Raw genomic sequence first — 71,942 nt, 5'->3', positions numbered from 1 at the left:
TGTGATGTCTGCCGCTGGCCTCATGAGATCGCTCCTTGGGTAGGAGTTAGACACCTTTCCCAAGCCCTTTCCCTTTTTCCTGGCACTTGGAGAAAAAGGTTATCTTCTAACCCTCTTCCAGACTTCAGTGATAATTTTAATAACTGCAGGCTTTTATATTGGCTATTTGCTGCTGATAACAGAGCTGTTAATTGCATCTCTTATCAACAGCCGTTAGAGAAAAATGGTCTAAAAGTGAAGACAGAGGTTTCAGGTGTGACTTGGACTCCCTCCCAGGCTGGGCACCTTGACTTCGTTTCAGGTCAGGACATCCTGTTAGATCCTGGGAGTGAGGCTCTAAGCTTGATTCTTATCTGTGCACAGCCTTAGTGGTTCTTCCTGGTTCCTGCAATCTCACCGACGACATTTCAGCCTTGTCTCCTTCCGTTTCAACCTGCAGGACGAGAGGCTTGAGTATTTGCAGTTATTGCACAAGCCTGATGTTTTCGCATCTGGGCCTACTGAGTGATTCCCTTCTTCTTCAGTCTTTAGAAGCCTTGACTTGCTCATTTAAAAAATGAGAGCAATCACATCTAATTGATAAGTTGCTGTGAGGAAGTGTGGTATGGTTGAAAGATCATGGATTTCAGAGTCAGATGGACAAAGCCTGTAATTCTTCTCTCCCATTTACCACATTACTCTGTACTCTTGGGTTATTAACAAGATCTCAGTTTTCCTCAACTGGAAAATTCACATCATTGTGATGACCTTCATTTGGCACGTACAAGCTTGGATGTACAAGGTGGTACATGCACAAGCACACTCCTTTTCTTCCCCATCCATATGGCACATCCAAGTCTCAGCTCCCTGTGGACATGTAAGGAAGGCTCACCATGGTGTTTTATCTCTCACCTTCCCTGGGCTCTCAAAACACTACAGAACTTGGCGGATCTCCCGTTCTCTACTTACCATTAGCTTTTCTTACAAAATGACCACTCCTCTCTCTGTCATCCCACTCTTTCAAGAAGTTGGCCTCCAATACCAAGAGGTGTTGGGAGGAAAGCAATCTGATTAAATTGATTCATATCAATGTGCTAAGAAATGATCCACCTCTCGGCTTTATAGGAGTATTTACATTTTCTAATGGAATTCCTATTCAATGGCAGAATCACCTTGGTAAGATTTCTGGCCGGAGGACAGAGGAAAGTATAGAATTTCAGGCTTTATGGATGAGGCAATGGTGTTAAAATTGGAAAGATGTTGAGGTTGGTCAATTAGACAGCCCCCTCATTGCCTGCAGTGTCCTGCACCTAAATCTGCCGCTGGGCAGGATATGAACACAGAGCACAGCTATTTGAGAGCTAAATCCAGAGGGAGACGCTATCTGTCTGCATCCAAGTGCAATTCATTCAAAGATCTGAAGGATTAAGTTCTGGCCTGCTGTTAAAATTATTGTTTAGAATTTGCATGGCCCATTTTATTTTCAGAGTTCTTTTTATTCATTAATTAGTTATTCATTTATTTAATGCAGTTTTTAATTGTGTGCTTATTCCATCTTGCAAAGGTGGAATTATTCAGAGGAACATTTAAAAGAAATTAACAGTATGACAGGGCTTATAATTGTGCTTTAATCTTAAATTAATATCCCTCCCGTTTTCACGTTACCAGGACAATTATCCCGAACGGTACCAGAAGCAGGAAATTATGTATTGCCCTATATATGGCGTTCCCTCCCGGAGAGCACACCATTTATCACGGCTTTTTAATCTCCTCCGTGCGCAATGGAAGATAAAACATCTCCACACTATTTCAGGGTTTGGAGAAGATTAAAGCCCTACCAACACTATGTTTGTCTCCCCCAGTCCCTCGGCTGTATCTAACGGGGTCAGCGTTTCGGTGGGTTTAGAAATACCTGCAGGCCTCGCTCGTGGCTCAGTGATAGAGAGCCCGCCAGCCAATGCAGGAGACTCGGGTCTGATCTCTGGGTAGGGAAGATTCCCAGGAGTAGGCAATGGCAACCCGCTCCAGTATTCTTGCCTGGGAAATGCCATGGACAGAGCAGCCTGGTGGGCTACAGCCCACGGGGTAGCAAGAGTCGGACACGACTTGGCAACTAACAACAACAACGAGATATACTTGTAGGAATGTGGTTGCTTATTGGGGGTTTCTGGGGAGCCTCTGAAAAAGTCACGTAAATAAGCCCAGCAGGAAAAACTGGAAGCACGTAGGTTTCTGTTAATATTTTTTTCTCCCATAACTTCTTTATCAGTGCAAATAGAATGTGCCTGTGACATTGGCTGAATTAAGAGTAAAGAGGACAAAGCTGGCATGTAGCTCCTTGGACTGGTTGTGGATTTCCTTTTTCTTAGGAAAGAGGCCCTCACGATAGGCTCTAGCCCTCAAATGGAAGAGCTGCACCTACCTTGCCTACTCTCAGAGGAGGCCTGAGAAAGGTGCTTTGAGACCCGGGAGAACAGTCTACTGGAAACTGTCTTCATCAGAGACCTCCAGAGAAACAGAACCAATAGTGTAAACCAATATAAATAGGAACCATATAAACCAATATTTATATAAATTGGCTCATAGCACTGTGGGAGCTGTCAAGTCCAAAGTCTGTAGGGCAGTCTATATATTCAAAAAAGAGTCTGAAGTTTGTCAGCCCAAGGCAGAATTTCTGTTTCAGTCTGGAGGCAGAATTTCTTCTTTTAGGGGAAACCTCAAGTCTTTGTTTTTAAGCCCTTCAACTGATTGGATATGGCCCACCCATATGGAGGATAATCTGCTTTTACCTTATGTCAACTAATTGTGACAAACGATCTCAGCCAAAAGTCTAAGTGATAAAAGTCAACTGACTGTAAATGTTAATCATATCTTAAAAAAGATTTTCCAGTAACATCCTGGTGAGCATTTGACCTAACAACTAAGCATCATAACCCAGCCAAGTTGGCACATAGAACTGACCAGTACCGAGAACCAAGCATCTTGCTCATTGTGGGGTCTGCAGTGCCTTCCTCACATGACAAGCAGGGAACTCCAAAACTGCCTGTCACCCTGACTATACCCAGTGAGCTAGTGTAGTTGGCGGTTTCCTGCATCAAACTGATTCCCTCCTTTGGAGAAAAGCTCGGCGTGGCCCCTTCACAGGAGGGCCAGGGTTTCTTTCTGTGTACCTTTTCTCTCTCTTTGGCATCACTGCCCCTCTTCCTAACTCAACATTCCTGACCTCTCACAAGGGGCAAGGGCATTTCCACAACAGCAGTTTTGAAAAATAACAAGTCTTTCATCTGCATGTAATATACATCCAGAAAAATGTACTAACCCTAAGAGCACAGCTTGGTGAGTTTTCACCTTCACAGATCCAGTCCCAGACCCAGAAAGAGGGCATTCTCGGTCCTCAGAAGCCTTCCTTGTGTTCCACTCTGGTCACGACCCCTGACCCCTTAGGGCAACCTCTATACTGACCTGTATCAACACACAGGAATTCAACCTTTGCGTTCCACATAAGGAGACAGCACAGCACGTCTCCTTGCACCACGGCCTCGTTTCTTGTGGGGAAATACCATGATGGGAAATGCTCTGGGTGCCCGTCTCCTCTTTCATCTCTCCTTGCACACCACGAAGCCGGCAGCTCCATTGCACACGGGACATTGTGCCAGAGACTGTGGACACACACAGTTGCCTAGAGGATGTTGCAGAGAGCAGCCGATGGGGACACAAGAAAGTGGCCCTGGAGCCTCGGAACTGGCTTCAGCCCCGAGTCTGTCCTCTCCCAAGTGCCCCCTCCAAGTGTGGGCGGCCCTCCTGTCCTGCCTGGTGGAGAAAGGGAGCCTGTGGTGCTCTCTCAAGCTTTCCTTTCCTGGCTGGGACCTTCTGACCCACTGTTCTTGCCTCTCAGAGCCCTCCTGGCTGTTTATCTGTTTCCTGATAGCCTAGGACTAAACAAGGACAGCTTGCTGATAGTAAGTGCTGTGGATGGTAACATTTACTGCACCACCTCCCTGATACGGTGCTTGTATCTTAATAACATCATCGGGTGCAGGGCGGCCCTGCTCTGGGAGCATGACCCGTGGGGCCTGTTTGCTTCCCTCTCCTTCAGTGGCTTCTTCCCTCCACCAGACCCCTAAAGAGGCTATCACCCAGTGTTGAGTCCGCGTGTCCCTCTCTTTATGACGCTGTTCATGATCATTGACATTAGTTCCTTCCACACCTCCAAGAACTCCTGATGCCTGCATTGTCACGGCCAGAGGGCCTTTCTCTCCTGAGATCTTGCCCACGCGAGACTCCTGTTCCTAAAATGCCTCTTTTCTTCCCTCGCCCATCATCACCGCTGTGTGGCTCTCCTATCCCACCTCTCCACAACACACCCGTCTCTTCATTCTACCTGCGAGATGCCCATGTGTCTGGTCCATTTTTCTGGTCCTCTTGCCACTAGCCTCATCCCCTGCCTTTTCACCTCCCTCTGGGTTGTTGAAAATGTGGCCCTTCTCAAAGGGCCTCAAAGCTCTCTACCCCTAGTCCGTCCATCATCACTGGATGTGCTGTTTAGTCAGCCTTTCATCGCTGCTCAGAGCCTCTGTGACAAAGCTGCCCTTGCTGGCGGGGCATCCAAGGCTGCTGTGGCTTGTCCCCAGGAACTCATCTCAGCAGAGATCCTGCGGTTTCCACGGGCGCCCTCAGCCCCAGCTCAGCCTTTGCCTCTCTTGCTGCTTTCGCTGCTGCTGCCTCTGGGACAAGACGTTCCAGCACTGGATGGATGAGTGGGATCACGGAGACCAAGCTCTTCATCTCATGGAGTGTCTTGGGACCTCATGCCCATCACACAGCCCCTCGGCATGGGGAGCCTTTCCTGATGTCCCCTGACGGAAGTGATCTTTCCCATCTTGAACTCTATGGCATTTATCACCCATGCAGTTCTCACCTTACTCAGAACTAATTTTATATCTGAGTGTTTAACCTCCCTGTGTTTGACAGTCACGCTCCCCTCACCCGCCAAAGACATCCATGTCCTAATTCCTGGGCTGGACTGTGGTGTTCCAAGGCAAAGGGGAATGAGAGTTGCAGGTGGAATTGAGATTCTTCATCAGCTGATCTTGAGATGATGAGATAATCTTGGCTTAGTCACATGGGCTCGGTGTAATCACAAGGATCCTTAAAAGTAAAAGTGAAGTCCCTCACTCGTGTCTGACTCTTTGCAACCCCATGGACTGTAGCCTGCCAGGCTCCTCCATCCTTGGGATTCTCCAGACAAGAATACTAGAACCAGTTGCCATTTTCTATTCCAGGGGATATGTCTGACCCAGGGATTGAACCTGCATCTCCTGTGTCTCCTGCATTGACAGGCAGATACTTTACCACTCTGTCATCTGGGAGAGCTTGCAGACAGCCTCTAGAAGCTGAAAAGGTAAGGACACGGATACTCCAGAAGGGAACCCAGCCCTGATAACCTCTTTGATTTCAGCCCACTGTGATCTGCCCTGGAATTATAAGACAATAAATTTGTGTTGTTAATACCATCAACAAAAAACTAAGGCACTCCCAGCTAACATTTGAGCACAGAGGGCAGGGACAGTCCTTGTGCTTCCTCACGTGTCCCGTGCAGTGTAGACACTGCCTCGTGTGCGTTGCGGGCTCCGCAAATGTGCGCTCTGTGGCAGCAGACGAGTTCCAGGAAACTGTGGGGCGCAGATGCCAGCCTCTGTCCTTCCTGTCACTCCCTCTGAGCCCAGCGGTGCCCTCCTGGGCTCTCATCCCGGCCCCGCATTACCAGCGTTTTCTGTGCCCCATTCCTGACCTTACGTAATTTCTGTTAATACATAATATTTTAAGATTGAACACTTCCTGGGAATATTTAGACGTAAAAGAGTAGCCCTAGGGCTATAAACACACCCACACCCAAAAGCATTAAGCCATAATGGTGGAAGAAGTAGGCTGTGAACCAGCTTACTTGTCTGTGGCCTTGAACCAGCTTCCTATGGGGTTGTTGGTTCTCCTTGCCCATTTCTACTCTGATGGACAAGAAATCAGAAGATGTGGGTCTTAAACTTGGTTTCTCTACCAACTTCCCAGGTATCTTTAGAGGAATCAGTGAATCTTCCTAACCATGAGGAGCAGGTTAATAAGCTCTCCCTTCCTCACAGGCTGTCTCCTGTTTGAACACTTCCAGTTCACCTTGATTCATGGACCTAACATTCCAGGTTCCTATGCAATGTTGCTGTTTACAGCATCAGACTTTACTTCCATCATCAGCCACATCCACAGCTGGGCATTGTTTTTGCTTTGGCTCAACCTCTTCATTCTTTATGGGGCGATTTCTCCACTCTTCTCCAGTAGTATAGGGTACCTACTGACCTGGAGAGTTTATCTTTCTTTTTTTGGGCGGGGGGCGGGGGGGGGGGAGTTTATCTTTCAATGTCATATCTTTTTGCCTTTTCATGGGGTTCTCAAGGCAAGAGTACTGAAGTGGTTTGCCATTCCCTTCTCCAGTGGACCACGTTTTTGTCAGAACTCTCCACCATGACCTATCCATCTTGGTTGGCCCTACATGGCATGGCTCAGAGTTTCATTGAGTTAGACAGGGCTGTGGTACAAGTGATCAGTTTGGTTAGTTTGGTTAGTTTTCTGTAATTCTGGTTTTCATTCTATCTGTCCTCTGATGGATAAGGATAAGAGGTTTGTGGAACTTTCCTGATGGGAGAAACTGGCTGTGGGGGAATCTGGGTCTTACTCTGATGGTCTCAAAGAAAGGCAATGCCAAGGAATGCTCAAAGTACTGCACAATTGCACTCATCTCACACACTAGCAAAGTAATGCTCAAAATTCTCCAAGTCAGGCTCCAACAGTACATGAACCATATACTTCCAGATGTTCAAGCTGGCTTTAGAAAAGGCAGAGGAACCAGAGATCAAATTGCCAACATCTGCTGGTTTACTGAAAAAGCAAGAGAGTTCCAGAAAAACATCTATTTCTGCTTTATTGACTATGCCAAAGCCTTTCACTGTGTGAATCACCACAAACTGAGGAAAATTCTGAAAGAGATGGGAATACCAGACCACCTTACCTGGCTTGTGAGAAATCTATATGCAGGTCAGGAAGCAACAGTTAGAACTGGACATGGAACAGCAGACTGGTTCCAAATAGGAAAACGAGTATGTCAAGGCTGTATATTGTCACCCTGCTTATTTAACTTATATGCAGATTACATCATGAGAAATACTGGGCTGGAGGAAGCACAAGCTGGAATCAAGTTAGCTGGGAGAAATATCAATAACCTCAGATATGCAGATGACACCACTCTTATGGCAGAAAGTGAAAAAGAACTAAAGAGTCTCTTGATGAAAGTGAAAGAGGAGAGTGAAAAAGTTGGCTTAAAGCTCAATATTGAGAAAGCTAAGATCATGGCATCCAGTCCCATCACTTCATGGCAAATAGATGGGGAAACAGTGGAAACAGTGGGAGACTTTATTTTTTTGGGCTCCAAAATCACTGCAGATGGTGACTGCAGCCATGAAATTAATACTTGCTCCTTGGAGGAAAAGCTATGACAAACCTAGACAGCATATTAAAAAGCAGAGACATTACTAACAAAGGTCCATCTAGTCAAAGCTATGGTTTTCCCAGGAGTCATGTATGGATGTGAGAGTTGGACTATAACGAAAGCTGAGCACTGAAGAATTGATGCTTTTAAAGTGTGGTGTTGGAGAAGACTCTTGGGAGTCCTTCGGACTGCAAGGAGATCAAATCAGTCAATCCTAACAGAAATGAGTCTTGAATATTCATTGGAAGGACTGATGTTGAAGCTGAAACTCCAATACTTGGCCACCTGATGCGAAGAGCTGACTCATTGGAAAAGACCCTGATGCTGGGAAAGATTGAAGGCAGGAGGAGAAGGGGATGACAGGGCATGAGATGGTTGGATGGCATCACCAAATGGATGGACATGAGCTTGAGCAACTTCTGGGAGTTGGCAATGGAAGGGGAAGTCTGGCTTGCTGCAGTTCATAGGGTCTCAAAGTGTTGGACACAACTGAGTGACTGAACTGAACGTCACAGGCTGTAGCACCAGGCCATCTCAAGAAATGGAGTGAGGGTTGACACTGCTCAGAAATTCAGCAAGTGAGTCAGTGAGTCCAGAATGTACCCCCCTATTTGCTTTAATATAAAAACAACATTCAGGGCTTCCCTGGTGGCTCAGAGGTAAACAATCCACCTTTGGTTGTAGACATGGGTTTGATCCATGCTCTGGGAAGATTCCACATGCTGAGGAGCAACTAAGCCTGTGTGCCACAACTTTTGAGTCTATGCTCGAGAGCCCGGGAGCTGCAACTGCTGAAACTGTCATGCCCAGAGCCTCCGCTCTGCAACAAGAAAAGCCACAGCAATGAGAAGCCCGTGCACTGCAGCAGAGAGTAGTCCCTGCTCTTTGCAGCTGCAGAAAAGCCTGCCCATCAGTGAAGACCCAACCCAGCCAAAATAAATAAATAGATGAATAAATAAAATAACATTTACATGGACACAACTGGAAGACACACATTTATCCTAAAGCTTTCTACACTCCTGGCACTTTGAGGTCAAGAACACCTCTGTCTAGGAGTTTAGTTTGCCTACGTTGCGTCCATTTTAAATGCTGTTGTATTCAAACCTGGATACATTCCACACCCACTGTCTCGTCCGCTACCTCTCCGGGCAGGGCCAGCCCTCCCTCGCAAGGTGGCCGGAGGTACAGCCAGCGGGGGCTCAGGCTGCGGGTCCTGATCTCATTTGCACTTTCTTGTACTCCAACTGTGGGATCAGGCGGGTGAAGAGAACTCAGCGCTGGCCACCCAGACATTCAGCAGGTGAGACGGTGCGCCTCTTGGACAGCCCCGTTTCCGCCTTTTCCTAGCGTGGGGTTAGTTCCTGACCGTCTTGCCTCACAGTCTGGTACAAGGGGCTCTGGTACCTCATCTGCAGTGTGGAGCAACGGCACTTCCCTTTCTGCTCAGACACACCTGTGTCCTGCAGCGGCAGGGGCGGTGGAAGGACTCTGTGGGTCTGGGTCTCCAGTTCTGCCATCAGCCAGCTGGCAACGCTAAGCAGCTTCCCTCACCTGTATGAGCTAATCATTCCTCAATTAAAAAGATGGGCTTGGAGCAGGTGAACTTGGAAACTGGGGCAACCAAGACCCCTCCTAGGAATTCTTTAAGGACTCCCATCTCCATCAGGAGGAAGCCCAGTCTTCTCACTGTGGCTCACAGAGCCTTTTGTGTGGTCTGGTTTGTCTTTACTTGTAGGACTTCTTAGTCTCATTCTCAGATTCCAACTTCTGGTGGTAATGAATGCCTTGCAGTTCCCAGAACATGCCGTAGTCTCTCTTACTCTCAGAATCTGCAGTCTTAGCCGTGCATTTCCTATGCCCTTTCCTGCCTCTCTGCCCCTTAAATTCTTACATACTTTGGGGGGGTTCAGCTAACATCTCACTTTCTGAAATAGTCTTTCTGACCCTGCTCACTCAGATCCTGTTAGGAGCTATTTTCCTGCAAGCCACAGACACTCTGCCTTTATTTCTATTTTGGCACAACTCTAATAACCTGATTACTTGTCTGAACACTGGCCACCCAGCCATTTCTGTAGGCTTCTCCAAGGTAAGATCTGTGATTCGTTCCTTGTGGAATCCCCAGTGCCTAGATGTGTTCTGGCCAATATTGTTAGCCACTGGCCACTTGTGGCTACTGAGTGCTTGAAATGTGGGTACTCTGAATTGAGGTGTGCTAAAAGTATAAGGCAGACACTGAGTTTCGAAGATTTTAGTACAAAAAATGAAAAATAATTGTATAGTCTTCATAACTTTTTTTAATATTGATTACTTGTTGGGAAAGATTGAAGGCAAATGGAGAAGGGGACAACAGAGGATGAGATGCTTTGATAGTGCCACCGACTCAGTGGGTGTGAATTTGAGCAAATTCCAGGAGATACTGGAGGACAGAGGAGCCTGGCGGGCTACAGTCCATGGGGTTGCAGAGAGTCAGACACAACTCAGCAACTGAACAAGAACAACAACAATAGCAATGACAGCACTTGTTGGAACGATAAGACTTACATACTGAGTTAAATAAAACATATTCCTAACATTAATATCACTTGTATTTTTTTTTTTTTTACTTCTTTGGCTACTAGAAAATTTACAATCACATATGAGGCTTTGCATTTGTGAGTTGTATCATATCTCCTTTGAACTGTACTGGCCTAGAGTTGATAGCCTGGCACATGGGTTGAGTGAATGAATTGGTGGATAGGCCTATGGGAAAGAGAAAGGGTGGGTGACTGTCTTCCAACCTCAGCCTTAGCTTATGTTGCTGTGAGAGCTGACTCTGTTTCAGGCGTGACCCCATGGCCTTCTTGTGTTGACTGCTCTGAGTTGGGCAGTCTTCCAATAGGCCTGGATCTCCAAGGAATGGGGAAAACTGGGGTGAGATATGTTGCCTAGAGTCTATGGGCTCAGTCCTGCAGGCACATAGGACATCTCGCCCACATCTTCAGTCATAAATATTCACTTGACACCCTCAAGTGGGAACAGGACAGATGCTCATTTTGAAAAATCGCAGTGCCCTTCAATAACCATCAGGGGCATTTGCTCTCATTAGCAGTGGGTGAGGACACTTCTCTTACTGGAAACTTCTCATTTTATATTATCTTGATGTCGTAATTAAGATGTGTTGATTGATTTGGAAATTTTCCAAGGCTCTGTACCCTTGCAGGACAAAGACCTGTTTTCTTAAAGACTATCTGTAGCTTTCTTTTGTGTATAGAACTTTGATTTTTTTTCCCTCCCTCTGTACTGTGTGGGGGTGATTGCGATTGTAAAGCCAGATTGGGAAGTGGAGTTGAGTAGACCATGCTTGTCACTGTGCAGAGTCTTTGAACTCTGATTTTTTTGGGAAGATTTAGTGATTGCTTGGAACAACTGTGAGCATAGTGAGAACACAGTCTTCTGAGGTGCTAAGGCTCGAACTGGGCATAGAAATGCTTGAGTCTGGCTGACATTCTGAAAGCCATATTCTTGGAACACAGAAGATTCAGGTTCTTATAATCACAGCCAGCGTTTACATAGTGCATTTATAATTTCAAAGCACTTCCACATGTAGTACCTCATTTGGTCCTTACATTTTATTGATGCCTGTTAAACAAGTCTCTGATTGAATTGCCTGTACTTTGTAGCTTTGATTTCTTTCTTCTCACTATTAAATGTCCTTAATCATGCTTTCAAGGCCCACTACTCTCTTAAAACTGCACTGTCAAGGGTCACCCTGACCCACACATTGCTAAGTCCAATCATCAATTCAGTTTCCTCATTTTACTTGACCCATTTAGATTGTTTGACACAGTTGGTTGCTCTTTCCCTCTTGAAATTCTTTCTTCATTTGGCTTCACGATTGTCACACTTGCCCGGCTTTCTTCTGACCTCAAAAGCAGTTTGTTCTCCATCTCTTTGGCTGTTACCTCCACATCCCCCTGACTTTTAATCTTAGAGTCTTCTAGGTCTTATATCTAAGGCACTAAAAAAAAAAATCTATAATCACTTCATTGGTGATTTCACCAAGTCCCATGGTTTTAAATGTCATCAATACACCAACAATTCTCTGAGCCTGGACCTCTGCTCTAAATTTCAGACTTATGTATGTCCCACTGCCTGTACAACATGGCAACTTGCATGTCAAAAAAGCACCTCAAAAAAAAGCACCTCCAACTTTACATTCCCAAGCTGAGTCCGCAAACTTCCACTCTAGACAGGCTGCATCTGTGGTCTTTTTCCTTCCTGTTAATGCCGATGTCATTCTTCCATTTGGTGAAGACCAGAGACGGCAGGCCCCTCTCTTGGTTTTCCAGCACACAGAAGACATCTGCATCTCTAACATAAAGTTTCATCTAGAACTTGACCACTGATCACCATCTCCAACTGCTGTCAGTCAGCCCTGTTCACCATCATCTCTTGCCTGGATTATCACAGAAGTCTGACAACAGGCTCAGGACAGTCTGATCTCCAAGGAGTCATCAGAGTGATTTTGCTCAAACAGAAGCCAGCTCACGTCCTCCCTCTCCTCAAATGGCCCCCGCTTACCCAGAGACAAGGCAACGTCTCTGTAGTGGTCTCAAAAGCTCGGTGCCATACAGCACTTCCTCTGCCGCCGCTGGCGGATCCCTTCTACCTCGTTCCCTGCCAGCCAGCCTGGCCTCCATGATGTGTCAATGCCAGGTGACACGTGTGCCCTGTGGCCTTGCCTTTGCTTTCCCCTGGGTTGCTTCCCCGCAGGGAGCTGCACGTATTCCCACCGCCCATCTCCTTTACACTTGACTCAAATATCTTCTTCCCGAGTGCGTGCTCAGTCACTTCACGTCCAACTCTGCGACCCCACGGGCTGCGGCCCACCAGGCTCCTCTGTCCATGGGAATCTGCAGGCAAGAATACTGGAGTGGGTTGCCATGCCCTCCTCCAGGGGATCTTCCCCACCCAGGGATCGAACACACGTCTCCTGCATTACAGCGGATTCTTTACTTCTGAGCCACCAGGGAAGCCCCTTCTTCCTACACGGAACCCCGAATCTCCCTGTTTCCTTTTCCTGCTGTATTCTTTCTCCATGGCACTCAACACCATCTGACACACTATATACTTTACTTATTTATATTTTTTGTTGCCTGTCTTGTATTAAAATGTTAGACCCATGAAGGTAGGCATTTTAATTACTGTAACACCTGGCATCCAGAACATTGCCTGACACATAGGACACATTCATTAAAGATTTGTAAATAAATGAATGGTTTTATTAACTAAGTATTATTATTACTCTTTTCTCCCTTCTATGAATGAAAGAATTGGGAACTTAATCAGGAGTCAGAGACTTCCCTGGGGGTCAGTGGTTGAGACGCTGCACTCCCAATGCAGGGGGCCTGGGTTTGATCCCTGGTCAGGGAAGTAGGTCCCACATACTGTAACTAAGAGTGTGTATGCTGCAACTAAAGGTGCTGGATGTAGCAACAAAGATCTTGAGTGTTGCAAAGACCTAGTGCACTAAGACCTAGTGCAGCAAATAAATTAAAAGAGAAGAAGTTAAAACAAAGGACCCAAAGTGACATGTATTCAGAAACATGCATTCACCAAACATGTATTCACACCTACAGATACCTACACACACAAAACAGAAGAAAACATAATTTAACTAAACACAGGTATGGCATAACCAATGTGTTTGACTAAAGGAAGGGGATCAGATGGAACACACGGTCAAGATTATGTAGAGATTACTTATTTCTGGTAATGGTTGGTCAGGTCACCAGAGGGCTGTAACTAAGCAAGAACTGAAAAAAATTCAGGTTAATGTTTTATACATGTTACTTATTTTTCAAATAATCTTGGAAGCTTTTCATTAAATATTAATTTTCATGACATCAAAGTCACCATCATTCTAACTCTAAGCTTTACATCCTGTAAGAAAGGTTGAAACTGTAAAATGTCATTATATAGCAGCCAGAGTTGGAAATTCTTAAAAGCAAGATTAAATTAGAGGAGGTTCAGAGTCCCTCTCATCACGGTATTGCTGGCACCTTCAAGTTCTACTTGCTGGTTGCCAATGGCGGTTTGATTAGGCCAGGGAGAGCTCAAAGAGTACCTCTTCCAACCTGATGCTGCAAAGTCCATTTTTAGATGATACAGATTAGAAAATAAGGTTTCAAGTCTCATTTTGGGTTTTCACCTCCTGTAGGAAGACTTTCTTGGGGCTTCCCTGGTGGCGCTCATGGTAAAGAACCTACCTGCTAAAGCAGGAGACATAAGAGACTCAGGCTCGATCCCTGGCTTGGGAAGACCTCCTAGAGGAGGGCATGGCAACCCACTCCAGTATTCTTGCCTGGAGAATCGCATGGACTGAGAAGCCTGGCAGGTTACGGGCCACAGGGTCATAGAGTCAGTCATGACTGAAGCGACTTAGCCTGCATGCAGGAAGACTTTCTTCAGTTCAGTTCAGTTGCTCAGTCATGTCCAACTCTTTGTGACCCCATGAACCGCAGCACGCCAGACCTCCCTGTCCATCACCAACTCCCGGAGTTTACCCATCATGTCCATTGATTCGGTGATGCCATCCAAACATCTCATCCTCTGTCGTCCCCTTCCCCTCTTGCCTTAAATCTTTCCCAGCATCATGGTCTTTTCAAATGAATCAGCTCTTTGCATCAGGTGATCAAAATATTGGAGTTTCAGCTTCAACATCAGTCCTTCCAATGAACACCCAGGACTGATCTTCTTTAGGATGGACTGGTTGGATCTCCTTGCAGTCCAAGGGACTCTCAAGAGTCTTCTCCAACACCACAGTTCAAAAGCATCAGTTCTTTGGCACTCAGCTTTCTTTATAGTCCAATTCTCACATCCATACGTGACTACTGGAAAAACAATAGCTTTGACTATGGACCTTTGTTGGCAAAGTAATGTCTCTACTTTCTTAAACCCCCAGAATTTGCTAGATGCCCCTTGCTGTAGTCAGGTTTGGCTTCATGGCCATGCCACCTGTGTGGTCACACAGGGCTTCCTACTTACAAGGGCTTCACACTTAGTTTTACTCTTTGCTATCAATGTCTTAAAATTCTTAATCATTTTTAAACAAGGGAGTCCACATTTTCGTTTTGTACTGGGCCCACATGGGCCAAGCCTCATTTTTAAGTCATAGCTGAGCTGGGTGGGACTGTTAAGTGGGGCTCAGGACGGACAAGGCAAGAGCCAACTTCAATTATGTTTAAATGATCATAGATGAGGTTGGGTTATTTGATAGTTTTGTGATCATATTTGCATAAATTTCCTGCACATGTTTGGCTATGGCTTCATTTTATGATTCATTAAATTTTGTTCTGTTTAAATTGCAGTTTCGAAATTTGTCTCATTATGTTCTGATAGTTTCCCAAAACTCATAAATCTAAGTTTAGTGATATGGCATGTAATCCTTGGTAATACATTCTAACATGATGCTATTCTTCTGATGAAATAGGGGAAATGCAATATCCAAATTGCCACATTCTTTTTCTTTTTTTTTTGAGGAAATTTACTTTGTCTCTGAAACGCTGGTTTATCAAATCTAAAAGCGTTAGCACAATAGCTGCATATCTAAAAGGATTATATAGGCTAGATAGGTCATGCATATAAAGGAAATAGACTGGGTGTGACTGATAGGAATGTGGCCAACTGGGGAATAGGCATGTGGTCTAAAGGGGCAGCTGCTTTGCCACTTAGGTTTACTGATATGGGGAATGTACATCTGCTGTTACCAGAACTTTCTTTTGCCCCAAAGGAGCCCCCAACATAGGAATTCGTGTGAAATCTCTTGGTTTTTAAAAATATGGGCTCAAATTAAATACCATGTGAGCATTCTTGCAGAGGTAATTCTTTTTTATGTATGATTTTATTTATTTGTTTTTACTCTTGGCTGAGCTTGGTCTTCGTTGCCGCTCGGGCTTTTCTCTAGTTGTGGCAAGTGGGGGTTACTGTCTGGTTTCAGTGCGTGGACTTCTCATTGCACTGGCCTTCTTGCTGCGTAGCATGGGTTCTGGGGCACTCGCGCTTCTGTGGTTGTGGCATGTGGGTTCAGCAGTAGCAGCTCCCGGATTCCAGAGCACAGGCTGAGTATTTGAGGCCCACGGGCTTACTTGCTCTGCAGCAGGTGGGATCTTCCCGGGCCAGGGATCAAACCCGTGTCCCCTGCGTTGGCAGGTGGATTTCTTACCACTGAGCCACCAGGGAAGCCCTTAGAAGTACCTCTTAACATGATTCCCTCCCTTTGTCCCAAACGGTTCTGAAATAGTTTTCCTTTCTCTTAAGTGATAAAACCTTTAAAGAAAAAAAAACAAAAAAACCCTGTAATTTCATTTTGAAGGTCTTTAGAGAGAACGCCTGTAACATTTAACACTTATGAAGAAATGTTAAATTTGAAATCCAATGACAGCAACTCACCTGCTTGGCTAACCTCCTGTCAGTGGGAAGGGGCAGCTTCCGATGTTGGTACAGCTTCCGATGTTTCTGCAACCTCCAGAAGCTTCTCCATCATAGCAATAGAAGCATAACGTAAACCCCGTAAGGTGTCAGTTTTTTTCCCTAGGAGTTCCATTGAAAAATTTTTTAAAAAGACAAGTAAAATGAATTAAAATAAAATATTTTATTAAATGCAATAAATCTAAAATATTACCATTACAACTGGTGATCAGTATGAAAATTACTAATGAGATGTTTTACATTCTTTTCTTTTATACGAAGTCTTTGAAATCCAGTGTGTATTTTATACTTACAACACAGTTAGGTTATGTCCCAGCCACAATTCAACTGCTCAGTGGACACACATGGCTAGTAGCTACCATATTGAAGGCTCAGGTTTGACATGTCCTGCTGTGATTACATGTCCCAAGTCACTCAGCGAGGAAGTTGGTAGATCAAGTAGTTTTGCTCAGTATTTTAGACTCTGTCCTTTTCACTACACGAACTTGTCTCTAAGTACTGGATTCTGACACCTTGCTCGGGCTTGCCATTTACAAGGTTCGAGAAGATTCAAGCAGGGAGGTAATGGAAACAGAAAAATAAAAGATGGGATGAAATCTGAAAATGCTGCAGGAGTGACAGGGGTCACAATTAGAATTTCCAGGTGACAGCTTCTCATATGTGTAGAAAGTATGCCTCTTTCTCACCATGAGAGGTATATGAGACTGAACATGGACAAGTAATGCTGGGGGAAATGGGATGGCTGGTATTATAACCTCTGGTTTGGGTGAGAGGCAGGCAGAGCTTCTGCAATAGGGCAGATAAGCAAGAGGAGGAAGCTTCACCTCGGGTTGGAGAAACCAACTTAACCAGCCTTTAAAAGAATGACTGGGGTGATTTACAATATCCAACCGGTGTGGAAAATACAGTTGCTGCTGTGGGCTGAAGTGAAGGCAGTGGTTAGGAGACAGCAAGAGGAAGTTAGGGGCCGGTCCTCGGTCCCAAGTCTCTGGGCAGAGTCTCTCTGGAGGGATCCGAAGATAAGTCTGGGATCCTGTCCTTCCCATGTCCACTGGACTCTGATGGTGATTTTTCCTGACTGTACACAGACATCCCTAAGGGAAACAGTTTTTGAATACACTTGTGGCTCATTAGGCGCTTCCTGGGTAGAGAATCTGCCTACAGTGCAGGAGATGTGGGTTCAATCCCTGGGTTGGGGAGATTCCCTGGAGGAGAGGATGACAACCACTCCAGTATTCTTGCCTGGAATATCCCATGGCCAGAGAAGCCTCACGGGCTACAGTCCATGGGGTCAAAAAGATTCAGACACAATTGAAATGACTGAACACATGGCTTATTAGTCCAAGCTTTATCTTTTGGGGGGTAGAATTTCTCTTTTTCCTAAAAAAATTAGCATATGTTAACTTTTAACACTTTTTTTTGGTTGTTGCTTTTGCTTTTCAGCATTTGCACAGAACTTTGCACTGGTTTCCATCAGTTGCTCTTTGGACTAGCTTGGTTCTGCATTGAGTCAACGTTGATGATTTTGCTGCAGATTAAGAAAGCAAGCATTTGGTTAGAAAATCCTGTATTTTGAAGGTGGAATTTTCCAAACCATGATCGGATGGCCAAATCTGTGTAGTTCCTGATACAGGATATGCTTGGTGGTGGTGGTTTAGTCACTTAGGGAATTAGAATGTTTGGGTCAAGCTGAAGAACAACTTTGGGCTTCCTAAGTAGTGCTAGTGGTCAAGAATCTGTCTGTCAATGCAGTAGACATAAGAGATGTGGGTTTGACTTCTGGGTCGGGAAGATTCCCTGGAGAAGGGCATGGCAACTCACTCCAGTATTCTTGCCTGGAGAATCCCATGGACAGAGGAGCCTGGCAGGTTATGGTCCATAGGGTGGCAAGAAACTGAAGACGACTGAAGTCTTAAGCGTGCATGCTTGCATGAGAAACAACCTTAGGAATTGACCTAAGTGTGAGAGTGGCTACATGAGATCACAGGGGCATGACCAGCACCATGACCTTGGAGAGAATTCAGGTTGCCTGAGTTCTTATACTCTTGTAATTTCTCTGGCTGGGAACTCACTCCCTTTTCTCCAATAATTAAGAAATTCACAATTCTTGACAGTTCTTGAATCAGCCCATTCATTCATTGGTTCACTCATGTATTTGTTAAATATGTCCCTTTTCAGTTGCAGATGTCTATTGGTCACCAGGTACCATGCACTTGGCGAGGTGCTGGAGGTTCACAACCAACAAGGTCTCTATCCTTTGTCTCCATCCTTAAGAAGCTTATCTCCTGGCTTATGTTCATACATCAAACCACTCAGACTGGGGCCCCATCATCCATCCTGTCACTCCTCGGTATTCACGTAATTAGTTTCTGGTCCAATCTGTTGTTTTCATTCCTAGGATATTCTCTGAAGTAAAACTGCCTCCCCTTGAAGGATGAGACATTTTTCATTATCAATAATTATGCTTTCTTCTTTCTTTTTAAATCTTCACAGGGCCTGAGACTTTGTACAGAGTGGGGCCTCATACACATTGTCAATGAAGGCCCAATACCCATTGTTAACCTTCTTTTGAGCATACCTGAATGATGTCAGTTGATTATTACATTTTACATATCATTTCTGAGTATTGCTAATAGAGACTTGAGGGTTGTTGGGGATGGGGTCAGCGGATAAGGAACGTGTCACCCCAACACAACCTCTGTGGTCAGTCGGTTGACTAAACATGGCCTCTATTGTCCTTTTATAGATCAGAAACCCTAAGACATCGTCTTCTGAAAGTACCATGGTAGGTTTGACATTGCTTTTTAATGATGGGGAATTGAATTAAAGCTTTATCTAGATGGGTATTTTTCCTGCGTATTGCAATTTTTCAAGTAGTGCAGCTTTAGGAAGTTCCCCTAATGAAATGCACACACAGTAACTTTCCTTCAAGCTGTCAGTGAAGAATGCATTGTTACTCAAGTGAATTTCAGTGACCTCTTACTCTAGAGACAGCCCAGTGTCAGAACAAATTTTTATAAATAATGCACTGTTTGCTTTGCAGTGCTGATAACCAAGAGGCTTGTTGCTTCTTAGGACAAAGGTATTTGCAGAGGAACTGATCAAACTCTTATGGTTAATCATCTCATTACTGAGTCATCACCAATGCTTTTATGCCTTTGCTGCTACCAAAAAGCCCAGAATCTGCAGACTACAGAGGCTCACAGGAACACAGCAGCTTGTGAGCACAGCAGCAGTGTTGGGGGCTGCCTTTCCTGTCTAGGGCACACTTGGGTTTGAGAGAATTGCTGTCTCATTCCTGCAGGAATGCAACCCCTCTGGAAAGAGGTCTCCAAAAGGATTGGCCATAGAGGGCCCTGAAGGTAGTCATGACTACCGGCTACCATTGTTAATGAGATTTTTTTTTTTGACAAGAGCACTGACATGCTCCTTGAAAAAAGGAACAAGGAAAGCTCATTATAGCCACAGACAGAGGCTACTAGCAAATGAGAGGAGATTTTGCCCTTTGCTCTGGTGGGAAGCAGGAAGAAGAGGGAAACTGCCACGGGAGATGGAGAAAAGCTCGCCTCCCTGTCTCCATATGCATAGTGTTCATCTCGGTCATGGATTTGGTGCCTTCTGGGACCCAAGAGTAGGCTCGTGTCTAACGTTTGGAAATGCCCTGTCTGAGGAAACACATGTGTAACAGAGCAAGAGACTTTATTGGGAAAAGGTGCCCGGGTGGAGAGCCGCAGGGTGAGGGGGACCCAGGAGAACCGCTCCTCTACATGACTCGCTGGCTCAGGCGTTATGGTGATGGGATTAGTGTCTGGGTGGTCTCTGGCCAGTCATTCTGACTCAAGGTCCTTGCTGGTGGTGTGTGCATCCCTCAGTGAAGATGGATTCCAGCCAGAAGGAATCTGGGAGGTTAGTAAGACATAGGGACTGATGTCGCTTCTCTCCTTTTGCCTTTCCTGAGTTCTTCTGGTTGGTGGTAACTTGTGAGTTCTGCGGTCCTCGCCAGGATCTCCTGTTGGAAGAGAACTCATGCAAGTGGTTACTGTCTTGCCTGGCCAGCATAAGTGGTTTCGGTCAGTGGTTCCCTTAATAGGCTCAGCGCACTGGTTTCTTCTCTGCTTTTGTTGTCCTGGGTCAGACATCTCAGTGGCTGGAACACTGAGACCAAGGCTGAACTGCTTCTCACGGGGAACAGTGAACTTTGAGTCTCCCACCCTTGCTCAGGAGGCACAGCCCAGGCGCAGCCAGCAGCCTTCAGCAGTCAGGTCTCAGACAAAGCACAGCCAGCCAGTTTAAATCAAATGTTAAATAAGCAATCTATAATCACTCTAGCATATGTTTGTCCCAAATATCTTACATGGAGCAGATTCATACTAAAAAATGATTTGTTATTTGTCTGAAATTTTGGACTAGGTGTCCTGTATTTTTGTTTGCTACATCTGACAGCCCATCCTAGGGCAGAGAGGTAAGGGCTTCAAAACACTCTTCCCAATTTTATAAATTAGGAGTTTGGATTAACATATACACACTACTATATATAAAATATATAAACAATAAGGACCTACCGTATATAGCATGGAGGACTTTATAACATCTTGCAAAAACCTATAGTGGAAAAGAAAACAGAATAGAATATACATATACATACACACATACGTGTACACACAAATATATAAAAATTTGAACCACTCTGCTGTACACCTCAGACTAATGCATTATAAATCAACTATACTTCAATAAAGAAAGAAAAAAAAAGTCCACCTCCTATCCGCTACCAGCTGGCCCTGGATGTGTCTCAGTCGCTCAGTCGTGTCTAACTCTTGTGACCCCATGGATTGTAGCTCTCCAGGCTCTGCTGCCAGGGGTTCTCCAGGCAGGAACACTGGAGTGGGCAGTCATTTCCTTCTCCAGGGCATCTTCCGGACCCAGGTCATGGATCCCCTGTCTCTGACCTCAGTCTTCTCTGCAGACTGCCTTGGAGCAGATCATGTAAACAGACCCTGTTGCTCCCCGAAAGCTTCTGGGAAAATGCTTGTGATCTTCCTGGGTTTGCTCTAACTGCCTCTGATCACCATGTCCACCTGATTGTGGGTATAAGGTTGGCCGCAGAAGGCATCTGTGTGGCTGGACAGGTGTGTTTCCGCGGGGGAGGCAGCGATGATAGGCTGGATGGTGGGAGTGGGGTGGACCCTAAAGCCTGGGGGACTGGTGTGCGTTAGTGTCTAGTTAGCACTTTGGGTCAGGGGCTTGAGTGGGGCGGGCAGCCAGGGATGCGGTCTCAGGGTGCCTTGAGTGTACCTTTCCCCCTTGTCTCTTTTCCTTCCCTCACTCTCTATTCATTCATTCTTATTTTTCCTGCTCATCCCCTCCTGCGTATCTGAATAATGTGCTAGGAGTTTAAGATCCTGTTTCTCACTAGAGCACCGCGTTCATTCTGAGTTTGTGCAGCCCCTGAGGTGAAAGAACCCTCAGACCCAGTCTTCCAAAGCACTCCTGGGAGGGATGGGGGTGGAGTGGGCCAGGGCCCTTCTTTCCGTTTTGGAACCCAGCAACTTTACATACTGAGCTGGGTTAGGATACAAAAAATAAAACCAAAAAAGCACGCAAAAACATCTGAGTGGCTCAGATGGTACAGAATCCACCTGCAACGCAGGAGACCCGGGTTCAGTCCCTGGGTCGGGAAGATCCTCTGGAGAAGGGAATGGCTACCCACTCCAGGATTCTGGCCTGGAGAATTCCATGGACAGAGGAGCCTCATAGGCTACAGAGTTGGACAGGACTGAGAGACTAACACTTTCAAAGCTGAGAAGCAACTTCTTATACAATGTTGCATTAAATTCTAATGATTTAGGAATTGTTCTAACACTAGGAGACTCAGGGATTTGCCTAAGGTCACTAACTAAGGAGAGAGAGAGAGCTAGTTTTTATTATTCAGGCCAAGTCACTTGCTTCCTCTGCAGAAGGTGGAGGTCACAGGGGTTTGTGAGATGGTGAGGAGGTGCACATGGGCCCTGATTGTTGTTCAGTCATCCACTGATTTCCACTCTTTGCGACCCCAGGGACGGTAGCACGCCAGGCCTCCCTGTCCCTCACCATCTCCCGGAGTTTGCCCGAACTCATGTCCATTGCATCAGTGATGCCATCCAGCCATCTCATCCTCTGGGGCCTCTGCACTTGGGGCCTGAAGACGACCCCCTATTTCTCAGTTTCATTATTACACCTTGAGCTCTTGAATGCCCACGCGGATCACAACAGGGTCTGGGATAAGGAGGTCAAGAGAGAACCTTCTGGAGAAAGAAACTGTCCAACATGGGCCTCCGGACTAGGTGTGGGGCAGTTTCCTGCCTGGGTCCTTTCTCCTCTGTCAAGCTCACAGGAGCAAGTGCTTGAGAGCAGAGAGTCCTTGACTGGGTTTCCAGGGTGGACTCACTGCAGGCGTCACCTTCCTAGAGGGGCTGTTGAGATATTCTGTTTAGCTGCATACACTGCAGGGTTGAGGTCAGAGACAGCCTGGGTAGTCACCAGTGAATACGGAGTCTCTGGGGAGAGTCACGGTCTCTAGATGGAGTTCCCCAGCCGTCCATGGAAGGCAGCATTCAGGACAATGTTGGGGGTGGGGGGGGGTTCAGGGGACAAACAGAGGTGGCTTCTGGGAATAGTGCGGAGGCTTGCTTTTCTTTCCTGGCGCTCCCAACCTCTGTTTCATCCACAAAGACTACTTTCTTTTTTTTTTTTTCCATTTATTTTTATTAGTTGGAGGCTAATTACTTTACAACATTGCAGTGGTTTTTGTCATACATTGAAATGAATTAGCCACGGATTTCATCTCATCTGTTTCAAGGAAGTGTTAAGTCAGAAACCAGATATGGGGTTTCAACAAGCTCATTTGAGTTAATATTTGGCAGGCGATACCCAGGTCTAAGGGCAGCTGGCAGAGTGGGGCCTGGGACCCTGGGTGTCCTCACCTTCCTGGGTGGTCACGTGCTCTCTGGCAGCTTCCTCTTTGCCTGTAAACTGGCCTGGGGGGAAATCCCCGCAGGGTCCTTTAAGAAGCCCGGGGGCTCCTGCCAAACCCAGGGACTTCAGCCTAGAGCACAAGATGAAGCTCGGCTTCCCTGGTCTGTTGGTTCTCCTGGGCCTCCTCCACTTGGCTGTCATGAGAGTTTGGGGGGTCACCACCACCTTCCCCTCCTTCCCCACACCCACCTCCTTCCCCACCTCGGACTTCAGCTCCAGCTCCCCCCCTGACTCTGCCTGGCCCACCTCCAGCTCCAAGTCCCAGGTAAGGAGGCCCCGGAGTCTAAGAACCGCGTTCTGTCCCTTTGAATTTTTGGAGACCTGAATGTCATTTCACGGATGGGTAGTCCTGAACACTCTAAAAGATTTACGACTCCCTTTGTTAACTGCAGGTGCCTTGAAAATGAATTAAAACCCTGGGTAAAATAATTAAATTGTTAGCAAGAGAGACAGCATTTTGGTTCTCCAGCTGGGGGCTTTAGGGAAAGTATCTAAGCTTTCAAGAGGTTCTCCAACCTGACTGTACTTTAGAATTGGGGCAGAGTGGAGAGACTTAAAAAATGAAGTTGCCTGGGTTCTAACCCAGATATGAATGGTAACGGGATGAGCCCTGCCAGGAGAAGCTCCAGAAAAGTTTGTCTAGTTGATTTGCTGCCATCAGGGGCCCTCGATGCTTCTGTTGGAGCCCTGAAAGTGACTCTGAGCTTTGCAAGGGAGATGGGTGACAGAGCAGGAGGAGCAGACCTTGGTCTTTGGGAAAGTGCTGTTACACGTGGTATTTCTCTGGAGGAGTGTTAACTCTTTTCAATCTTTCTTATAAGGAATCTTGACAGTCCTTTCCAGCTCAAAATGACAATAGCAGGGGCAAGAAAACAAGACAAACAAACAAATGAAAAACAAGCAAGTCCCCAGAAAGGGACTGGTCCGAGGGCTCAGCAGGTAAATAATCCCCCCTCAATGCAGAAGACACAGGAGACCCGGGTTTGATCCCTCAGTTGGGAAGATCCCCTGGAGGAGGAAGTGGCAACCCACTCCGGTATTCTGGCCTGGAGAATTCCATGGACAGAGGAGCCTGGCAGGCTATAGTCCATGGGATTGTGAAGAGTCAGAAACGACTGAGTAAGCACAGCAGCTGGTCCACGTCACTGGGACGTACAGTGACCTTAGTTTAGGGGATGGATCTCCTTTGAGGAAGTGGGAAAAGGCCTGGAGGGGTGGGAGGTTGGGCGCAGGAAGCAGCTCCATCCTCCACTCTGCCCACATCAGCTCTGGATATTTCTGTAGGAGTCCTACTCTGTAGTGACTAGGCTTTCCGTGCTATGCTGTGATTTCTGTCCTCTGTATTTCTATGATCTTTACTCACATTTCAGGTGGCTGCTTACGTGATCATTGGACAGGAAGGGCCAATAGGAAGAGAGGAGGAAAAGGCTTTTGTTTGTTTCCATTTCACCATCAGAACTTCAAGGCAATGAAAATCATTTGATAACCTCAAGGCAGTTATCAAATGGCTTGCATAGGGCCCAGATAGAAAAAGCAGCAATCAAGTTCTCTAAATGCTTTTTATAAATGCCATGAGTACATTAAGTATATAATATATGTTATTTAATCTGCAGAGGTAAGTAAAATTTATGGTCCCATTATAGAGATGTGAAAACTGAGGCTTAGTGAGATAATGTTATTGGCTTAAAGTCACTAAAGCAGCCACTGATACAGCTCAGACTTAGCTGTCCGTATGCTCAGTGCTCAGTCACTTCAGTTGTGTCTGACTCTCTGTGACCTGTGGACTGTAGCCCGTCAGGCTCCTCTGTCCATGGTATTCTCCAGGCAAGAATACTGGATTGCCATGCCCTCTTCCAGGGGATCTTCCCAACCCAGGAATTGAACCCATATCTCCGTGTCTCATGGGTTGCAGGCAGATTCTTTACCCACTGAGCCACCTGGGAAACCCCTAGCTGCTCACGCTTCCCACCGTCTGTCTCCATGTAGCTTTCTTTATTTTCAGAGAGCATAGATGAAAAGTGCTCATTTTAAAAGAATGGTTTGAGAACCATGAATATGCACCAAGCTTCTTTGTAGCCAGAAGCCACATCATTTTACTCCATGATACTAAATGATTTCTGGGAACAATGAGACCTAGTTAGCATTTTCTTTAAAAAATGAGGTCAGAGTTTGATCACCAAGTAGAAACCAGCTTTTGGGTAAGATGATAGCTAAAAATACTAGAAAAGAAAATATAAGTCAAGAAACAGAGAAACCCAAAGTGTCTGCTGTTTGGTTAGGAGAAAAATATTTAAGAGTAGATAACGAATAGTTGTTAAATTATGCTTAGAGCCTTTAATTTCCTTCCTGGTTTACTTATCTGCCTCTGGTGAGTTAGTATCGCGACTCCAACTTCTTTTTTTAGAGCAGGCTAGGTGTCACTTCCACTATAAATCCAGTTTTCTAGGGCTGGCTGTCAGTTTGATGAGCTCTTTGGAAAGTGGTAGAAAACCCCTTTATAACTGTCACTGAGCAAGTTCCAAATGTATCATTTTCTGTACTTTGAAAACATTGAGTACCATTATTTTATGCCTTGAATCCTTACAGGCACTTAGACTTGGCTGCTAATTAGAGCCAATTGCAGCCTGAAATCACAAATGTGCACCTCACCTTCTGCTGCTCAGAGCGCTTCAGATGCCTCAGATGGCACCCTCCAAAGCAGGGGTGGGGGTGCTATCATGGTCCTCGTTTCGCAGACAAGGTAAGGCTCCACGCTTCGCCCCACAGAGCAACAGGCAGAGTCAGAACCACAAGCCAGGTGATTTTGTCATCAGACTACAGGACTTGTTGAGAAAAAAGACACTAAGGATTTCGTAATGACAGTGGGCCTGATTCACTGGGCAGGAATTGGGTCTTACTTGTCTCCTTTAGTCAGAGCCTAGAAAATTGTAGATGCCAGTAAATGTGAATTGAACACAGCTTGAGTGAGAATTGATCAGTGTAAGGTGTCTGTGGGGTCCACAGGGTGGATCATGTACCCTTCCAAAAGCCACCGGGACAAGCACTTATTTTTGCTGCCCATCCCCCACATTATACTCACAAAGAGATTAAGCATCTGCCACGGAGGGAGACCCATCACCATTAGTTTCATCATCTCTGAATGCAAGGAACAGAAATATCTCTAATGGGAAACACTGATCAAACTTATGGACCATTGTGATGTCAGTTGAGCACCCTGGGCTGATGATAAACAGGATGGGAGCTGGGGAGTCCACAGCGCTAGGACAGAGATGTTCAATTCAAGACAGTGGGATGGCTGTCAGCAGGGCTCATAATTATTTGCCTGCCTTTCAGGTGAACTTCAGGACGAAAAGTTGTGAGCTGGTGGTTTCTAGTAGATTGTCTAGAAACTGCTTGATGATCTCTACTGTTTGGGGAGTTGACAGAGCTTTTTCAAGAACTCTCAGAATGGTCCAACCCTATCTTCTGCAGCTAACTGACCTCCTCTTGTCAAAATGCAATGCAGGACCTTTCGGTAGACAGTTGTTATAATAAGCTGTTTCTTCAAAGGCCCATGATATATGGTTCCTCCTGTAAAAACCTTGGCACCTTTAACTGGAGGCTTTCTACCTTCCATGTGAGTGATAAAGCTGGCTTCCAGGGAAGCTGGCTTCTTCCACAGGCTGCTGATGTGACCTGTCTAGTCCTTATTTGTCCGTGGTAAAGACCCTTCCCTTCCCTTCCTCCCAGCCCCAGTGTTTAGCATAAACCTGCTTGTCCTTTCTCTTACTCCCCAAGGTTTGCAGGAGTGGGGTGTGATTGGCAAAACAAGTTGAGGCCAATGTTAAGAATTAACATGCCATACAGTGTTTTGGGTACAAATAAGTATATATATTTGTCTTCCCTGGTAGCTCAGCTGGTAAAGAGGTCTGCCTGCAATGCAGGAGACCCTGGTTTGATTCCTGGGTAGGGAAGATCTGCTGAAGAAGGGATAGGCTACCTGTTCCCTTATTCTTGGGCTTCCTTGGTGGCTCAGCTGGTAAAGAATCTGCCTGCAATGTGGGAGATCTGGGTTCGATCCCTGGGTCAGGAAGATCCCCTGGAGAAGGGAATGGCTACCCATTCTAGTATTCTTGCCTGGAGAACTTCATGGACAGAGGACCCTGGCTGACTATAGTCCATGGGGTTGCAGAGTTGGACATGACTGAATTACTTTCACTCACTCATATACATATATAATTTGTTCATCTTAAAAGAAGATTAGGTTAAAATAACAAGCAATTTGGGCTTCCCACGTGGTGCTAGTGTTAAAGAACCTGCCTGCCATTGCAGGAGACATAAAAGATGCGGGTTTGATCCCTGGGTTGGGAAGATGCCCTGGAGGAGGAGGGCATGTATTCTTGCCTGGAGATTCCCATGGACAGAGGAACCTGATGGGTTATGGTCCATGGGGTTACAAACAGTCAGACATGATTGAAGCGACTTAGTGCGCACACACGTAACAAGCAATTTAGCTTCAAAAGACTGAATTAATTGGTCCAGGGGTCACTGGTGAGCTAGATTTTGATTATACAAGCATCCAGGTTCAGCTTGTTTAGCAATTAGGGAAGTTGGTAGACACTAAATCACAGAGCACACAACCTCATCAACAGCCAGCTGACCTCTGAAACTTTGAGAAGTGTAGCCTTCATCTCTTCAAATTCTGAAAACCATCACTTTGCCCTTGGTAGTGTCAGAAAGAGACCCTTCAGGCTGATGTTCTACAGGTGAGCTTTGGGCTAGCCGTCAGAGAAGATCATTGAAAGGCAGTCAGCGGGCTGCCAAGAGTTACTCTGCAAAGCAATTGGAGTAATAAAAAAAAATGTTAATTGTGCCGGGATCCCCTTGGGGAAGTTCAAAGGGGACAAAAGAAAAACAGGATCTTTCAAACCTGTCATTTTAAAATATGCATTGGCACCAAAGTGTGAGCCTGAATATATTAAAGAAACATCAAATATTTTAAAACGACTTTTCTGCAAGTGGTAAGCTGGGAAACTTTAAAAAATTTGTACAAAACCTTCAAACTCATACATTGTTCAGTTTGTGACAAATGGCTGGTTTGTTGCCATTTTGAAGGATATTAATTATATATTTTCCCAGGTGAAGAGAGAATGTGAATTTGCACTGTACAACTTGACTGTAACCCCTGTCTTTGATGTTTTCCTCATTCTACTGGAAGGCAATGAGTTGGGACTGGCATAGAGGTGTAGGAAAGAAAAGGAGTAAGCAGAAGGAAAAGGGAAAGTGACATTTACTGATCACCTACCATGTACCAGCGACTTGGTTTACATTAGTTGGTTCCTCTTGGGGACAGCCCTGTGAAGTAGATCTTCTCTGTTTGACAGATGAGGAAACGGAGACTTGAAGAGAATTCAGATCCAGTAACTGGCAGAATTAGAATTCAATCTTAGGCCTCTCATCACTTTAATTTTTTTCCTTACATGGGGACAGTAATAATTTCCTCTAAGACTCTCCTGGAAAGTTGAACCACATGGTTTGCTTAACAGGTGGAGAGGTGACTGATCACTGAATGAGCTGTGCCCGTGAGACACGGTGGCAGCTTTGGGATGTTTCTGTGACTCTGTTCATTTACGTATTGGGTTCCATTTGCTAGCCTCTAAGAGAAGGGGACGACAGAGGATGAGATGGTTGGATGGCATCACTGACTCAATGGACATGAGTTTGAGTAAGCTCCAGGAGTTGGGGATGGACAGGGAGGCCTGGCGTGCTGCAGCCCATGGGGTCACAAAGAGTCGGACACGACTGAGCAACTGAACTGAACTGAAGCACTCTTTTGACAAGTCGATTTCTGCCACCCCCCTTGCCAAAAAGCTCATTGCCTAGCTTATCGCTGATGTTGAACTTGTTTTTTTTTTTTTTTTTGATGTTGAACTCGTATTTGCAGTCATTTTTCAACTTCACCGGCAACACAGATGAGCGTGGAGTCTGCCAGTGCTCCGTTATCCTGCCAGACAACACCTTTCCTGTGGTGAGAGTGGAACGCCTGGAAATCACAGCTCAGACTATCTCCAAGAAGTTCGAGAAAGAGCTCTCTAAAGTAAGCCTTTTACTCTTTTTGCCTCTCCCAACAATACCTTGTTACACACAGACAACAGCCTTTTCTTCAGGGCTGTGTAAGCGGCCATTCTTCACTCTCTCAAGGAGCACATTTGCGTCTAATGGACGCTTTAGCGTTTGCTTCACAGTAACCTATGGAGTTTCTTATAGCAGGAGGGGTGAGCCCGCAGGACAAAGACGGGGTGGAGATGATTCACCCCACAGGATAAGCCCTCTTCAGTAGTGTGGTGTGCAGGAAGCTGGAAGGAAGCCTGTAAATTTCAACCCTGCAAACGTTATTTGGCTTTGTGGTTTCTTCTTCCTTTTGGTGTTCTTCTTTGGTGTTCTTCCAGCTTTGCTTTCTTTTCTTTCCTTTCCTCTGTCCTTAGGTTCTGTCTTCCTGTCCTTGCGTTTTTCTCATCCTCTTCCTATTCCGTTCCTTCCTCCCTTCCTTTCTATTTCCCCTCTCGCCTCAGTCCTTTCCTCTTCTTTCTCATTTTGTTTTCATTTTTCACTCTTTTGGGTCTTCTCTTGCACGGTCTCTCCCCTTCCTTCTCCTCCCCTCCCCTGAATCTCCCTCTCACCTCCGCCCCCTCCCCACTTTTCCCCCCTTCCCCCTGTTTTGTCTCTTCCATCTCTGCCTCTCTCTCTTCCTTGGGGTTAGCCTCTGTTGTCTTAGCAGGGACATTATATCAGATAAATCTCGCATTAACTCCAAATTGAAGACTTTCCTGGGAATTTGAATCTAGTAGGTCACTCAGCCTTGGTAGAAACCTCCTGAACCCCTGATTACTGCTTTCTTCAGCCCAAAAACATCATATCCCTGAGTTAGCCCTTCTCCGAGCTGGTTGGAACAATGAATTTGGCATTCCAGTTTTGACCCCTTTAACCTTTTTAGCCAAGTCAAAATCAGTTAGAAAGGCTCCTGCTTTCTGCACAGGTGAAGTCCACACTAGGCTATCATCACATGATGCATTATTTACTAATAATACCACTCCATTAACTTACAAGGAGCTCTGGCTTTCCTGCAAGATTCGAAATAAGTTTTCCAAGAAATTTCAGCTCAGCTATCTCAACATCCAGCCTAGTTATCTTTTAAGACAAAATTCCAATGAGGCTGAGCCCCTACTTTCAACCTGAATTGGTAGATAAATTTCTGAGTTTAAATGAGTGTCCAGGAAAATGTGTTTGACGACTCCAGGAGCCTCGCTTCTTAGGAAATAAAATGTCCTTGAATTAATCAGCAGAAAAGGCACAGCACTAAATTATAAATTCCAATCATTAATATTCATAGTCTTATTCCAGCATAATCAAGTACAGATAAGAAGTTATGCATAAAAACATAACAAGTGGAGGAAAATCCTAGGTAAGGATCTTTTCAGTTAGACTCGTTTGCTTTGAAATAGTGGAAGCTACTGATTTGCATGCCTTCTTGGCTGGCAGGGATGTGAAGGGCTGTTTGAAACCCCAGGCTGCTCCAGGGAGAGGTTTGTGAATCTGGGATGTATAACCCTAATCCTGTGAGATGGGCAGGAGGCATCTGCCTTGCTAATACTTGATGGGGAAGAAGTATAGAGTAGATGAAGAAACTTTCAGTTCCGAAAGTGTCAGGAGCTGGTCCTAAAATAAATTCGCAACTGAGGCCTAAGAAAGGAATTGACCTGCCCCCTGAGATTTACATAATGGATTCAGGGTGTGCCAGCTAAGGATGACAACAGTAACACAAACAACTTCCCTCTGCTTTTTCTGTATGTTTCTGGGTCTACACTCAACAAACCCTTTAAGGCAAGTAGGCCAGTGTTCTTCCCCCCATGGTAGGGATGGATCAACTGAGGTTCATACGGGTAAAGAGGCATAAATGCAAAGGTCTCTTGGCTGGCTTCACCAAGTCAGGAATCTGGGTCTGGGACTCAGTCCATTTGTCTTTGCTCTTGGCCATGCTGTTACCATCCTCTAAGAAGAGACGCGTGCTTCCCTGGTAGCTCAGGGGTAAAGTATCCCCTGCCAATGCAGTAGATGCAAGAGACACAGATTCAAAGATCCCTGGGTTGGGAAGATCCCCTGGGGGAGCAAATGGCAACCCGCTCCAGTATTCTCGCCTGGAGAATCCCATGGACAGAGGAGCCTGGTGGGCTACAGTCCCTGCGGTCAGGAGTCGGACACGACCAAGCGACTAAGCGCAGCACACACAAGAAGAGATGCAGCAGGTTAGTAATGCTTTCCGCCCAAAGTTATCTCTTCAGCTGAGGGCTTTTGAGTTCCAGGTGAATTATTATAGCTGTCCTTAGGTTGCCTTGGAAATCCCCGTTTGTCTGGAGGCCTGGGGGAATGCCTGTTTGAGCAGGCCGGTAGAAAAGGATTTGGACTGCCAGACATTGATTCATTATCTGTCAGGACACGGAGAAGACAGGGATGGCTCCTGCACAAGATGCTGAAAGCATTTGCTTTGCTGTGGTTTCTGAGATGTCCCCTTGTGACTGTACTTAGGAAGGAGGCAGCACAAAAGGCGGCTGAGAATTTTTTTTCTCTAGAGGGTTATGGTCTTCAGGGCAAGTTATTTAATATGACACTTTTGCTAATAGTCCCTCATGCATGAGAGAGTTGAGGCAGCCGGGGAGACATTTAGGCAACCCGTAAACAAACAACAGCGATTGAGTGATGTTTTGTGCAGTGAAATATAATAAATTAAAAGGTCAGATAGAAAAAAAAAAAAGCCTTAAATAACTGTCTCTCTAATAATTGCTGTAATTTATAGGGCACCCACTATACCAGGCACTTAATATACATTATCTCTAGTGTTTGCAATCATCTTGTAAGTGTGATACCATTATCCCGTTTATAGGAGGAAACAGAGGCTTGGAGAAATTAAGGGATTTGCCCATGAAGTACAGAAGTCTGATTTGTGCTTAGGCGGGTCTCGCTCCACAGTCTCACTTCATCTGTCTTGATGATCAATTCACACTCAGCTAATCTTGTTGTTAAAAATATACTAAAATGACAGTATGTGGCAAAGTGCATTTACTTGATTTGAATAATCTGGCTATGGTGATGATCACAGGTTTTGAGGAACTGGCAGAAATGGGAGCCAGATTAATTCTTTAGTCAGTGGGGCTGAATTCTTACCTATTGCAAGACCATGATGTAGTGAACAGCAACCAGACCCCAGTGGTGGTGGTTCTGTAGAGTCTGATCCTGAGCATCCAACAATGATATGATATGTGCATAACAAATAGAAGAATGAAAAACTCTGCATGAAAGGCTGAGGGTTTGAAGGCAAGCATAGATGAGTCATCTAAAGCTCAAATTTGTAGTGATGGGGAGCTCTGCAGTAGAGATGTTGACACAGGGAGGTGTCCCCTTAGGGCTAGATGACCCTGGGCAAGCTGGGCTGCCTCTGCTGAGGCTGCACCTTCCAGAAGGAGCTGGGATGTTTCCAGAATTGTCCGTTCCATATCAACACTAGAGATCCGTACATGCAAAGGGTTCAGGCTTATAGTCTCTTTAAATGATTACAGTGCACACCATGAAGTCTTTCTGGCCCATTCTCAAATTCTCTCCCACCTTCTATAACTCTGTGGATGATTCCAATTTTCCTGAACATCCTGGAGCTATTCTTGAAATGTTAGTTGAGAGAACCTCAACATTTTCCCTAAACAGACCTTTCAAGACCCTTCACTCTGTGGCAGAAGCAGGGCAGGCCCACTGCACGTGCTCCGAGGCAGCAAACGTCAGGATCGGCCTTGGTGTGCAGGGCGAATCTGGGAGAGCCACATTTCATTTAGCAGAAATGACAGTTGAATCACTCATTTTTATAGAACAACAGCTGTGATATGCCACCAAAATGTTCCAGGAAAGCTGAGGGTGTTTCATTTGTTCCAAGAGCTGGCAAGGCCAAATGCCAACAAGAATATTCATTTTGCGAACTTCCATTTCTGCCGTGGGTTGGCACTTCATTATTATTATTGTTTTTCTCACAGCCAAAAATCTTATGCCTGATTTTTGGTGAAGTTGAAACCTGGCTACCTTATATCTGCGTTTGTGGTTTTGAGTGAGACTTGCTAGGTTTATATATATATATGTGTTTTTGCTTTTTTATTTTAACCTCCTTATCCACCAAAATGTCACCAGCCTTATCAGCCTCTTCTGACTGCAATGAGCATCCGTTGCCTGAGGAGATATACTAGCAGTGCCAAGGGCTGTGTTTTCAACTTTCATTAAAATCCTCTTTGCCTGCAGCCCTAGGCCTTTAGGTCTGTGGCCTATGAGTCTACTCTATTTGTACAGTGGGGTTAAGTGGAAGGGCTAAAATGACAGAAGTTAGGGCTGCCTTTGGTATTAGAAGGATTAAAAGCTGACATCTGGCTCTGAATTCTTCCAGGCCCTGTGGATCAGCAACTTGACATTAGCACAGTTTGGGGGAAAAGCATCACTTCTCTTCAAATTTTTAAAAGAGTGTAAAAGCTGGCAACTTTTAATGAGCAGGTCCTTAAAAAAGCCGTGGCATTTCTTTTAGAGATCAGATACTGAAAGAACCACCAACTGTGTTTATTGAAATATCCATTTGGAGATTCCAATTATACACTAAGTCACCATGGGAATTTTTGGAAGTATTTTAGCTTAATGATCAGACATTCAAATATATGCAACAAATGTGTAATTTAAAGGTCTGATTGCAATAATCAGTTCTTGGAAAAAACTTGGAATAAATATGGGGATGCAGTTAATGAAATGTGCACTTTATAGTAGCACATATCTCACATATTGTGGAGTAAGTTGGGTCTTTTTCTTTTTAATTAAAGTATAGTTGATTTACAGTATTGTGTTAATTTCAAGTGCACAACAAAGTGACTCAGTTATACATACATATGTATCTGTTTTTTTTTCAGATTCTTTCCCCTTATAGGTTATTTCAAACTGAGTATAGTTTTCTGTGTTATATGGTAGGTCCTTGTTGGTCACTAAATAGACATTTCTCCAAAGACATACAGATGACCAAAAAGCACATGAAAAGATGCTCAACTTCACTAATTATTAGAGAAATGCAAATCAAAACTACAGTGAGGTATCACCTCACATCCACCAGAATGGTCATCATCAAAAAGTCTACAAATAATAAATGCTGAACAGGGTGTAGAGAAAAAGGAAACCTCCTATACTGCTGGTGGAAATGAAAATTGGTACAACCACTATGGAAAACAGTATGGAGATTCCTTAAAAAGACTAAAAAAAAAAGAGCTACCATATGATCCAGCAAATCCCACTCCTGGACACTCCAGAGAAAACCATAATTTGTAGGTTGAGTCTTTATGGTACTATGTAGAAGGCAGAGGGATTCAAAACTCATTGCATATGGTAATCAAAGAGGGAATTCTTCTTAGAGCATTTCTCCCTCTTCTAGAAAATAATTCAATTTAAAGCAGTGGTTCTAAATGGAGGGAGGGGGTGGTTGGGTGGGGGTGGTTTTGCACCTGGGGAACATCTAGCAGTGTCCGGGACATTTTTGGTTGTCACAGCTGGGGTTGGGTGGGTGATGTTTGCACTTAGAGGCTGGGGATGCTGTCAAATATCCCATAATGCACAAGAAAGAATGGTCTAGCCCCAAATGTCAATAGTGCTGAGGTTGCGAAACCCTGATTCAGAGCATGTGTGTTGAGTGGAAGAGGGTGGGCAAAAGCCTGATTCAAGCCACTGTTGTTTGGAGAGTTAATATCTTCAAACATTAAAGTGGAGATTAAACTGTAGTTGCGATTGATGATCTGAAGCACAATTATTTTTAGTCTGGGCAAGTGTAAAAGCCACCTCCTTCCCCATGTAACAATAAATTCTTTTTAGTTTGTACTTGGATTGATTTTTAAAAATATCTAGTTAAATATATTTTTGATACTTTGCTTTACTTAAAAAAGATTGCCCATGATCAAATCCCTGAGGACTTGGTAGTAGAGCAAGGCTGCATGGCATCCCCCTGAGAACTGACTCAGCGGTTTGCCCTTCAGGTAAAGGAGTATGTCCAATTAATCAGCGTGTATGAAGAGAAACTCTTAAACCTGACTGTCCGAGTATCGATCATGGAAAAAGATTCCATTTCTTACACTGAACTGGACTTTGAGCTGATCAAGATGGAAGTGAAGGAGATGGAGAAACTGATCGAGCAGCTGAAGGTCGGCTTTACCGGAAGCTCAGTGATCATCGACCAGTTGGAAGTGGAGGTACGAAATCACTGCTTGTGTATTAGTAACAAAGTCTCTTTCTCTGGTGACCCAGACAGTAAAGAATCCATCTGCAATGCAGGAGACCCAGGTTCAATCCCTGGGTTGGGCAGATCCCCTGGAGAAGGGAATGGCTTCCCACTCCAGTATTCTTGCCTAGAGAATCTCATGGACAGAGGAGCCTGGCGGGCTACAGTCCATGGGGTTGCAAAGAGTTGGACATGACTGAGTGACTAACACTTCCTCTCTTTGGTGAACAAGTGCTAGGATCAGGAGAGGAATCTTTTTCTTCTGATGTCTAATTCTATACTTGTTCATGACCACCTGGCACATCACACATGGGGAACATATTAACTGAGGGGTAGGTGCTGTCTAGTGGTCAGAGTCCCACTCCAGAGTCAAATGACTTTCAATATCTCTAGAAAGAAGATGATATATAAGTGTGAACAACTCCAAGGCCAAGCTAGATCAGGGGGTTGTCTTCATTCTGGATTTATCCTCATGGGACTTGAAAGTCACAGTTTACCTGATCTTGGACTTGCTTGGTCCGTTTCTTCTTTCCAACGAGCATAAAATCTTTAATCCCTCTTGGAACGCTTCTCCACATACTGCCAAGTCTCTTTAAAGGAGTTTCTTGTAAGTATGTTTTTCTGAAGGCTTTTAAACTCTGTGAATAAAGACCATTTCATTCATATTAGGCTAGGATAATTTACATGAGCGAGGAGTTTCCTAGCACAGTCATGACATGGAACAGCATTGAGAATTCCATTTCTGTGTTTTAGGATTCAGGCTTTCTCTGGCCCTCACCATTCATTAGGAACTTAATTATAATATGGCATGGGTAAACACGAGTTTACAGGGGAAAGTTGTCAGAGATGAACTTTAATGGACGTTTGGGGATGCTTCGATGGAACCTGTTCTCCATCATTACAGCTGTTAAAATCTTTGCCATTTTCTTCTTGTCACACACGTTGGCTTGCGATCCGACAGGCTTTCACGCTAAACCATGAAATGTATTCTTCCAAATGAAACCATTTAGAAGAATCTTGGGTGTATTTTCCGGCAACCTTTCCCGAAGTGACAAATTCAGCCCTGGAATGTTTATGAAAAAAGTTGCATGATAACAGAAAATTGCTCTGAATTTTGATTTCCTTAGATCAGGAACATGACTCTCCTGGTAGAGCAGCTTGAGACTCTGGACAAAAACAACGTTCTTGCCATTCGCCGACAAATCCTGGCTCTGAAGAACAGGCTCAAGGAATGCGAGGCCTCTAAGGTCGAAAGTGCCCCCCTGCCCCCTGCGCCAGGTAAGGGTGCGCTGTCTTTCCCAGGCTCTGGAGGGGCTGAAGTTGGGGTGGGGAAGGGAGATAGGATTTTTGCAACTCTGCATTTATTCTCCTGTGCTTTTAAATCTCACCTACCAGTTCTACGCACAATCACATTCTGGGGCACACAGAGGAGAAGCGCAGATGATGAGTTGATTCAAAACAAAATCCACGAGTTGCACATAACCTTTTTGCATTTGCTAGCAGGGAGAACATCTCTATGCTGATGGGCTGGTTAGTGGGGGCCAGGTGAAAACGTCTGCAATCTGCATGGCATCACTTTCGCTGTCCTGAGGATTCTAAGGGCTGGTTGGCCCATTTATCTGATGAGTCGGGTTGTGCCTTGAATCCTCCTTGCCTCTTTTCCATCTCCGCCAGCTTCCCTCTCTTCTTCCACCTCTTTATTTCTCCTTCCTGCTCCCATTAAGTGCACATGCTGTGTAGCATGTCCTAGGATTCAGTGAGGATGTAATGGATGGCCCAATGGCTTAATGGGTCAAGAATCTGCCTGCAATGCAGGAGACACAGGAGATGTAAGTTTGATCCCTGGGTCAGGAAGATGCCCTAGAGGAGGAAGTGGCAACTTACTCCAGTTTTCTTGCCTGAAATATTTTATGAATAGAGGAGCCTAGCAGGCTATCACCCAAAGAGTTGTGAACAGTCAGACACGACTAAACATGACTAAGCACGTACCCACAATGCCATGTAGCATTGTCCTACCATCTTCCTTAGACTGCGAGTTCTTGGAGGGCAGGAATGGTGTGTCCCTCTCTAAGGAATCACCCTTGAAGGGAGGGGTTAGGTGTAGCATAGAGACGGGAGCCTGTAATTGAACTGCCTCCTTAAATGGAGTGGCGGAGTGTATGGATCGGGAGCTCGGCATTGGGATGCCAATGGCCTGAGCTTCCCAGCTACATAGCCATGGCAAAAAGATCCTTAATCTCCTCCTTGGTAAAATGGAAGAACAGTACTAGCTACCTTGCAGGGTTGCAGTGAGGATTCACAAAACAATTTTTGAGAAGCTCACAGCTCTGTGACTGACCTTTATACACTGGCGATTGTTATTGCATTAATGAGGATAATTAAAGTGAACACCTTGCTGCAAAAAAGCAGAGCTAGATCCGTGTGCCTTTCAGCACATCCTTCCAGGTGAACTAAAGCTGTAGTGTCCAGCCCTGGAGCCGGGGTCACAGGGAAGCTCTCTCTGCAAGTCCTGAGCATCTCAGCCTGAATGGGGACCGTATCCGTTCATCACATCATACAGCTCTTGAGATTCTCACTCACTCCTATTGTCACAAGCTGCTTCCTTTCAGTCCATGCATTTCTGGATCCTTGTCACTGTCATAGGTTTCTTTAAGGATTTAATTAAATACTGCCATTGTTATAATCCTCTTGGTGTTGTTCAGAGGCCTATCTTTCCTTCCTCTGTGGTTGAGACTGTCACAATACGACACGCAAAGGAGGTCTGGGACAAAGGCCATTCTGTCCTCTGTAATAAACTAGGCTAAATGTGGTCTGGGATGAGCGGTGTCAAGGTTGTTGGAAATGAGAGCTCGGTCTGCGGGGCGCCAAAGGGCTCCCTGAGGGCAGGAGTCAAACAGTGACCCCCTCTCGATCCGACCTGAGCATGTCTTTCTTTCCTCCCTTCATCTGTCCCTTCCTTTTCCCCTTCTTTCTCTCTCTCTTTTTATTTTTTGGAAGAACTTATTTTCATTCGCTTGTTTACGTATTATTTTTGGCTGCACTGGCTCTTCACTGCTGGGCGAGACTTTCTGTGGCCGCGGTGAGCGGGGCCCACTCTCCAGCTGCAGGCGCGGGCTTCTCATCGCCGAGGCTTCTCTGGGTGCAGAGAACGGGCTCTTGGTGCACAGGCTTCAGTGACTGCGGCCCGCAGGCATCGTTGCCCGGTGCCATGTGGGGTCGAGCCCCCGTTCCCTGCCTTGGCACGTGGATTTTTAGCCACTGGGCCACCAGGGAAGTACCCGCCCCCTCCCACCCCGCCCCGTCTTTTTTTAAGCCTCAGCAAACTGCCCTCATGGAATAACTTTTCTGGCAGTTTTCTATGCATCCCTTGGAATGAAGACAGTTTAGGGCAGGAAAGAAGGTTCGGGGCCACCATGTCTCAGAGGAGGGGGCATGGTGGGGAGGGTGCAGCTTTTCCTGGGGTCATACAGACCATAGGTGATGGAGCTGGGGCTGAGGTGCTGGACCCCTTCCTGCCTATCATCTGGGGACCTTGGATATTAGCACCTCAAGGCCGGTGGTGGGGGAGAAAGCACACTGCCTAGGATCTAAGGAAGAAAGCAAATGGTCAGTCTGTTTTCCTATTTTTGTTAGCTTTTTTTTTTCTAGAACTTTCCCCCAGGTCCTCAGCACTTAGGCATTTGTGAGCCAGTCCAGCCCAGCGGTGTTGTTTAAGCAAATTGGACGCAGACTCCATCACTTTCCCACAACCTTGGCTGTAGCTGGATCCCTGCCAGGCCGCCTGGCCCTCCTCCAGCTCTGTTCATATTATATTTATGATGTTTATATTAAACTGACTTTTCGTCATGTTTTGAAATCAATTTCTTTCACTCGCTCTCTTTCTATTTGGACTGGTTGATAATGCAGGATTGGAAAATCCCCAGGCGCCACCACATTGTGAGCCTGTGGAGACTTTAATTAAAGTTACTCACTATTATGGGACTTTAAAATCTGGCCTGTTTGCTTTTCTTCACTGCAGAGTTGCAGAGAATTTAAAAGAAAGAAAGAAAGAAAGACTCGCTGCAATTTCAGCTATAAAGTAATTCTGTGCTTCTTGGCCCATGCAGGCAGCTGCCGTTTGTTACCCCCGTGGTCAGCTTGATCTGAGAACCAATACATAGCGTTAGGGTTCGATAAAATGTGCTTTATAGATACTTTATGCCATAAATGGCATCCTTTTCTGCTTCATTTCATAGAACTTCCTAATCTAAGATAATTGGCCTTGTGCTCATTAGCTGTTTTCCCTAAGAACAACCGACTTCGGTTTCTGTCTGTGCTTCTCCCTGGATCTAAAGGACTGTAGATAGGAAAATGGGATGCTAATGCCTAGGATCGTCACTGTTATAGGTGGAGATGCAAGGCTCTGTGCTGGCACAAAGTAGGTGCACAGTAAATGGCCCAGGAAAGATGTAGGCTGATTGGCCAAAATCCCGAGCCTAGGGGAGAGCTGAGCGTTGGGGAGCCTATATCCAACAATTCAGAGTCAACTTCATCTTAATTATTTTATGATTATGACCATTTTGATTGCCTGAGTCTCACGAGTAAATTGTATTCTCATCTTTGCTCCAAGTTCAGTTGCCCAGGTGAGAGGAAGCATTGGTGGATCCAAGATTAAGTTTCCTCTTGTTGAGTGTGGTCGGTCATGTCCGACTCTTTGTGACCCCATGGACTGTTGCCTGCCAGGCTCCTCTGTCTATGGGATTTTTCCAGGCAAGGATACTGGAGGGGTTTCCCATTTCCTCTTCCAGGGGATCTTCTTGACCCAGGGATTAAACCCGCATCTCCTGCAGCTCCTGCATTGCAGGCAGATTCTTTATCCACTGAGGCATGTGGGAAGCCCCATGTTTCCTCTGCTGGTATATGATCTTTAGTTTTTTTTAAAAAGTGCTGCTAACCATGAGACTTAAAAAAAAAAAAAACAAGTTAGAGTATTTTAAAGTCTTACCTTGTGGCCTCCCAGGATATTTTCAGAATACCATGGCAATATCTAATAGCTTCCATGATGAAGTGATTGCCAAACAAGGCTATCTGGTATGGAGAGTTCCTTGCACTATGTTCTGTGCAGTGAATACCAGGCTCTTGGAAGCATTCAGATATATTCTTGGGTAAAGAGCTGGTGTTTTTATAATTAAAGCTAAGGACACAACTTAGTGACTAAAATGATAACCATAACAACAAAGGTGAGTTGGGGAGGTCTAAATAGTTCTTCATTCCATAATTTAGTGCCACTGTGTGGTTGGTACTGTTCTGGGCACTTGGCTACCAGGATGGGTCCATAAACCTCCAGAAACCACTATTTAATGTAAACCTTCAGTTGTAACTTGATGTGATTATAATGCTGATCATTTATTGAGTTAAATGTACCTGTCTTCTGTACTCTTAACTTTTCTGCAGAGTAGGTATTATTGTTTTTTCTTCTAACACAAGGAAGGTGACACTCAGAAGGTTAGGCAAGCCACTCAAGGATCCTCAGCTCCCTAGTGTTGGAGCAGGATTGGAATCGGAACCGGTCTGGCAACGTTTTCACTGTACCAGGCTGCCTTCCTCAGATGCACAAATGGAGAGAGAGCTTGCACCTGTGATTCCTGGGGTGATAAGAAAGTTCCAACAGCTCACTAACCTGATTAACACCAAATTATCCTGGCTTTCCTGCTTGTGGAGTAGCTGAAAGGGTACTTTTGTTCTCAGTTCTGTGGCGTGTCCTCTTCCATCAGAAAACGCAAAAGGATTTGTTGGTCTTTCACAACTCTTGGGTCATGGTGGGCAGTGAGTTGTTGTTCCAGTGGCAGAAAGATTTGGGATAAATAAGGAAAGACAAGGGGTATCTCAAGTCCTTGAAATGCAGGAAGGGGCTGGGAAGGGGTATGAGATAAAGCAGCGTGGGGAGAGGCTCAGTGTAGACGGGGTAGGGGATGGGGTCTCTCGCTGGGCTAGATGAGACGGGCATGCAAGGCTCTGTGCTGGTGGTGGGCACCAGGCGGCCTGTCAGTTTCATCCTTGTTTCTAGGACAGTTTGCAGCCAGGAGTTGAGGAAGCCTGCCGTAGCCTTGTCACTGGTCTCTCACTGTTGTGGCCACATTGGTAGCATTGACAATACTTCACTCTAGTCTTATTTCCTCTTCTTTTGTTGGGAGCCAGGGCTATAAAAACAGTCCAAAGGAGTTAGAGGATAAACAGAGGATAACAGAAAGGACATGAGAGTGTTTAGGAATGATTGTGGGCTGAGGAAAAGAGATTTAAATTTCATACCAGGTGCAATTTTATGTTTTAATTAGGGTATAATTGCGTTACAGTGTTGCATGAGTTTCTGCTGTACAGAGAAGGGGATCAGCTCTATGTCCACAGAGAGCCCGTCCCTTTGGCCCTCCCTACCCCCCGCCCCCCACCCCACCTCTCCAGGTATCACAGAGCACAGAGCTGAGCCCCCAGCGCTATGAGCAGGGCCGCATTGGCCATCTAGTTCACACGCAGTCGTGCATGCCTGCCAAGCCCAATCTCCCAATCTGTCTCAACCTCCCTTTCTCCCCTTGTGTCCACACGTCCATTCTCTACATCTGCATCTCTATTCCTGCCCTGCAAATAGATTCATCTGTACCATTTTTTTTAGGTTCCACACACATGTGTTGATGTGCAATATTTGTTTTTCTCTTCCTGACTTACTTCACTCTGTATGACAGACTCTAGGTCCATTCACCTCTATAAATGACCCTTTCCTTTTTATGGCTGAGTAATATTCCATTGCATATACATGTGTCTTTTTGAATTTTTATAAGAGGTACAATTTTAATCTCTTGGTCAATTTGTGAAATCATAAATGTTATTATTATTATTAATAGTAGTAGTAGTAGTAATTTTTAAGAGTTTGTTTTGGATCCTTCATATCTAAGGATTTCCCCCTCTAGGACAGGATAGTTTATTATCTTTAATCCCATGATCAAATGCTTGACTCTGTTATAGCACATAAGTTTTCCTTAAATATTTTGTTGCTGTTGGTTTGGGATATTTGTTTTCCAGGAGGGCAAGATTCAATTAAGCAAACAATGCCTAAGTCTTCTAACCTGCAAGAAAAAAGTGACTTTCTTTCATTTCCTCAGGGTGAAATGTCGTTGAATAAATAAGTTCCCAGAAAGATATTTTAACTAGAAAATCTGGTTAGTAGCATATGGAAACTCAAACAGCTTTTGTTATCATTAAACTGAACACACTGCTAACTTTATTTTAATAATTCATGCATTGTTTCATAAACAAAAGCAAACAAGCATTCATCTGAGAGATCACTTTTAGAAGAGGAAATAATACTTTATAATTTTATTTATTATTTCTTTAGTGGAGAGCAGTCTCTTGGCTGAACATGCATTGCTTTTTTATTTATGAAATGGCGCATGCATTATTAAAATAAACCCGCGACTGTGTTCTGCTTAATGATATGCAAAATTATTTGAGGTTGGGTACAGAGCAGTTTCATTTCTCTACCTGTTGTATGGTTGGCTGGTTTTCCCACCAACTGCGGATTTATGAGAGCATTTAAGGAGCACATATTTAATTCCGGGACCAAAAAGTCCCAGCAGATTGGAAAAATAAAAGCAGGATTTCTAGTAACAGTTTCACCTCTGAACAGTCCTTCAGTGAGGAGGGGAGAGAGGAGAGGCATTTAACAAGGAAAGGAATGGGTCTTTCTGTGGCCATCAGAGGTGGAGACTCGGAGGCAGATGCTTTGCACCCCCTTGCTCCCCACAGTGTTAATATCAGGCAGTTCTCTGGAGCTCTGATTCTGGCTTGAGCTCACCTCGCATGCCCTCGGTGGCTCCCTGAATCCCTCCATGCATTTACAGCCAGGTTCTGTCCCCTCCTCCCTCACCTGCTCTGCTCTAGGCAGCAGGGTGGGGAAAATGACCTCCAATGCACTTGGAGTCGACTTTCCTCTGTAATTTCAATAAAATTTCTGGCTAGCTTTTTAAGGGTATTTATTAAGATTCCAGAAACTGTATGTTCAAATCTTTAGATAGCTATTATAAAAATACTGGAGGATTTTTATTCTATTTTATTATGGCTTATAAATGTCTGGGTTGGCAGGCATTTCAGAGGGAGGACTCTGCACAGGGCCAAAAGGCCCAGCTGGAGTCATTCATCGGGGTGTTTCGGGGAATGTAGATTCAGCGGACCGGTGAGTTTGGTCCCACTTGATTGTACACATTGTGACAATGACAGCTTCAGACTGGGAGTGATGACGTGCTGGCCTGTCGTTCTGCGGAACAGCAGACTATGGCTTATGAGCCACAAGGCCCACCTTGTAACTCTGCAGTGAGACGGTCACCATGTCATCTATGCTTTGGGCAAAGAGAAGGCAATGTTGCCCTAAAACAACTTTTGTAACTTTTCAAAGTTGAAATCCCACCATTAGAGGTCCTCTTAGAGGTCATCGAGGGCCATCTTTCTTTTCTTTTTTTAACATTTTTTGTTTTTTATTGAGGTATAGCCGATTCACAATGTTGCGATGCTTTCAGGTGGACAGTGAATGGACTCAGCCGTACACACACACGTATCCATTTCCCCCCGAAGTCCCCTCCCCTCCAGGCTGCCACATAACACTGGACAGAGTTCCATGTGCTATACAGTAGGTCCTCGTTGGTTATCCACTTTAAATATAGCAGTGTGTACCTTGTCATACTGAGCCAAGTAAGTCAGACAGACCAGGAGAAATATTATATGACATGCCTTATATATGGAATCTAAGAAAGAAATGATACAAATGAACTCGTTACAAAACAGAGACTCACAGACTTAGATAACGAACTGATCGTTGCCGGGGAGAAGGGATAGTTAGGGAGTTTGGGATGGACGAGGACCATCGTTCTGTATCTTTAAAATGCCATAGTAGAAACTTCCTCTCCTGGGGCTAACGTGGGCAGCATTGGTACCTGGTGTGGACATGCCCTTGGGGTACCAGGGAAGGGCAGAGGGACGGGAAGGGAAGAAAGACTTGCCCAGGATCGACTTCTCCTTCATCCCAATTCTCCTGGCCCTGGTGAATAGCACCACTCTAAGTATGGCTTTATGGCAATAGGAAGGCGTTCTCCTGTGATCTTGCTTTCTTGATTTCTCTATAAGGAAAATGAAATAAAATAATATTGCGGAAATGCATTCTCATAGAAGAAAATATATTAGATTCACCAAGTCTTCCTTTTTTAAACTTTTTAAAGTGGTTGTTCACAGTTCCACTATTCCCATTTTCCAGATTGAAGGCCCATCCATGTAAACAGGAGTTAGTTCTCTTTAGAACTGATGGCACGTTTGCATTGAGACCGAGGCCAAGGGTAGCTTTTGCCTCTTCTCCATCAGAACCATGGTGTTGACAAGAAAAATGTGTATGGATTGCTTTGGCTCTTAGAATATTAAACCGTTTGTATCTTGTCATGCATTTTCTCTAAGAATGTCCTTTTATTTGTCTTGTTCCTCTAGGGAGCTGTGTGCATGGCGGTGTGGTGAACATCAGCAAACCAGCTGTAGTTCAGCTCAACTGGCTAGGGTTTAGCTATAAGTACGGTGCCTGGGGTCGGGATTACTCTCCCCAGAATCCAGGCAATGGGCTGTACTGGGTGGCACCTTTGAATACAGATGGGAGAACTTTGCAATATTATAGACTCTACAATACAATGGATGATTTGCTGTTGTATACAAATGCCCGAGAGAATCAAATTTCCTATGGCCAAGGCAGTGGTACAGTAGTTTATAAGAACAACATGTATGTCAATTGGTACAACTCCCAGAACATGGCCAAAATTAACCTGACCACCAACAAGGTTGATTTGACCCAAATTCTCCCTAATGCTGCCTATAATAACCGCTTTTCGTATGCTAATGTTGGTTGGCAAGACATGGACTTCGCTGTGGATGAGAACGGATTGTGGGTGATTTATGCAACTGAAGCCAGCACTGGTAACATCGTGATTAGTAAACTCAACGACAGCACGCTTGCAGTGCTCAACACTTGGCATACCAAGCAGTATAAACCATCTGTCACTAACACGTTCATGGTGTGTGGGGTTCTGTATGCCACGCGTACTCTCAACACCAGAAGAGAAGAAATTTTCTACTATTATGACACAAACACAGGAAAAGAGGGCAAACTTAGCATTGTGATGCAGAAGATGCAAGAGAATGTGCAAAGTATTAACTACCACCCTTTTGAGCAGAAGCTTTTCGTCTATAATGACGGTTACCTTCTGAATTATGATCTTGTCTTCCAGCCGCTACCCCAGTAAATTTTCATGTGTTAGGGTGGAGGGAAATAAAATTTTTACTGAAAAAAAATGTGGTCTTCTCTACTGATTTAGGGGCTGGGAGTGGAGTGGGGAGACGGGACAGGGCTCAAGATCCAAAAGTATATGTGCTTAGTTGTAATATTTGGGAGTTGGGTTCTTCCATGCTAGAGACTCAGGGCATTGCCTTATTGGATGAGCTCTCTTGGAAGCCATCTGCTTCCTGGGATGCATTTCTCAGACTGAAATAATCTGGAATTGTCTGAGGTCTTGGGCATTATGGTTCTAAAGAAAGCTTTGTGATGTAACATCTGAAAATTAAGGGACAAAAAGAGAACTTTGTATGGCTTTTGGAGATTCTTTGTACAAAAGAGGGTTCAAGGGCCAGTTCTCATATAACTTGAATGATTCTTCCATACTTGCAAGAAATCTGGGGCTTAACAGGCAGATTAATTTCTGAAACTCCTTGAGGGTCCAAACCTTCAACTTTTTTTTCTTAGTAGTGCCTGGCATGATATTTGGTATGTAGCAGATACGTAAATTTAGTGTGCTTGTGTTATATCTATGAAATGCTATGAGTTTTCTGGAGAAAATTCTTTTTCAGCATTAAATTGTCTAATCAGTCTCAGATGAATCTACAGAGGGGGCACTTGTGTTTTTTTTTCTCCTGTTGGACACCTTCATAAGGGTCAGTAGAAGACTCCTACCTCATAACTTCATTCCAAAGGCAGCTCAGAAGATTAGAACTGGACTTAACAATCAATTCCTCTCACCCTCTCCCAACCCCTACTTAAAAAAATTAACTATTTTTTTATGGAATGAATATAAGATAAGCAACACTAATTTTCTTTTGTCTCATCATAAACTTTTACTTTCACGACTCTAAGACCACAAGAAAAGCAAATGGCAGTGATAAAATGATAGCCTATTATAAAGCCCTTAGAGCATATGTTAGACTTGTATTAAGTCATATCAATGACTTAATGCAATTTTTGTCTTGAAGCCTGAAACTTGTAAGAAAATGACATTTTTTTTGGAGAAAGAAATGTGAAAATAAAAACCATTGAAAGTTTGTAGTACATCAGTGCAATCTGAAAACCTTGCAGGTATGTGTGCTTCTGTGCTTTTGAATGCCTTTATCATCTGGTCTTGGACTCCTTTCATTTGATGTTCAGAAGTTCTCGTTGATAGGACTGGCTCCTTAAATGCTGTACTCTGCCCCTTTTAATAAATGATTAAATGTGATTTGAAAAAGTGTTGTCTTTTGTGTTTTTTCACTCTTTTATTTTATTACCAAGAAACCTCTGACCAGTCCACACTTTGCTGTGAGGTTCAGAGAATGGTTTCCTCCCAAAAGCCAGGACACCTAAGAGCAGAGAACATCAATAGCTTTTAAGACTCCAAAGTCCGGGCCGGCTCTTCAGTTTTCATTTCCCTTTAAAATCCATTCTCTCTGGCAGCTTTTGTTGTATGAGCCTGCACTCTTTTCCTCTGGGATATAACCTTATGTACTTATTAATTTGCATGACTGATCTGATTATTTCTAATGTTAGACTGTATTTGTGTGGCTTATGCTCCTTTTCCGATCGAGCTATTAACCTGGGTCAGAAGCTGCCGGATCTTCCCCCAAATAAGAGGTCTTGGATAGAGAGCAGAGAGCCTAACTGGCCACACTGGGGAAAGAAATATTTTTACTAAAAAGAATGTGTTGGGGCATGAGTGACCTAGAGCTGAAAGGACACATAGGCTGAGAGAGAGGAGTGAGTGTAACTGAAAGGCTTATTTTTAATCCACGCCAAACGTTGTGAGTATTTTTAGCAAGATTTTTTTTTGTATCTTTCAGGGCTGAGCATAGAGACAGGTATGGCCTTCAAAATGCAACAAGATATGAAGATAAAGACAGGTACGTCATGTGAGATAGAAGTTAAAAACAGTGATGTTATATTTAATCTGGCTCTAGGCAATTTTCCAGATGAATGTTTTTACCGAGTACACAGGATGACCTCTGAAGATTCAGGAAAGGAGGCAGGAAGCCAAGGTAATGCTAGCAAACAGCTCCTTATTTAAAAGGCAACAGAAGCGTTTGCATGAAAATACTGCTCTAACCCTTCTTGCCACTGGACCTAGTGTGATCAGCCTGCAGGAAATCTCCCTGCTGGGTAGGTAGAACAACCTAGGGATTCTGGATCAAGGGTTTACTGCAATGCAGCTACACAATGGAAATTTTAGCTGCAGTTCACCAGCCAGCATCCTTGGGGGGGGTGGGGGGAGTGGGGGAAGTGTATTGTATATTTAAATCCGCTTTATTGAGAAGCAATTTACATGCAGTAAAATCTGCCATTGGTAAGTGTGTGATTAAATGAGTTTTGACAAATGTATACAGTTGTGTGAAGGCTATGATAATTACCACAGAAAACATTTCCGTCGTCTCTCGGAGGTTCTCTGGTGCCCTTTCGTAGCCAGCTCTTCCCCTCAGCTCCTAGCCCCTGGCAACTACTGAGCTGCTTTCTGTCTCTGTGGAGCTGCACCATAGAAGCATTCTGAGTCTGGTTTCTTCAGCTTCCATTTGAAAAAGAAGACTAACGGGGTCAAATTACCCCAGGGGATAGCTGGACATTATCAGTGCTTCTCAGGGTTCCCTGTGTTTTCTTATTTGGGAGGAGGTTGCATAAGGGATTGTGAAGAGCTATGGTGAGCTCCTGCCTTTGTAAGTGTTCCTGGTGGATGGCTTGAAATTGGCATGCAGAGGGGTCTAGCTCAGAGCGTCAATCAAGCCCTCCTGGCCTCACCCCCCCAAGCTTGGAAGTTGGCTTTCCACCAGCCCTTTTTGGTATTTGTTCTCAAATGTCCACCCCTGTGTCACCAGCATGTGGATCCAGATGACCCCTGAGAATGATGGATAGTGGGAGCATTGTGTTTAACAGGACAAGATTTGTAGTCATGCCAAACTGGATTTGACTCTGTTCTGCTGCTCATAGGTGGTATGGTTTGGGCAAGTTCCTTAATTTTTCTGACACTCAATGTCATTTTCTGTATAATGGGATAAAACCACCTACCTCAGAGTCCTGTTGGGTGAATTAAAAGATACTGAGTATATAAAACGTTCAGTTCCGTTTTGGGCACATGCAGCCTTCCTTGGTGGCTCAGACAGAAAAGGATCTGCCTGCCTGCAATGCAGGAGACCCAGATCCCTGGGTTGGGAAGAACTCCTGGAGAAGGGAATGGCAACCCACTCCAGTATTCTCGCCTGGAGAATTCCTTGGACAAGAAGCCTGGTGGGTTTGCAAGGAGTTGGATATGACTGAGCGACTTAACACACTTCCTTCAACTAAAAGTTATTATCCCTGTTTATCCTCTTGGATTTTAGATTCAAAGTGGTCATTGGTTGACCAGATACAAAGCTTACTGGGATTAGAGTTTACATCCTCTCCCCTACAAACTTGTGGCAAAGTAACTGTTTGAGCAGGTGCCCTTTTGGCTTAGAGGGGCTCCATCTGTTGGGACTCTGTTTCTCCTCATGTTCAAGATCAGTCCTCAGAGCTGATGTTTTCTATCCTTGGACTCCACGAGCCACACTGACAGGAGCAGCAGAAATTGAGACTGCCTCCTTCGCTTCTGAGCCGCTGAAAACCTAAGTGAAAGCTGGTTGTTGTCAAGCCCCATGGATGGGGCCAACATAGATGGACGTGCTCTCCTGCTTGGGGCTTCCCTGGCGGCGCAGATGGTAAAGAATCTGCCTGCAATATAGGAGACGTGGTTTTGATCCCTGGGTCAGGAAGATCCCCTGGAGAAGGGAATGGAAACCCAGTTTTTGCTGGAGTCAATAAGCACATTTGTCTTCTCAGAACATGGGTGAGTATTTATTTTGTGCTTCACTCTTAATAAAATGAATTTATCTTTTGGGATTTGTTGTCACTGCCAGACTTAAGAGTGCGTTTTCCTCTCTTCTTGATTTGTGAACCAGTGAAAGGGCAACGATCATGAGCAGGCAGAGGGTGACCGTGTGGCCGCCTCCAGGATGATGCTGGGATGTTCTGGGCTTGAGCCCTCGGTCATCACAAGCAGATGTCTCACCACGATGGATGATGCACCCCCTGTGCTCCAGAATGTTCTGGAACAACAAAAGGGTAAATTGTGACGCATCAGAAAAAGAGAGGCAGGAGCATTCTGAGGCCTGCTCCCAGCCAGGGGAACAGACCAGCTGGCCTGGCTCATCCGTGGCGATCCTGTTTGAGCTGTCACTTGGGTTGCCAGGCCTCACATCTGTAGCTTGCGATGTGCCCACTCGTCTCTGAGATCAGCATCTGCTCCTGGATCACTTTCAGAGGGAACAGCCCCTGTTATTGAGGTCCGCTGTGGAGAAAGATGGACTCCACTCCATCCAGAGAGGGGGCTTCTGCTTGGGTGCCCTCCCTGGACACCTTGGAACCAGGTGTTCCCCTGTGAGATGGTTCTCTAGACCTCATCCCTGCAGGAATACTAAAGGGCTAAGAAACCTAAGTTTATGTGGAGGCTTTTATGGACTTTTTCTGCAGTTCAGTGTATATGATGGGTGACAAAGGATGAGGATGGAGTGATGAGCAGGGGTGAGGTTTATGTAACATCAAGGGAATTTCATTCCTGAGCCTTCCACCTGAGAAATTTACACTGATCTCCAACTCTGTCTATCCTTTTTTTGGTTGAATTCTGCCAGCTTATGTGTTGCTTTTGGTTTGTTTGCTTACACTTTTTGCTTCGTTTGTTTTTGGTTGTGGCATATATTGTTTTCATGTCAATATTACCAGTGATTTACTCTGGCTTTCACCCCGGTGGCTGTATCAGTCCGAGTTTAGTGCAGAAACATAACCACCTCTGCTAACTGGGCTGATGCTAATGCCGTATTAGATAAACCTCACAGCTCCAGGAATGCAGCACAAGAGCAGGTTTCCCCTCCCTCACTTTGGGGACACTGCTTTTGCCATTTTATTCTTGGCTATTCCATCTCTAACATCTTCCTCATCTGCAATATCACTTTCTCCACCGGCAGCGTGCAGTGGGGGCTGTGGCCGGTTCCACCCTGATGGGGTAGAGCTTCTCTTCCTAGATGCCTCTCTTCCAAACTGTGACTCAGGGGTGCAGACTCCCCCACCCCCACCTGGGGCTCCAGCGTCCCCACCCGTGGCTTCCACGGTCAGGACGCTTGTCTGAGGCAGACAAACAAAGGGAGAGCAGCATGGAGGGTCTTGGGTGGCGGCTGTTTGGCTCAGGTCTGATGTCCATGATGGCTCACCACCCGTCGAGCCACACCCAGCAGACAGGCCACACCCAGCTGCAAGGCAAGCTGGGAAACATAGCGTGCAGCTGGGCACATAGGAGAAAAGAAAATGGCATTGCAAGGAGAAAAGGATTTAGTTACTTTACAAAATCCCTGGAAAGGCTGGAGGCATGAAAACCAGTGAAAGTGAAAGTGGCTCAGTCATGTCCAACTCTTTGCGACCCCATACAGTCCTTGGAATTCTCCAGGCCAGGATACTGGACTGGGTAGCCTTTCCTTTCTCTAGGGGACCTTCCCAATCCAGGGATCAAACCCAGGTCTCTTGCATTGCAGGCTGATTCTTTACCAGCTGAGCCACAAGAGAAGCCCAAGAATACTGGGGTGGGTAGCCTATTCCTTCTCCAGGGCATCTTCCCGATCCAGGAATCGAACCAGGGTCTCATGTATTGAAGGCAGATTCTTTACCAACTGAGCCAGAAGCTGCCATTTTAGTGTTTAGCTTTGAGGTCACGCCCCTACCAATCACACAGAGATGGAGAACACACATCTACTACCATATCAAGCACAGAAATCAGGAAGACACTGGTGATATCTCTGCGCCCTTCAAACTGGCACCCTGTGTGTTAGTCACTCACTCATGTCCGACTCTTTGCAACCCCATGGACTATAGCCCTCCAGGCTCCTCTATCCATGGGATTCTCCAGGCAAGAATACTGGAGCGGGTTGCTGTGCCCTTCTCCAGGGGATCTTCCTGACCCAGGGGTCAAATCCCACTCTCCTGCACTGCAGGCAGATTCTCTACCATCTGAGCCACCAGGGAAGCCCTTCAAACTGGTACCAGACGTGAAATGGAGTCCACTTACTGCCAACTCAACCAGGAAAGCCTTCTGTCTTCCCAGACCCTACATGAATCCAGAACTGTGTCTACACAAGATGCTAAGAAATGTAGTTTATTCTTCCTTCCCCTGTGATACAGGGAAGATGATAGAAAAGCTTGGGACATGGCAACCTCATTTGAGATCACCGCTTTCACCATTTTTCTTTTTTACTGTACCACGTGGCTTGTCGGATTTTAGTTCCCTGGCCAGGGATTGAACCTGGGCCCTTGGCAGTGAAAGTGGGGAGTCGTAACCACTGGGCCACCAGGGACTTCTGGCTTACACCATTTCTGATGCTCCCATTTTGTCTCTGGTGACCACTTCTTTTAGCACATCCTCCCTCCAGATCATTCATCACTATTTTTCTTTTTTATGCTCAAACCCAGTGATGGCCTTGCACAATGCTGCAATAATGAAAGTTTCTCCTCCAACAACTCACTCTGAAGGAGCTGAAGAAGGAGACGTGACGTGACTTTTTAGAACTTTATAGTTCCTCTACCAGACTCTATCAGAGATGTTGGAATGGTAACCCATGGTGAATCCATCTGTTGACCCACCAGTCCTCTAAAAAAGGCTTAGGCTCTTCACTTCCCTTTTGAGGCTAAGAACAAGGATCTCTCTACGGTGTGTGTGTGCTCAGTTGTGTCTGACACTTTGCGATCCCTTGGACTGCAGCCCACCAGGCTCCTCTGTTCGTGGTTTTCTCCAGGCAAGAATACTGGAGTGGGTTGCCATTTCCTCCTTCATGGGATCTTCCCCGCCCAGGGATCAAACCCGAGTCTCCTGAGTCTCCTGCATTGGCGGGCAGATTCTTTACCTATAGGGCCACCTGGGAAGCCCTCTCTTCTATTGGTGGAACCATCCAGAAACTTCCAGAATTTGGGATAAGCCGTGTTCCTTATTTTTCCCCATCTGTCATCCCTGAAGTATTGACCGATACTCCCCCCTGACCCCTGGCAGACCCAGGGGTCCTCAGGCTTAAGGGCTGCTTTTGGGAGGTGATGTTTGACTCAGAATTTCTGAGGTGACAGGGCAGATAGGGACACCCAGGGCTTTCAATAGACTCTGACCTGCTGCTGAAGAGAATCCTGGTAGGTGTGAGTACGGTAACAGGATCTTCCTTCTAAGGGTACCACTCAGGCTGTGGATTTTCTCAGAACCTTCCTGGGAAGGGCTGAGTTCTGCAGCTCCCCCCCTTCCCCCCCCGAGACCATCTGCCGCTGGCTGGAGCCAGGGTGGCAGACTTCCCAGCAGGGTCTCAGGAGTCAGGGAGAGGAGGGCTTCTGGCAGCATAAAGCTCAGGGAATTTGTTTGGGAAAGAAAGTTTATAATAACAGTGTTCCACTTTCTGCTGAATAAAACATTTGGAGAGCTTGTCTTCTCCCAGCAGAAAAATAAAATGCTCTAGTGGCCATAGAACGGTTGTTCTTTTTAAATGTTGTTTTTAATAAAAAGCAGAGAGCTGCAGCCATCTGACCTCCACTCCGCCCTCCCTCCCGACCCTGTTCTGGGCATCGTGCGGGAGCATGGGGCACCCCAGGGCCCCGGTGCTGTATTGCACGCTTGTCTTTAAGCAGATGGGGAAACAGCCATTTGAACGAATGGGGCATGAGCCCCGGAGAAGGTACAACCAGATGCAAACAGACCAGTGAGTCTGGTTGTTTTGCATCTGGCGGGTAGTTCTATGGCGATGCAACTTAATGGTGTTGTATGTAAACGGCTCTTAGCAGACTCTGGATTCCGAGCACCCAATTAGGAAGTATCTGGAAGCTCTCCCTTGGTGCTGCTCTCCTGTCGTTTGGCTGCAGATCGGGCCAGCAGCCGAGCTCCCGTTTGCCCAGCTGTCATCACGGCCTGCAGCGAGAGAAGCTTCCTTTTCGTCAACAGGAGAGAGGAGACTATGGAGTGGGCCTCGCAGTGCTGGGAGATCTCAGAGGTGGTGCTTTTCAGAGCTGATGCTTTCCGTGGCTCCTTCTTGCATGGAGACGGATGGCAAGCCCACACATCATCCCGTTCCCAGGGCCAGGCTCCCGTTGACCCTGAATTGACAAAATCCAGAGCCAGTTAATCCTAGAGGTTCAGTCCTCAAGAGTGACAGTTTAGGCCCTCGGACAGGGTGAGGAAGAGGAGGTGCTTTTTCATCTTGAACCAGCCTCACCTGCCCAGAGACCTGGGTGGGTATAGCTGTGCCTTGTAGGATTCGGAGGCCTCAGGCTGCTCAAGGTCACTCAGTGCCTTAGGGATTTGTTCTCAGTCAAAATGCAAAGGATTTGGCCGAGAGAATTTGCTTTGTTTTTGACACCTTGCTCGAAAGGTCTGAGGAACGGGGAGCTTGAGGACTTTAAAGGTGGGGGTGAAAGTGAAAGTGAAGTCGCTCAGTCGTGTCCGACTCTTTACGACCCCATGGACTGTAGCCCACCAGGTTCCTCTGTCCATAGGATTCTCCAGGCAAGAATACTGGAGTGGGTTGCCATTTCCTTCTCCAGGGGATCTTCCCAACCCAGGGATCAAACCCAGGTCTCCTGCATTGCAGGCAGACGCTTTAACCTCTGAGCCAGCTAGAGGAGTCTCTGACGGCTTACAGGATGTGGGAAGGAGAGAAAATGGCAGGAAACACACACTTTGCCTGTTAATATATTTATTGATTCTCCCTCCGCCCCCGCCAGGGAAAACGCCTGCTTTTTTCTTCTTGTTTTTATAGATAGTATTAAAAACAACGTCTTCCCAGGTGGCTCAGTGGTTAAGAATCTCCCTGCCAATGCAGGAGACGCAGGTTGGATCCCTAGGATCAGGAAGGTCACCTGGAGAAGGAAATGGCAACCCACTCCAGTATTATTGAGCTTCTTTGGTAGGTCAGTTGGTAAAGAGATTGCCTGCAATGCAGGAGACTCAGGTTCGAATCTAGGCCGGGAAGATCCCTGGAGAAGAGAATGTCTGCCCACTCCAGTTTTCTTGCCTGTAGAATGTCATGGACAGAGGAGCCTGGCAGGATACAGTCCATGTAGTCGCAAAAGAGTTGGACATAGCTTTAACAGTTTAGATTTAGCACTAAACAACAACAATTAAAACCGATAACCACTGCTCTGACCACCTTCCAATATACTCCAAGCTGCACAGAAAAGAGTAGAGATGTGGACCGTGGTCACTGAGGTTCACATTCTCTCTGCACAGCTTGTTTCTCTAGGGCTGGTCGGCTTATGCTTGTTGCCCTCCTGTAATTGTGAATAGTGACATCCTTTCATTCTCAGAAGGTTCTAGTTTGACAATCATACAGTCACCCTATCCATAAGCATCTCATAGGAAAACATCGTTTGTTCTGTCTCTTTTATTTAATCTCTTCATTTAATTATTTCTTCTTTTTTTACTTGTTGGGAGGAAGCAGCAAAGAGACACATATTTCTACTTTCATACAGCAATTAAGTGGCAAGCAGAAATGTTGAGTCGATTGGGAAAACCAATCAAGCTTCATAGTGATGCTGATCCAGATGGAACACAGGGTCCCTCATCCCTCTCTAGGCTCCGAGGCTCACTCAACACCAATGCTCCTCTTGGTGGCCACAGGGAGGAGCATCAGGGAAACTGCCCCCCTAGGCTGGTCTGCTGATGGCCTGGTGGCCTGAATGTGGCTCTTCTTGTACCACATGCTGGGGGAAGATTGGGAAAGATTGAATGCAAAGGAGAAGAGTGCAGCAGAGGATGAATTGGTTGAATGGCATCACCGATTCAACAGACATGAACTTGGGCAAACTCCGGGAGACGGTGAGGAACAGGGAGACCTGGTATGCTGCGGTCCACATGGTCGCAAAAAGTCAGACACGACTAAGCAACTGAACAATGATGCTGGAGATGTGGCTGTGTGGCAGAGGTATCCTGAGGCAGAGGTACTCAAAGTGGGACTAGGTCACTGTCACATCGGCTCCTAGCTCCAGCTGTGAAGGTTGGAGCTTCTTCCACTGGGGAAACCTTTACACACGCACACACACACACACACACACACACATACACTGTTGTTCAGCCGCTCAGTCGTGTCCGATGCTTTGTGACCCCATGGACTCAGCACACCAGGCTCCCCTGTCCTTCACCATTTCCTTGAGTTGCTCAAACTCATGTCCATTGAGTCAGTGATGCCATCCAACCATCTCATCCTCTGTCATCCCCTTCTCCTGCCTTCAATCTTTCCCAGCATCAGGGTCTTTTCCTGTGAGTCAGTTCTTCATATCGGGTGGCCAAAGTATTGCAGCTTCAGCTTCAGCATCAGTCCTTCCAATGACTATTCAGGATTAATTTCCTTTAGGATGGACTGGCTGGATCTCCTTACTGTCCAAGGGACTCTCAAGGGTCTTTTCCAACACCACAGTTAAAAATAGGTTTCAAGTATATATATATATAATATAATATATATTATATAATTAACATATATATGAAATATATAAATATACATTCAAATGTAGATTCAAATATAAATAGTCAATAAAGCAGAAATAGATGTTTCTCTGGAACTCTCTTGCTTTTTTCATGATTCAGCGGATGTTGGCAATTTGATCTCTGGTTCTTCTCCCTTTACTAAAACCAGCTCGAACATCTGGAAGTTCACGGTTCACGTATTGCTGAAGCCTGGCTTGGAGAATCTTGAGCATTACTTTACTAGCGTGTGAGATGAGTGAAATTGTGCAGTAGTTTGAGCATTCTTTGGCATTGCCTTTCTTTGGGATTGGAATGAAAACTGACATTTTCCAGTCCTGTGGCCACTGCTGAGTTTTCCAAATTTGCTGACATATTGAGTGCAGCACTTTCGTAACATCATCTTTTAGGATTTGAAATAGCTCAACTGGAATTCCATCACCTCCACTAGCTTTGTTCATAGTGATGCTTCCTAAGGTCCACTTGACTTCACATTCCAGGATGTCTGGCTCTAGGTGACTGATCACACCATCATGATTATCTGGGTCATGAAGATCTTTTTTGAACAGATCTTCTGTGTATTCTTGCCACCTCTTCTTAACATCTTCTGCTTCTGTTGTTGCTGCTGCTGCTGCTGCGTCACTTCAGTCGTTTCCGACTCTGAGACACCCCATAGACGGCAGCCCACCAGGCTCCCCCATTCCTGGGATTCTCCAGGCAAGAACACTGGAATGGGTTGCCATTTCCTTCTCCAATGCATGAAAGTGGAAAGTGAAAGTGAAGTTGCTCAGTCATGTCCCACTCTTCACGACCCCAGGGACTGCAGCCTACCAGGCTCCTCCCTCCATAGGATTTTCCAGGCAAGAGAACTGGAGTGGGGTGCCATTGCCTTCTCCGTCTGCTTCTGTTAGGACCGTACCATTTCTCTCCTTTATTGAGCCCATCTTTGCATGAAATGTTCCCTTGGTATCTTTAATTTTCTTGAAGAGATCTCTAGTCTTTCCCATTCAATTGTTTTCCTCTATTTCTTTGTGTTGATCGCTGAGGAAGGCTTTCTTATCTCTCCTTGCTATTCTCTGGAACTCTGCATTTAAATGGGAATATCTTTCCTTTTCTCCTTTGCTTTTCACTTCCCTTCTTTTCACAGTAAGCTCTCCTCAGACAGCTATTTTGCTTTTTTGCATTTCTTATTCTTGGAGATGATCTTGATCCCTGTCTCCTGTACAATGTCACGAACTTCCATCCATAGTTCACCAGGCACTCTATCGGATCTAGTCCCTTAAATCTATTTCTTACTTCCACTGTATAATCATAAGGGATTTGATTTAGGTCATACCTGAATGGTCTAGTGGTTTTTCCTACTTTATTCAATTTAAATCTGAATTTGGCAATAAGGAGTTCATGATCTGAGCCACGGTCAGCTCCCAGTCTTGTTTTTGCTGACTGTATAGAGCTTCTCCATCTTTGGCTGCAAAGAATATAATCAATTTGATTTCAGTGTTGGCCATCTGGTGATGTCCATGTGTAGAGTCTTCTCTTGTGTTGTTGGAAGAGGGTGTTTGCTATGACCAGTGAGTTCTCTTTGCAAAACTCTATTAGCCTTTGCCCTGCTTCATTCTGTTCTCCAAGACCACATTTGCATGTTACTCCAGGTGTTTCTTGACTTCCTACTTTTGCATTCCAGTCCCCTATAATGAAAAGGATGTTTCCTTTTCCATTCCTTTTTTGGGTGTTAGTTCTAAAAGGTCTTGTAGGTCTTCATAGAACTGTTCAACTTCAGCTTCTTCAGCGTTACTGTGGAAAATTCTGAAAGAGATGGAAATACCAGACCACTTGACCTGCCCCTTGAGAAATCTGTATGCAGGTCAGGAAACAACAGTTAGAACTGGACATGGACCAACAGACTGGTTCCAAATAGGAAAACGAGTATGTCAAGGCTGTATATTGTCACCCTGCTTATTTAACTTATATGCAGTGTACATCATGAGAAATGCTGGGCTGGAGGAAGAGCAAGCTGGAATCAAGATTGCCGGGAGAAATATCAGTAACCTCAGATATGTAGACGACACCACCCTTATGGCAGAAAGTGAAGAAGAACTAAAGAGCCTCTTGATGAAAGTGAAAGAAGAGAGTGAAAAAGTTGGCTTAAAGCTCAACATTCAGAAAACTAAGATCATGGCATCCGGTCCCATCACTTCATGGCAAATAGATGGGGAAACAGTGACAGACTATTTGTTGGGTTCCAAAATCACTGCAGATGGTGATTGCAGCCATGAAATTAAAAGACGCTTACTCCTTAGAAGGAAAGTTATGACCAACCAAGACAGCATGTTAAAAAGCAGAGACATTACTTTGTCAACAAAGGTCCATCTAATCAAGGCCATGGTTTTGCCAGTGGTCATGTATGGATGTGAGAGTTGGACTACAAAGAAAGCTGAGTGCCAAAGAATTGATGCTTTTGAACTGTGTTGTTGGAGAAGACTCTTGAGAGTCCCTTGGACTGCAAGGAGATCCAACCAGTCCATCCTAAAGAAGATCAGTCCTGGGTGTTAATTGGAAGGACTGATGCTGAAGCTGAAGCTCCAATACTTTGGCCACCTGATGCGAAGAGCTGACTCATTTGGAAAGCCCCTGATGCTGGGAAAGACTGAGGGCAGGTTGAGAAGGGGATGACAAAGGATGAGATGGCTGGATGGCATCACTGACTCAATGGACATGAGTTTGGGTAAACTCCAGGAGTTGGTGGTGGACAGGGAGGCCTGGTGTGCTGCAGTTCATGGGGTTGCAAAGAGTCAGACATGACTGAGTGACTGAGCTGAACTCAAATAAAAATATAGATTCAAATATATATTTTTAAATTTTATATATATATATATATATTTGAAGCACTTTGCTGTACACTTGAAACCAACACAACATTGTATATCAACTATACTTCAATTTTTTAAAAAGGAGCCTTTAATTTGAGTAGGAGGGACTTGTACAAGAGGAACCTGTGCTCTTCAGGTTAAGGAAATGTGCCTTCAGTCCTTCATTTAGTTCCAACTCGCCCAACTTCATATACTGTGTAGGGTCTCGTGTGCACCTGCCCTGGCTGGCTCAGCACGCAATTGTTGCTGCTGATTGAGGGAATGACTTCACATAGGGAGCGGAGAGAGTGTTTGGTGGAGCAGGGGCCAGGCAGCTCTAGGCGGTTTGAGGTCCCTGCAGGTGGACCCTGTAGAGATTTAACAAGGGTGTTTGTGCCTTAAAGACACTGCGGAGGCCCTGCTGCTCTTTCTGTGCCCTCCTGTCCCCAAACATTAAGGATAACAGGATCTGTCGCCCAGCAAATGGCCCATGCTTGGCCTGTTTCTATGGAGCATCATCTGGGTTTGGCCTTGACTCTCCTGTGTTCTGCGCTGTGAGTAGAATATCAATCGATGTGGAGGAAAAGCAAGCCGGTTGCCGTAGGAATGTGATCTGATCCTCTTTACGTGAGTATGTGCAAGGACGCTTCAGTCCTGTCTGACTCTCTGTGACCCAATGGACTGTAGCCCGCCAGGTTCCTCTGTCTACGGGATTCTCCAGGTAAGAATACTGGAGTGGGTTGCCATGCCCTCCTCCAGGGGATCTTCTTGCATCTACTGCACGGGCAGGTGAGGAGTAGCCTGGCAGGCTACAGTCCCTGGGGTGGCAAAGAGTCAGACACGACTAAGCACAGCACACATTTTCTACCACTAGTGCCACCTGGGAAACCCAAGCATCTTTACAGCACCCAAGAATTCCTCACTCACTCTGATTCCACTTTTTCTCCTTCATATCACCCCACTTTGACTGCTTTAGCCCACTGAGCTTTGGTTAAGGCTTGTGATCTCAGCTGGGGCTGCAGGCTGGGGAGAAGGGAAGGGGGTCCTGCTTTCTAGAGGAGGAAGGTTCATGGAAAGGGGTGAATTCCTATGCCTGATAGTCTCCCTGGCTTTTCAGATTCAGTAAGTCCCCTACATACATATGAGTTCTATTCCCAGAGCATGCTATCAAGTCCAGTTTGTTCATAAGTCCAACAAAGTTAGCCTAGACTCTGCTGGGAAACATTGAGGGTGAGAGGAGAAGGGGATGACAGGATGAGATTGTTAGATGGCATCACTGACTCAATGGACATGAGTTTGAGCAAACTCTGGGAAATAGTGAAGGACAGGGAAGCCTGGCATGCTCTATGGGACTGCAGAGTCGGACACGACTTAGAGATTGAACGACAGTGAACACCCAGCTAATACAATCAGTTATATTGTACTGTACTGTGCATGGTTGCATGCATGCTAAGTCATGTCTGATGCTTTGTCACTCCATGGACTATAACCCTCCAGGCTCCTCTGTCCATGGGATTCTCCAGGCAAGAATCCTGGAGTGGGTTGCCATGCCATCCTCCAGGGAATCTTCATGATTCAGGGATCAAACCTGGGTCTCTTAAGTCTCCTGCATTGGCAGGAGAGCCACTAATACTGTACTGTAAAAGTTTAAAATACTTTTCATACAAATAATATGTACATAAAAACAAACAGAAAATAAAGAAAAAACTTTAATCTGACAGTACAGTACCCTGAAAAGTACAGTAGTACAGTACAATGCTGGCATACAGGGTCTGGCACACATGTTTGCATCTTTGAAAGCTCACCATTGAAGGGTCATATTAGGGGTTTATGGTATAGGCTTATCCTCTAAACTGATTTTGTCATAGAAACATTGACAATCAGAGCAAGACACGAACTAAAACATCGTCTAGACCAACTCCTTTGTTTTATAGATGAGGAAATTGAAATCCCAAGAAGGTGAGTGATACACTCAAGTCCTCACATAGCTGGTCAGTGTCTGGTCTGGAACCCAGGCCCAGGAGAGCATCCGAGAGCATTGCTTCAACTCTCAAAGAAACACATGTAGATTTCCTGGCGGCGGGGGGGAATGGGAAGTTCTTTCCCATTTCATTTTATTCCAAAGTAAAAAACCACATTCTTATTTGCTTATCTACTTATAAACACGAATGACCAGTCCTTGTGCTAAGTACTGAACATAATTTACTGAAATAGCTAATTGTTAACAATGGAAAATAGTTTTATTTGACGTTTTATAATCCATGTTCTTCTCACTGAAAAGAAGTTCCGATCACCAGTGTTTTGGTGACATTGGCATAGAAGGTGAATTACTTGGCAGGAAAGCAAAGTTCAATTCCTTGGGAACATGATTTCCTCTACTCAACACCCTAGACTCCCTTATACCATGAAATGCAGAGGGAAAAGAAGGACAATTTTAATTAGAAGCATTACACACCCTACATACTTGCTGATCACGGAGGAGAGGTAACGTCATAGATCAGTGTAGGCAGATGCGGGTGCCCAGGGGTATGACTTTAAGTCTTGCCTCCACCCTTTTTTGGCCAGATAACTTTGAGCAGAGAAACTGTCTCCAAGCCTCTATTTCCTCAGCTGTAAAATGGGTTTGATAACTGTGCCTGTTTTGTAGAGTTATGAGGATTAAGTGGGTTGATGTCTATGCAAAGTTCTGGCACATAGTAAGTTTTCCATAATTATTATTGCTGTTGTTAGTACATACTTGCAGAAAAATTTGCAAGTTCCTAAAAATATGAAGAAGGAAGGTGCCTTAATTTGATTCCTCAGAATTTACTTCTCTCTCCCCATGTACTCATTGTGGCATTATAACGTATGTGTGATTTAGTAGGCTGTGTTTTTTTCATTTAACACTCTTTTGTGAGCATCGTCCCTTACTCCTCAAATACATGATTTTTAATGTCTGCACACCATTTTATAAATAGACAGACCATAATTTAACTATTTCCTTATTGCTACAGTTTAGTCTCTTTTCCCTATTATTTTCTTTTTCCCTTTATAAACATCCTGGCCTGTGAATCTTTGTCTGTACTGTTGATCAAGATAGATTCTGAGAACTAAAATTATTGGCTCAAAACATAAACAAGTGTCAGAATCTTGATTCAGACTGCCAAACTGCTTTGCAAAAAGCAGCCATGCTTTACTTCATAAAGCTCATGCTCCAAAGCTGCCCAGGTTGGTGTTCCCCACCGGGCTGATTCTGTGAGAGGGGCAGTCAAATGCCTAACACCCTTGGTTAATCAAGAGTTGGTTTCATTCTCCTTCAGTTCCTGGGCTGCGTTATGGGACTGTTGGAAATGTCTTCAGTTTGGGGGTCCTTTGGTATCTCCTAGGGAAGCTCGCGTATCCAAACAAGCTGACATCGCAGCCTCAGCTGATCTAATCCAGTCGTCTGACCAGTGGAATGAAGGGCATCCTTCATCAGACTCACCTGTAAAAGCTTTCAGAACAGTCAAGCCCATGGTCCTTTGCCTGTTCTATTGCTCTATGGATAATGCTTCCCTGGCGGCTCAGATGGTAAAGAATCTGCCTGCAGTGCAGGAGACCATGGTTTGATCCCTGGGTCAGGAAGATCCCCTGGAGAAGGGAATGGCTACCAGTATTCTTGTCTGGAGAATCCCATGGCAAGCTACGGGCAATGGGGTCACAAAGAGTCGGACATGACTGAGTGACTAACACTTTTGCATGGATGATGCCCCCGTTCACTAGAGAGTTTCTGCTGGAGTTTACCCCCGCATCCTTGGCCAGTTTGGTCCTATGAAGCAGACCTCTATGTGCACACATCTCTCCACGGCGTGTGGGTGGCCAAGGCCCTGGTGTGCTTTCCTGCTCCCTCTCTGGGTCCAGTGCAAGGCACACTTGGCACACGGCTTAGATATTGCTCAGCTTCCCTTCCTGGAATCCAGGATAGTTGCCTTTCCTGGGATCACCCTTTTTGTTCTCACTTCCACTCCCCCCACTCCACCCCCAGCCAAGGGCACCCCTTCTTCATGCCTCAGTGCTGCCTCCTCACCCAATCAGTCTCTCTGTGGCCGAACTCTTCCCCCTCCAACACCTCCTACACCCAGTGGCCAGATTAACCTTCCTTAAACACAGTCCCGAGGCTGCCACTCTTCACCAATGACCAGATTAAGCACCCTCTCAAGGCCTCTGTTTCCTGGTTACTCCATAACTGTTTCCAGCCAAACCACATGACTCACTGTTTCTGAATGGACACCATCCTGGTCTGAGTCATTATTTCCCCTTGGCTTTAATTGCCTTCCTTCTCCCATGTCTCTCTTGAAATTCCAACCCTGATGCTGGGAAAGGTTGAAGGCAGGAGGAGAAGGGGATGACCGAGGACGAGATGGTTGGATGGCATCACTGACTCAATGGCCATGAGTTGGAGCAAGCTCTGGGAGATGGTGAGAAACAGGGAAGCCTGGCATGCTGCCGTCCATGGGTGGGGTCACAAAGAGTTAGACACGTTTGAGCGACTGAACAGCAGCTGTGCCCATCCCAAGCACCCACATTTGTCTTAACGCACTTTCACCAGCATGAAAGCTCACCCACCAAGGACACCCCTCTCCCCAGTTTCTCTTATAAAATGATGAATTCTAATCTTCCCTTTGTCCCAATTTTGGCAGATAATAGAGATGACCAGCCTTTATTATCTACGTCTTGTCTCACGCTCCCTTTCTCCCCATGTCTGTGAATAATAAACTCCTGGAAGGCAGGACAGGACTGTGCCCTCTGCCCCGTGTATCACCGCGCAGAGGCCTTCAGACGCGGGGACACTCATCCTGAGACAGACGCTCTCTGACACAGCCCTGCTCTCACGCTGCCACAGAGGGGGAGCTGCACAACTGTCACGATTTACTGCTTTTCCCTGGAGAGGCAATTACATCACTTTATCTTCCCCTTTGGCTTGCAGCCAGCGGCTCGGAACCTAGTCTCTAATTTTCTTTTTGTTTAAAGGCACATTCTGTCTGCTCGGACAAATGGTGATGGTGATGAGAGCTGCTGCTCTGTGTTAACCACCTACTGTGTGCTAGACTATGCTTTACATATGATACCTCACTAATCTTCATAAAAATCTTATACATTAGCTAGTGTTATTCTACTTTCTGGAGGAGAGAATGGGAGCTCAGAGAGGTTGAAAAAAAACTGTACCATAGCCCTAAAGATGTAGATCAGAGTTGGAGTCAAGAGTGAAACTCAGATCTACTGGCCTAAGTCCTTCCCAGAAAGTTCCACCTGGAAAGGATGACTTAAGGGTGAAGCTGGATGTATGTGAGGCTCTGATTCAATATTCTTGAGATCTAATAGCCTGAAGCTTTTCAGTGGGGAAGTGCTTACTTCTCTGTAGCTTAGATATGCTGAGCTCCAGTCCTGCTTGATACCATTGCCAGGTTAGGAGAGGACAGGGAAGTGGAACAAACCCCTCCTTGGTGAGCAGCAGGTAATTTATAAGAATCCAAAGATCTTTGGCTCTATCCATACTCTATGCTTCCTCCTGAAATTTCCAAAGTTTCCAGACCTATGTACCCTTGACACTAAATTATGGGCAGCCTGACCCTTGCTACACTCTCCAGGTCATCTTTTTCTTGGGGAGGGGGGGAAGACAGTTGAATGGGTATAGTATATGCCAAGATTAAGACAGTATCAAATAGTTTAGGCATCAAAACCGGGTATGGTGGGATAATTCAATACTAATTTTTAAAGGGGCTTCCCTGATGGCTCAGATGGTAAAGAATCCACCTGCAATGTGGGAGACCTGGGTTCTATCCTTGGTATGGGAAGATCCCCTGGAGAAGGGCATGTCTACCCACTCCAGTGTTAGAAAACAGCATCCCAGCATAGTGCTTGAAATAGTTTTTTAAAAGACACTAATTGGAGAAGTGAATGAATGAATTCAGGAATCTGGGGATGAATGAATGAGTGAGTGAATATTTACAGTTTTGTTTTTTTCATGGCAAGCAATGGGAATAATGGGGAAATAGTATCTTCCAGTTTTTAGCAGTGTAACTTTTTCTCTCTGAGGCTCAGTTTAGTCATGTGTAAAATGATGATGCTAATACCAGCTGTCAAGGACTGTGAAAAGTCTAAAATTTTACCCTGTTTCCAGCTAACATGCTAGCCTGTCACAGTTTCAAAGATGCTGGCAGAAGACATGGAGTTCTAGGTCAGATACACTGACTTTATTACTCACGGCACAGCAAAGCATCATCACCATATTTGTGTAAGTTTCCATTGCAAATGGCTCAGATGGATGCCTGCACACACAGAGAACTGTGTTATAGGAAATAAACCCCAGGCTTTCCCTCATCGATCAGTTGGCAAAGAATCCACCTGCAATGAGGGAGACCTGGGTTCGATCCCTGGGTTGGGAAGATCCACTCGAGAAGGGAAAGGCTACCCACTTCAGTATTCTGGCCTGGAGAATTCCATGGACTGTATAGTCCATGGGGTCACAAAGAGTTGGACATGACTGAGTGACTTTCACTTTCACTTTAGCAATCCTGAAATTATGATGGGCAGAAAGCATGCTCGTCCTTTCCTCTGGAGCTGCTTGCTACACAAATATTCTTGAGAAGATATTCTGGAAGGAAGCGGTCTATTGCTTTGCTTGTAAGACATGTGGAAATGCACAGGACTCAGAAATAATAATCTCCAAACATAACCTCTAAGAGTTTTTTAAAATGAGGATTAAATAAACTATCATATTGCACCAGTCAGGATAGTCTAGGTGATGGTGAGGTAACAAGTGACTTCCCAAGCTTCAGTGCCTTAAGCCTCCAAAGACACATTTCTTTTTTTTTTTAATTCAAGTATAGTTGATTTGCAATGTTGTGTTAGCTTCTGGTGTATAGCAAAGTGATTCAGTTATATATATATGTGTATGTATTATGTGTATACATGTGTATGTATACATACATAAATATATAGGCTTCCCAGGTGACTCAGTGGTAAAGAATCCACCTGCCAACGCAGGATACCCAGGTTTGATCCCTGGGAAGATCCCCTGGAGAAGGAAATGGCAACCCACTCCAGTATTCTTGCCTAGAAAATCCTGTGGACAGAGGAACCTGGTGGGCTATAGTCCATAGGGTCACAAAGAGTTGGATATGGCTTAGCAGCTGAGCATGCACTCACATATACATATACATATATGTATTAATATATAGTCTTTTTCATATTCTTTTCCATTGTGGTTTATTACAGGACATCGAATATAGTTTTCTGTGCTCTACAGTAGACACTTGTTGGTTATCTTTTTTGTATATATTAGTTGTATTCATTAATCCCAATGGACATGGGTTTGGGTGGACTCTGGGAGTTGGTGATGGACAGGGAGGCCTGGCATGGTGCGGTTCATGGGGTTGCAAAGAGTCGGACACGACTGAGCGACTGAACTGAACTGAATCCCAAACTCCTTCCCCCACTATCTTTCCCCTCTGGTAACCATTTGTTTGTTTTCTATATCTGTAATTTGTTTCCCAAATAAATTTATTTTTGTTATATTTTAGATTCCACGTATAAGTGATATCATATGGTATTTGTCTTTCTCTATCTGACTTCACTTAGCATTATAGTCTCTAGGCCCACTCATGTTGCTGCAAATGGCAGTATTTCCCTCAAAGAGGTATTTCTTGCTAATGTCAGGAGGAATGAGCTGGGAACTCTGTTCTAGGTCATCCTTCCTCCAATTCCCAGCTGAGGAGGCCTCGTGATGGGCACATTGCCCTGGCAGAGGGAAGGTGAGTGTGCAAAATAGCAGGCAGCTCTTAGAACTTCATCCCAGAAGTGGCCTGTATTGCTACTGCTAAGACATCACGGTCCAAGGCAAGTCACTAGGCTAAACCCAACTTTGAGGGGGCAGGGAAGTGTGCCCAGAAGAAGAACCTGAAATATTTATTTGGCAGGCTGCAAGAATTACTGTGCCACTAATGCCAAGTCCTTGCACAAGGCCTGGCATGTTAAAGTTGTAGTGACCATCTTTCTTTCCAGTCTTGCAGCCATGAAGTTCGGCAGGGTCAGAAACGTGGGTCTTGGGTTCAGAGAAAGCTCATAGTGGTCATGCATTCAGATTATCCTCTGGCAATCTGTGGCTGTGGTCAAGAAAATTTACAGAATTCCCAGTGAAAAGTTATCTGCCCAAGCTTGTGAATCAAATTAATTAGTGCTGATCATTAACATGCATTCAAGTCCTCAAGTTTGTTGGTCAACATTAAAAAAGAAGGAACATGGGATTTCTCCCAATCCCCAATTATTGCACAGAGTTAATGACTAGACTGAGAAAGAGGAGAAAAATATTGATTTATTCTTTATTCATGATACAATGCAATCACAGATTCAATAGCTGAAATACATCCTGACTTGAATGGGTCTCCCCATCTGACTAGAAATCATGAAATGTCATAGAAATAAACATTACAGATCATCACGGCTTCCATGCTTTAGCGTTCAAATATGCCAGATAGGTCCTAATTCATTTTTTCAGTAAATAGTCATTGAGACCCTCCTGTCTGTTGGGTTCTGTGTTAAGAATATGAGTACAGAGTGAGGAACAAAAGAGATACTGTTGCTGACCCCATGGAGCTCAGAGTCTAGCGGGAAAAGACCTTAGTAAAAGCTCACCCTTAACGATGGCTTGCTGACTGAGGGCCGAGCACACAGTTGCACGGTGTGTTAGCATTTCCATAAAGGACCCAGCAGTCCTATAGTGAGTGCTTTGTTATTTGTGATAACTCTTAGTGGGACCCCAGTTTTGACCTGGTGTAGTCAAGTCTCCGAGAAGTAATTCTGGGGGTATCAGAGTTGCTGGGACAGAATTCAGGTCTCAAGAGCCCAGATAATAGACGCATCAACACCTAGTCATCTCCACTAAGCTTCATCGTAAGAACAAGCCTTGTACATGGGCTGTGGATCCCCCATCTCCAGGCTGTGCCTTGTCTTAGTCAGTGTTCTCCATCAGTAATGAGTAGACTTTTAGAGAACTTGTGTAAGTATAAGTGTTAGTCGCTCAGTCGTGTCTGACTCTTTGTGACCCCATAGACTCCTGCCAGGCTCCTCTGTCCACGGGACTCCTCCAGGCAAGAATACTGGTGTGTGTTAGTTGCTCAGTCATGTCCGATTCTTTGTGACCCCAGGGACTGTAGCCCGCCAGGCTCCTCTATCCATGAAATTCTCCAGGCAAGAATACTGGAGTGGGTTGCCAGTTCCTGCTCCAGAAGAATACTGGAGCAGGTAGCTATTCCCTTCTCCAGGGGCAGAAGACTCTTTGCATACTTATTGGGTGCCAGGCACTGTGCAACTACAGTTATCTGCAAGGGTAGGAATGACTATTATCACTTTACAGATGAAGAAACTGAGGGTGAGAAGAGACGAGACTAGCCTGTTACTCCAAGGCTCCAAATTGGTAGAGGGAGTCTGGATTGAACCTGTCACGCCTGAGCCTGAACTTTTCCCAGAGGCATGAAGCTGTCCTTTCTAACCACTGGGCTCCCTGATCAGTGGGTGCTCCCAGGCCCGTAACCACGGCTCCTGCCAGATGTCCCCCAGCTCCCCTACAATAACGCCAGGTTACGAAACCCAGGCTGCTCCACAGAAACGGACTGACTGAGGCAACACCTGCCTTTCCTCAGGGCAGCGGAATAACCTTACAGCTTCTACTCTGATCGAATGAATTTAGCAAATGACTACACAGCTTCAAAGTGGCCAGACCAGGAGGCTGATGGGTGAGTTGGGCTCAGGCTTGTTCTTCAAGGGCTCAAAATCAGCAGTGCAAGAGAAACTTTGAACCACAGCCGCTATAATTCAAGAGTTACTTTAAATACCACCACCACTAACCCCACCTGCCCCCCACCCCAGAGAAGGAAATAGCAACTCACTTCAGTATCCTTGCCCAGAGAATCCCATGGACAGAGGAGTCCGACGGGTTATGGTCCATGGGGATCACAAAGAGTCGGACATGACTGACAGACTAACGCGTTCACTTTCAAATAAAGCCTGACAGGAAGACAAGGAGAGAGATACACACACAGTCCTGCTGGGGAAATCTAGGAAGGCTTTGGGGGGAAGTGTGATCTGTCAGGGTCTGGATGAGTAAGACTCAAATGCTAGAGTTGGGCCAGGCAGGGCGTGGAGGGGGAGAGTGAGTTTGAAGGAGCCAAGTTAGGCAGGCAAAAGAAGGTGCCGTTGCTTCTAGAAACTGGGGAAGTTGTTTTTCCGGGCCTCACCAGGTCTGACCCATTTTTCTAGAGCCCCTGGAGAAGGGCGGCTTGTAGGAGGCAGGTGTACTTGGGAGGGGCTGCCTCGGGGGCGACAGGGAAAGAAAGGATGCTGTGGACTCTTGGAAATTCTTTTCGGAAAGAGAGCCATCTGGTGCTCAGCACCAGGCAAACTTCTCTTTGTTTTCCACCGGCTCCTGGGCTGTGGAGCTGTGCCCTGTCCCTGGGGCGCCGTGAGGGTGAGGGTGGGGGGCTCACGATGGCCCCTGGACTGGCGGAGAGCTGCATCTCCAGCCTGAGGCCCGACTGGCCCCAGCCCCCCAGCCCTGCAGACAGCCCTCCCCAAGGTGTGCTGATGGGCCGACAGCTGTCTCTTTCGGAGCCCCCTGGGTCTCCACCGCCTCCGAGCGCCTGGCCCCTTGTGGAAAGAAGCGTGGTAGGTTTTTAATCCTGACCAGTTACATCTGGGACAAACAATCTGAATGTTAATCCATCTGGAGAGGGAATGAATCTGTATCTTCTGCGGCCTGTACCTTTTGTTTTTTCATCTCTGGGTCTTTAAATCTCATTATGAAGCCAGAAGGAAGCCCCTGCAAGCCTGTCTCTTACCCATCAGGCAGCCCTTTAAACATTTCTTTGTGCTCCATCTCCTCCTGCTTCTCGCTAACAGACCTTCTTTCATCGGGATGTGGCATGGCTCTTGAAACAGCTAAACAAAGCCTCACTACACCCCCATGAGGAAAGAAGCGATCATGACGCACTCTCCTCCTGCCTGAGAGGAGACCAGGCCCAGTAAGCACAGAGACTGCATCAGCGTGCTCCGCCACAACGCCCTGACCGCGTGTGCTTCAGCGGGAGCAGGTTCACAGGTTCAGAAAGGAACTTGATCTGTTTCTTCCTAACCGGCTCCCTCCTCCTCTGTGCCCTATCTGGGAGAGTGGAATCAGCCAAGCCTCCAAGCCTGGAAACTTCACCTGTCCTAGGCTTTAGGTTCTTAGCGGATGGCCCAGTGCTCACGTCGGTTCTACCTTTTCTCTGGCTCTCTCCGACACTGCCAGGGCACCCTGCTTGCCTGGATGTTAGCTTGTCTGCAGTCCCCGCTCCTACTATGTTTTCCTCCCAATCTACCCTCCAGGCTGCTATCGCAGTAATCTTTCTAAAATTCACACTTACTTGGGTCTTGCCTGTGCTTAAAGCCCCTCTTGTACAGCAAAAGATTTAAACTCCTTAGCTGTCACAGAAGCTCCATGCCTGAGCCTACAGTCCAACCTCACTTTGCACCTGTGCCTCTCTGCTTGCTCCCTAACTGGCCACTTAGAACTACTTCCTGCTCCCCAGATGATGCAGTTAAAGTGCTGCACTCAGTATGCCAGCAAATTTGAAAAACTCAGCAGTGGCCACTGGACTGGAAAAGGTCAGTTTTCATTCCAATCCCAAAGAAAAGCAATGCCAAAGAATGTTCAAACTATTTCACAATTGCACTCATCTCACATGCTAGCAAAGTAATGCTCAAAATTCTCCAAGCCAGACTTTAACAATACATGAACTGAGAACTTCCAGATGTTCAAGTTGGATTTAGAAAAGGCAGAGGAACCAGAGGTCAAATTGTCAACATCCTTTGGATCATTGAAGAAGCAAGAGAATTTCATAAAAACATCTACTTCTGCTCCATTGATTATGCAAAAACCTTTGTGTGGATCACAACAAACTATGGAAAATTCTTAAAGAGATGGGGTTACCAGACCACCTGACCTGCCTCCTGAGAAACCTGCATGCAGTTCAAGAAGTAACAGCTAGAACTGGACATGGAACAACAGGCTGGTTCCAAATTGGGAAAGGAGTACTTCAAGACTCTATATTGTCACCCTGCATATTTAACTTACATACAGAGTACATCATGAGAAATGCTGGGCTGGATGAAGCACAAGCTGGAATCAAGATTGCCGGGAGAAATATCAATAACCTCAGATATGCAGATGATACTACCCTTATGGCAGAAAACGAAGAGGAACTAAAGAGCCTCTTGATGAAAGTGAAAGAGAAGAGTGAAAAACTTGGCTTAAAACTCAACATTCAAAAAATGAACATCATGGCATCCAGTCCTGTCACTTCATGGCAAATAGATGGGGAGACAATGGAAGCAGTGACAGACGTTCTTTTCTTGAGCTCCAAAATCATGCAGATGGTGATTGCAGCCATGAAATAAAAAGATGCTTGCTCCTTGGAAGAAAAGTTATGACAAACTGATACAGCAGGTTAAAAAGCAGAGATATTACTTTGCCAACAAAGGTCTATCTAGTCAAAGCTATGGTTTTTCCAGTAGTCAGATATAGATGTGAGAGTTGGACTATAAAGAAAGCTGAGTGCTGAAGAACTGATGCTTTTGAACTGTGGTGTTGGAGAAGACTCTTGAGGGTCCCTTGGACTGCAAGGAGATCCAACCAGTCCATCCTGAAGGAGATCAGTCCTGGGTGTTCTTTGGAAGGACTGATGCTGAAGCTGAAACTCCAATACTTTGGCCACCTGATGGAAGAGCTGATTCATTGGAAAAGACCTTGATGCTGGGAGGGATTGAGGGCAGGAGAAGGGGATGACAGAGAATGAGATGTTTGGATGGCATCACTGACTGGATGGATATGTGTTTGAGCAAGCTGCAGGAGTTGGTGATGGACAGGGAGGCCTGGCATGCTGTGGTCCATGGGGTCGCAGAGA

General features: G+C 45.4%; 1 protein-coding gene across 1 annotated transcript; it reads left to right on the top strand.

Moving 5' to 3' along the window:
• Positions 1-23,089: 23,089 nt before the first annotated feature.
• OLFM4 (olfactomedin 4) lies at positions 23,090-45,674 on the top strand. Its single transcript, XM_070471131.1, has 5 exons — positions 23,090-23,261; positions 28,920-29,072; positions 35,065-35,277; positions 36,434-36,584; positions 44,805-45,674. Exons 1-5 carry the CDS (start codon positions 23,136-23,138, stop codon positions 45,605-45,607), a joined length of 1,446 nt encoding a protein of 481 aa, XP_070327232.1. The 5' UTR covers positions 23,090-23,135; the 3' UTR covers positions 45,608-45,674.
• The last annotated feature ends 26,268 nt before the right edge of the window (positions 45,675-71,942 follow it).

Source organism: Odocoileus virginianus, chromosome 8, assembly GCF_023699985.2.
Source record: "Odocoileus virginianus isolate 20LAN1187 ecotype Illinois chromosome 8, Ovbor_1.2, whole genome shotgun sequence".
NCBI lineage: Eukaryota > Metazoa > Chordata > Mammalia > Artiodactyla > Cervidae > Odocoileus > Odocoileus virginianus.
Note: the sequence above shows the minus strand (reverse complement) of the source record. Positions and strands in the feature narration are given on the sequence as shown.

Coding starts and splice junctions, on each gene's coding strand:
- OLFM4 (XM_070471131.1), top strand. CDS start 23,136: ATGAGAGTTTGGGGGGTCACCACCACCTTCCCCTCCTTCCCCACACCC. Junction 23,262..28,919: donor CCTCCAGCTCCAAGTCCCAG/GTAAGGAGGCCC, acceptor TCGTATTTGCAG/TCATTTTTCAACTTCACCGG. Junction 35,278..36,433: donor TCGACCAGTTGGAAGTGGAG/GTACGAAATCAC, acceptor TGATTTCCTTAG/ATCAGGAACATGACTCTCCT.